Source organism: Fundulus heteroclitus, chromosome 22 (assembly GCF_011125445.2).
Source record: "Fundulus heteroclitus isolate FHET01 chromosome 22, MU-UCD_Fhet_4.1, whole genome shotgun sequence".
In the NCBI taxonomy this organism is placed as follows: Eukaryota; Metazoa; Chordata; class Actinopteri; order Cyprinodontiformes; family Fundulidae; genus Fundulus; species Fundulus heteroclitus.
Window position 1 is genome coordinate 36,070,372 of NC_046382.1, and position 50,948 is coordinate 36,121,319.

A 50,948-nucleotide genomic window follows, 5' to 3' on the forward strand; every position below is an offset into this window, starting at 1 on the left:
AAGGTTGTGTGGGAGCCAGGCGACTCGCATACCTGACTCCATTTCATGACTTCTCTCAGGGTGAAGTGGCCAAAATTACAGGAAGCTATCGTGAGAAGTTTGAGGAAGGAAACCCAAACCTTTGACCCAAGTCCTAAGCTTAAATGACATAAAACAGGAAACATTTGGTATGATTTAATGTCAGCGAGAAACTCTTTCTACAAGCTTTATGTAAATCTCTGCAGCTTTAGCTGTGGAGTCATTGCACACAGATTTATACGCATTGGGTAAGATAAGCTTTGATCAAGTCAACATTTGTCTTAGCTAGAATATTTCTAATATTGACTACATGTACCCAAGATGTTGGCAACATCCTCAGTAATCCACACATTACAAAGAAGTAAGAGCAAACTAGTTCACAAATGAGGTAATGGATAAAAAACTGGAAGGACACTAGGAATAAAGCTCTATACATACTATGTAAGAAAAGAAAATTTGCTCTCCCATGGCTGCAAGAACAACGTCTGGGCAGAATCTCATTTTTTCTTGCATGGTACCTGAAAACTACTACATACAAAAGGTGCTGTCGGAGGGACCTTTAAGAATTCCTCCCCCTGATTTCTTGTGAAGTATGAAACGTTCTGGCAAGAAAATAAAAACTTTGCGTTTTTGCCACCTATAAAGAACAAATATCTATGTTCTTATGGAGTATGTAGAGGTCTTAAGATTTAAGCTGAAACCTTTAGAATGTAGAAATATTTCATGTTGCTAGTTGGAAATCAATATCTGGTTTAATATTAACTGAAGCGCAGCAAAAACTATTCTCATTACTAGTATATTCCTCAGAGTGCTAACACTAATAAAAGCAATAAAGTCACAATAAAGTCTTCCTGTTACAAAACGTACTGATGGAAATGGTTACAGCTGCATCTCTAACTTTTACTCAGCACCATTGGAGCCTTAATTCAACAGCAGAAATAACTTAAACTGGCCAAGATCCATAAGATTTCTGACTGACGAGTCAAAAGATGAATTTAAAGAGTTTTCCACGAGCCAAAGAGCCCCAGAGCTACAGAAATACCTGAAAATAGCAAGTATAGTTTTTAACCCATGAAAACTATAAGCAATGTAGTCTATGCGTAAGACTCCACTGCTGAAGAAAGAGCATGAAGCTCGCTTAAAGTTTGCTGCAGAAGACTTTCACAAGCCAGGGAGATGCTGGGAGATTATAGTTTGCTTCAGATGAGGCTGAAGGTGAACTCTTTGGATGTCACTGCACATCATGTTTGGAGCAAGACACCATCCCCAAAACACCAGGCCAAATGTGACGTCTGCAGGTGGGGGCGTCACGTATTAGCATATAGCGCAGGCAAACTCTAGATATCTGAAGGGCGAAAGAACAGAGAAATGCACCAGGACATTTTTGATTAGAACCTTAAAATGAAACCCATGTAGATTTTCAAGCAAGACAATAGTCCACAACGCACAGTCAAGGAAACTCTTGATTGCTTTCAGAGAAAGAAAGTAAAATAACCAGAATGGCCCAGTCAGTCACATGACATGTACACAACTGAAAAATCTTCAAAAAGATTAGAATGGATAAAAAAAGAGCCCAAATCAAAGCAGCAATTGCTCATAATCTGATATATAATATAATAATCAATTATAGATAGATAGATCGATCATAAGCTATTTCAAAGCGGTGCTATGTTAATAACTTTAATTGTGACCTGCCTGAGGTTTTCTTTCTTCAAATGGGCTTTTATTAGTTTTCTTATCCATACAACCTCTGTAGGATGGTGGAGTGCTGTGAAGACATCATTCTGAATAAGATTCGAAAAAAAAAAAAAAAAAAGGAGTAAAAGTTTGGTCTGAATTAAAAAAAAAAACTTAGGCACAGCAAATAAAAACTTGGTACAAACGTTCTTCTCAAGATGCCTTTCTCCCCAGCTGCCTCCCTCCTCAGCAGGAACATGTGATAGCCATCGAAGCCATTGAACTGTTTCACTCAGGATGTCTCTGGAAAAGCATGTGGGCGATAATGATGGAGCGAGAGAGAGAAAGCAAGGAGAAGAGAAAGAGAGGGTCCCTCAGGGCTTTTGGGGGCCTGCTAAGCAGCTCAACGGCTGCAAACAGCATCACAGTCCACATGTGCAAACATTTAAGATATCTGCCTGTGTAATGGGGTCAACATGGCCCCTCTCCGGGTGCACCGAGCACCGGCGTTCACTTCCCACCGCAGTTTACAGAAATGAGGCGACTGTGGACTTGACTCCGAAGATAGGGAAGGATTTAGATTTTTACCTCTGGAATTTGGTTCAGTATGGCTCCAAGAAAGCTGAACATTTGCAACATTCTGGCCTTTTGTTGCTCTATCAGGTTTAGTCAAAATCTCTGAAAGCAAATGCAACTCTGCAACTAAAGAGCAAATGTACTTGGCTGCAAGTTGTCCTTGAAAGCATGAAAAAAAAAACACGGCAACAACACAAACGCGGATGTTTGGCGGGTGAAGACATACTTTGGCATCAATGGTTTTTACAAGTCTAAAGTTACTGAAACATTCTTTTCAGCGATGCCAGTGTATAACACGAGTCAAAGCCGGATTTACAGACATGCAATGAAATACATGTACATAAGAAAGATCCTTTATTGTCCCACAGTGGGGAAATTCAGGATGTACCAACAGCAAAGAGCTAATTTACATTAGAATAAAAAAAATACTAGTCTTAAATAGATTAAAGAGATGCACAACTGAGGAGGGTGATTTCAAGAAATGTTCAAAACATTTCTGTATTTATGCATGTGAAACAGACCATACGAATGAAGAAAACTGTGCAGGCATAGCAGGGATGTGAAGAATGTTTTGAGTTTGTTGGGAGCAGTGGTGGTTCTAAAGTCTAAAAGCTGCATGGAGGAAAGATCAGTGATCCCGCTCCTTTCTGCACAGAGGATGCAGCAGTCTGTCACTGAAGCAGCTCTGCAGCAGCTCCATGCACGGGTCTTAGACATTCTCCAACAGTGATGTGATGGATGCCAGAGTCCTTCTGTCTCCCACCACCTGCACTGGGTGGAGGAGGCATCCCAGGACAGAGCTGGCCCTCCTGATGATCACATCTAACCGCTTCCTCTCAGCTGCAGATGAGCTGCTGCTCCGACAACCTCCACCAAGATGATTGATGCCGCCACAGAGTCACAGAACGTCTTCAGAAATCCCCCCTGAGCTCCAGAGGACCTCTGCCTCCTCATTGGGTAGAGTCTGCTCTGACCCTTCCTGTAAAGAGCACCGTGTTGTGACTCCAGTCCAGCTTAGTGTTCAGGTGAACACCCAGGTACTTAGAGTCCACTATCTCAATGTCAGTGCCCCAGGAGTGGATGTGCACCGGTGGAAAGCCACTAACCAGCCCCCAACACTTCCCCGTGTTGACCAGGTGGTTCTGCCTGCACCTGTCCACAAAGTCCTGCGTCCACTGTCTGCGCTCAGCTGTCCTCACCTGTGAGGAGACAGACTATGGCAGCGTTTTCTGAGACTATCTGAAGATGGCAGCTTGGGTAATTGATGGAGAGGTCTACAGGGTGGAGGAACAGGAAAGGGTCCGGCACAGTTCTCTGTGGGGTCCCCCGTACAGCTGACTGGCCTATCAGAGACACAGCCCTGAGTCCTCACATACCGTCGGTCAGTGAGGTAGTCCGGTATCCACCATCCTGACCGCTCCAGCTTGAAATGACAAATATTAAGTTTTTTGTCATGGAGGTGTTTGAGTTTGTGGAAAGAAAAAAGGTGTGTTTTTTTCCTCCCTCTCTCACTTTTTGGGGAACCTCTATATTGACATGCAGTCCTTTTATGATATTAGTACAAACTAAGAATGGGTTGGTTACCAGTACCAAGGTAAAACAAGGTTTTACAAGGCTTGGTTTCAAGACCACTAAAACGTCACGTTGTTGCGTTCCTACAGGTTTAAATTCCTTTTGATGAGATGCCAGAGGACCTGCTGGAGTGATCCCAGTTCTTCCCTGGCAGTATGGTGCGATGGGTAACCCACAGCCCTTATTGGCATGCACTGCAGGTCAGCTGGCATAAAGGAGGACACATTACAGACATGTTTATTTTGACTAGAAGCAACGTTAACGTTTAAGAGCAGCCCAGCCAGAGACCAGACTGATTCTCTAATTAGGGTGATGGCAAAGAGGACTTTTCACACCCCAAAGACTCAGGACTCATCACCAAACATAAATGACTAAATACCAATGGAAACATGTGCTTTATATTTCGGTCTGTGTGTTTAAAGTGCTTTATAAACAAAGTTGGATTGGATAGGATTGTTTGGTTGCTGTAATACCACTAAACATTTGCCACTGATCTTTAAAAAGGGTATAAATCAGTTGACATTTTCTGATATCTGAAATGTCATTATCTTTTTGGACATGTCTGCCTCATCCATCAAAACACACTTGGCAGTTGAATTAAAATGATTGTAAACCTAAATCCACCTGCTGTATAAATAACTTTGGGCTTAACTGTACAAGTCAGTACAGCTTATTACTGGCTGCATTGAATGCAGTGACGCTACTTCCGCTTTAAGAAGAGCCACTAGCAGTACTTCCAGTCCCCGTCTCCCTGCTAGAGAAACAATGGCTCGCTGCCTCCAAGACTTGCTTAAAGTCACCATCAGCGACATACACCAATTTTCCAATATGAAATAAAACAAAGACTAGTAAGCACCCTGAAAGTAAAGCTAATGTAACCATTGGACGGTTTGCCCTACTTCTGTCCCAGAGACAGCTGATGCTAATAACATGCTAGGTTAGCTATTACTAGGAAGTGTGTCGCAAATCTTGCAAAATTAAACTTTTAATAATCACAATAATAACTACTTATAAAAATTGTACAAACGTACCTGGTGTCAAAGCGGATGTCATCATCTGACCCTGCAATGCGCTGCAAACCAAAGCGGCTCCGTAGCTGTAGCTCCTCAACCTGGACTCAAAGCTGCTCAATGGTTCTGTTCAGCCCCTCGGTTTCATTTAGCAACTCGTTGGCAATTTATCCCGTCGTCACAGACACAATCGTCATGATGTGGAGCCACGGTCACATCCATCTCAGAGTCTGGGTTCTCTCCTGGGTCTGCGGGAGGGCCATCCACAGGAGGGCGGCCTTGCCACACACTGAGCCTCCGAGGGGGCAATAAGTAGTTGTCCCACTCAAAAAGAACTGGTATAGCCCCTTTCATCAGGCTCCTTGATCCACCAGGAGTCTCCATTACATCTACCGGTAAGAAATGCCGGCTACATACTCAAGTACCTTTTGTGGGAGTGAAGCTGTCGCGTCGTAGTTTAGTTAGCCACAGCAGACGCACAGCATTAGCAACCGGGAACAAATGGAAACTTTATATTCCGGTTGTAGAGCAACGAATTGGTAGTGTAGCCCTGAAACTCCTAACTTTTGATAAGTTAAATGCCTTCACGGAACCTTAAACACAAATTTTTCTTCACCAACAACGCCAATGCTCACCTGCTAAAAGTTCGCTGTAGGATAACATCAGAAGTGCTCAACATAACACGTATCAACCGGAAGTTGACACAAACCATATTGTGCACAGAGCCTATTTACAGCAAATAATTCAAGGTATTTAAAAAAAAAAAAAAATACTCTTAAATCTAAAACTGTATTTTGCATCATAGTTGCCATACTATCTAGTCTCATATTAAGGAAGTCACCAACACTTACCTAAAAGGATGAAGTATGACTGCAAAACCCAGAAATGTTCCAGTTATAGGATGTTCACACAAACGGCCAAAGTGAACAGTAAGGTTTGAAACAGCAATAAGGTCCACTGTCCACCTGTTGCTGAGCACAGCCAGTCAGCTGGCTGAAATAAAGCCACTGCGTTTCCCTTGCAAGACAGATGGACCGAATGGAAAATATTTGAAGTCCCAAAAAAACTACAACGGAGCAGATAGTCTGACTAATAAAGCTCATTCCCCTGGTCATGTTTTCTTTAAAAGAAGTGATTATGTCAGTAGTTTTATTTTAATCAACCATATTTACTAGCCTCTGCCTACTGCAAGGTTTGGTCAAGATCCTTAGGCCACGCCTGTGTTTGGGCCCCAGACGTGTAGGTACCAGTTCAAGGTTACGAGGGAAGCAGGGCGCAACAAGGGGATAAAACGGAACAAGGCCGGAAGAGTCTGGGGTGAGATCTTTATTTCAGGCACGGAAAGAGTCTCTTCCTCTGATGGCGCCACTGTCTCCGTGCCATTTCCTCTTCCTCCTTCTGGCCGCTGCATACAGACGCAGGCCCCACCCCGTCTGTCTGCGTGTTATCATCAATACCTCCAAAAACTCACGAGGCGTCCCATAATTTAAGAACCTTCACATGAAACTGTATAATGACCCACACAGCCTTCATTATAAATCACTTTTCTTTATTTAAATCAGCGTTAGGCAGTTATGCTATGAACGACACAGGAAAAACAAAAACTGTGACAAAAAGAAAAGACATTAAAACATGAGATCCAGTTAACATTAACTGCACTTGGCACTGGATAGACGATCATGAAAAGAGGGGAAGGAAAAAAAAAAAAATTGTACATTTTTCATACCCGAAATAGAAGTGCCTCCAGTTAACGCGTCAAAGCGCCGGGAGTCGGAGCCTGGAGGACTTAAATATGGTCCCAGCAACACCTCTACTTTTATCAGGATGTTTTTGATACTTTCCAGGCTGCGTAGGTGCTTAACCTGCAACTGCCTCCCAACTTTTAGATCTGAGAGCAAAGCGACAAACGGAGCAAGGGACTGCTCACGTCCGTTCATTCAACTTCAGATGTACATTTACGGAGGCGACAGAGGCGAGGCGGTGTAATGAAGAGTATAAACTCCCTCCCACTTATTAACCGTGTAACACCCTCCCCCCCCACTAGCCCCAAACGTACCGTCACACACTCGCCGTCAAGCTCAGGGGCTTTTACTTTGTTCTTCTGTCCCTTTATGAATTAAACAAATTATATATATATATATATATATATATATATATATATATATATATATATATATATATATATATATATATATATATATGATCAAAAAAGAAAAGCACAAGAATTTGCGTCACCCTGTGCATTCCATTTACAATGGTAGCAATGCACAACACCAGGAGGATAAAATTAATGGAAAAAAAAGCCACAGAAAAGAGCAGAACCTTAAATCCTCACCCAAAAAAAAAAAAAAAAAGTCATTTATATATATAAAAAAAAGAAAGAAAACAAACCAAAAAAAGTGATCAGTTCGCGCTCGCCTATATCAGATGCTGAAAGCGGCCGTGGCTGTTTGTGATGGGCTGTGAATGCGACAGTATGAGTTTGAAAGTTTGCATCGTTTTAACCCTCCTAAAAGGCCTGAAGCTGGTGGGCCGACAGATCTACCTGCAGGGGGACGTCTCCGCCAGCGAAAAACAAAAAAAAAAAACCCGCCTCCGATTCAATTGTGTCGGCCAAGCAGGAAATGACTCTTCCCGGACACGTTTTAGCCAATCCTCAAACAGGAGAGAAGAAAAGAAAAGAGGTAGAAGGAGAGGAGAAGAGCAGGAAGAGGTAAACTCTTGATTCTTTTGGATGTTTGAGGAAAATCAAGAGCAGCTGATAGGTAAAAAAAAAAAAGAGGGATAAATAAGATAAACTCTGCGAGATGGGCGAATGGAAGAAATGTGTGTTTGTGAATCTGTGTTTTCAGGTGTGTGGCTGTTCTGTCCGTCCTGGGGCTTTATCTGACGGTGACTCCGAGTTTTTCCAGCACGCGGACTCCTTTCTCCTGGTACTCCTCTCGGGTCAACCAGAAGTTGTCCTTGTCCTTCATGATGTCGGCCAGCACCGCTCCACCCAGGAACACCATGTGCTTTCGCCTGGGAGGATCCTCAATCCGGATCTTAAATTTCTGCAAGACAGAGGAGCACGGAGGGGTTAGGATAAGCTTCCAGCACGTTCCCCCATGAAGGCCTCCACGGCCCTCTGATCAGTGGGAGGGAGATCTGCATCAGAACGCAACTGGACCGCCCAACGTTTTCTCTGCTGAGCGCTAGCATCCATCTCTGCTCCCGGGATCTGTGCCACGAAATGCACAGTTACCAATATTTAGATCAAGTTAAACAGCTCCTACACGTTTCTGCCATTCCCAGACTCAAATTTCCGGTTCATTTTGGCTCGTTTTTAAAAATGCTAATCTAAAAGTTCCCTGGGAACTTCTACAGTGGATGGAAGATAATTGTACAAAAGCAAACTGTGAGGAAAAATAGATGCGTTGATGAATCGACGGACAGAAGACTGGATGGATGGACAGACGGACGAAGAGACAAGACCCTGACAGACGATGTCGTTCAAATGAAAGGTGAACGGCTTCCACTTGTAAGGGACCACAAAGTGCTTAAAAAAAAAAAAAAAAAAAAAAAAAAAGTTATGGTTGGAGAAACTTCTTTTTCAAATCTTAAAATATGTCTAATCCAGATAACAGAACAGCAGAAATCATGTTTTCCTTTTCCCATGTTGACCCTGAAGCTGGACAACACTTTTCCAGAGCACATAGTGGGGCTTTAATGAGCTGCAATGAGTTCATTTATTTTTTTTTTTAGATCTCTACATTCGAAACATTTCTTTATTTGCACATTTAACTCAAAATTTGTAAACTATCCTGACCCAACCATCTTAAAAAAAAAAAAAAAAGAACAAACAATGCACCAACATATGAGATAAAAACTAGCTCGTGTCAAAATAAAGAAAATCGTCCTGATCATCGAAGCGTCGGCTTCATAAAAGTAGAGTTGTGACGTTAAATGTAAAACAAAGTTTAAGCAGTGAACTCAAAATTTGGATTTTTTTTTTTTTTTTGGCAAGAGGGAAACATAAACTCTGTGTAATATTTATACAAGCTATAACCTTGTAAATTTTATTTGCTGCATGGCACGTCAGTTTCAATATTAAACCCTGCAGCCTTCAGTGCTGAAGACATTTTATTGGAACCGGTTTTTATACAATAAAAATGTGTTGTTAATGTTTTTCTTCCTGCTGGTTGGTTCCGTTCACTTCCACTGAAATATCTGGGAGCCTACCGCTGCATCTGCGACGCCAACAGGAGCCGTCAGCGTGAACTAAAACGGCGTTCCAGCTGAAAGACACCGAGAGGCTTCGTAGAGGCAGGAGATGTTCATTACACGTCCAATCTAAGGCTGACAACCTTTAAGCAGCTTCATGTTGGAGCTTAGAGGTAGGAAATAAGCACTTCTGTGCCGTCCAAATGTTCCCCCTAGATAAAGGTGAAAAATAAAGCGGCAGTTTGTTGATCTGAACAAATGTTTAAGGGGCATATTTACCCTTTTTTGACACAAACAGATCTTTAACCGCATTTGATCTTCAGTTACAACTCAAAGCACCACCTAAAGATGGTTTCAGCCTTTTCCAGACAAACTCACTCTTTTTTCTGCATTCCTTATAATATAGTCAATATTTCAGTCCAATTAACATTACGATCTTTGTTCTCCATAAATCGTTAAATACAAATCTGAGGTTGGCTTCTCTTTGGGCAGTGTGGAAAAGTGCTTTTTCACCCCTTTTTTATAAATAACCCGGACCTATTTAGATCAGCTGTATTTCAAACTTACATTTCAATTAGTCAAATCTGGATTGTGTTCTACTACCCTAAGCACAGCCTTATTTAAAGTGTGTGATCTGGGGGGAAAAAAACAAAACAAAAACAGAAGTGTTGACGCAGACCCGGTTTAAGAAGCCCTGATTTAAGAAGGTCTATTATCGGATTAGTACGTCTTTCTCTTGCATCACTAGTTGCTAGGTTCTGTTCAAATTTACTGTTGCATTTATGAGAGACTAGCATTTTAATATTTTAACGGTATATAGCCACTTTATATTCCTATACCAAAATGGCCAAAATCCAGTTGATGTATATAAAATAAGGCTATGTGCGCCAAGTGTCCTAATTGGGCGCAATGAGCAGACAAACAGATGTGGCGCCATCTACTGGTAGCACGGCTGAAATATCAGAAAGCCATACGGCGGTTAATAAATCAAACTTAAATAATGCCGGATCGAGCCTGACCGCCTCGTGGAAAAGCAGCATGTCGGCGTGATCGACCAGTCGTTATTAATTAAATAAACCCATCTACAGCAACTTTAAGAGCTTTATTTCAGAACATGGCGGAGAAATGAATTTCCCGTTCATAGGCGGAAACAGGGACACATCATCAAGATAAGAACCAACCAATCAATCCATTTGTAATGTTTGAGGTCAAGAAGAGCATTGCTATTACTATTATCACATTATAAATCAGAACGTCAATAAACTCTGTGGTCACATCTGAGCCTGGGCAGATTAAGCGTCTGCTTCAGTGAACACCAACGTTCAACACTACTCCCAGCGCTATTCCAGGCTTTTCCTTCTTGGAATCCTATTTTTTGGGCTTTTTTCTCCACTGGATCTTGGACCTTTCTTCATTGTTTCCACAGTTCACTGGGAGATGCTAATAGCCGTTAGCTGCTTCCTGGTTTATCTCCTGCTTCACATGCAGTGTCGTACTGCAGTTGTCATTATAAATAAACCAAAAGGCTTTATTTGCTGACAAACTGAGCAAAAACAAAGCATAAAATGCCAAAATAACAACCAATACACCAGCAGGACGTGATAATCTTTTTATAAAAACCAGCGAGTTACTGACGTATAAATTTAAAAAATGTCAAATAACATGGCTATGCACCTTTAATGCATTGTTTTGTAATGCAATTTTGTTTTCCTTTTTTCCTTATGTACCTGAGAGACCTTTTTCATTCCTGAGAGGCGCAGCATTAAGATGTGAATTTCTAGCTCAAAATGTTGGACAAGGATGTTACTTTCTGAAAGATAAAAGTGGCTATTTATTTGAATTTCAAAAACATTATTAAAATTGTTATGGTAGTTAAACAATGAATAAACATGTTGCTCACTTTCACCAGGAAACTACAAGGATACATTTTAACACTGGGTAGTATCCAAGTGGTTATTGTTTAATATCTCTATGAGTACAAATAAATAAAAAAAATCTCTAAAAAATGTCTAGGTACCAAACACGTGTTTGTTATGGAAGGTTACTTTTTACCTCATTTCAAGACTAAGGATCAGATTAAACTTCCTGAAATCTGTTTCTCTTTTTTTTTGACAAGGGCTTTTCAAAACTAATTTTATTTCTTGGAAACGTGAATGCTAGATTTCAAATTCAGGACTGTGAAGTGAAACTCCCGAATGAATCACAAAGAGTCTTTTACACTGTGACACCACCTGGTGGTGGTTTACGTTCACAGCATGCTTTAATTCACAGACTGACAAAAGTTTATGAGTTATATATTTATATATATATATATATATATATATATATATATATATATATATATATATATATATATATATATATATATATATATATATATATATATATATATATATATATATATATATATATATATTAATAATATATATATTAATAATTGCAACAATTTTTATTATATTTGCAGATCCAAGGTGTCCTCATATACGAGCGTTTTTTTATTTATTAAGTAGTTTGCGGCTCAGCTTATTCATGCCATTATTTTATGTGCATGATATCAAATCATCGTCATGGTTTCTCAGACTCACTCGTGTTGTGAGCCACATCCAGCCAGTTTTCGATCACACAGCCGGTAATAGGAGGGGTGTGAAGTTAGTTTCTCACCGAAAGTTTGTCCACGTCTCCCTTGAGCACGCGCTCCAGGTACAGCTGTTTCAGTTCCCTCTCCAGTCGGGATGGCAGGCCTGGGTACATGGTGGATCCTCCTGACAACACGATGTGTTTGTAGAACTCGGCCCTGATCAGAGAAACATGGACGACAGAGACTGAGGAGGAGGAAAACGACCCAACATCCACATCTTCACCACCTTTCTCAGCTGTGCATTACTTCAAAGCCCACAAAGGTTCAGGATTCCTCTCACAGACAGAGGAGATCCTAAATTAAACTGGGCAGATGCTGACTAATCACACCGTCTAGCCTCAGGTTTATTTCTCTGTTCCTCCAACTCAAAAGATGAAGAAATGAACGTGACTGTAAATACGGCCATGCTTGTCTTTAAAGCTGTGGTTTACTGGGCCGGTGGCTCTCACCTGGTGTCTATGTCAGCGGCCTGGATGGTGTTGAAGAGGAGCTCGGCCACGCCGACGCCCTCCACGTTGATGAGGTGGGGCTGGAACAGAGCCTCGGGGGCCTCGAAGCGCTCTCCTCCCACCTTGATCACACGGCCATCTGGCAGCTGCAAACGTGTGGGAGGGAGATGAAAAGAGAAGGGATGAGGAGGGGGGGGAGTGGTTGGACACCGGCGAGGCGGCAGAGCGCCTCAGGGTGTGACTCCAGGTGGGGAAAAAAAATTAAATACAACACAAAAAAGGCTTCTGAACGAGCTGATAACTTCTCATAGTCCCTCAGAAATAACGTTTGCCCTGCTACGGGAAATAAAACCCTCCCCGGGACGATGAAGAGCAGCCAGAGCCGCTGCGGGCTGTGAGCCACGCTGAGTGAACACGTTGGAGTGTCAAAAGGCTTCATTGAGCGGCGGGAGGAAGCGGGAGCCCAGCCGCTGCCGCAGAGTGGCTGCACAGGAAATGATGTCACGCGCAGTTCAGCGGCCCTTCGGCCACGCTCACATTGCCCTCCTTGTCTGGGGCGCGCCGTGCACGCCGACCCGCCTACACCAACCATAACACACACACACACACACACACACACACACGGTCACAGTGAGCGCCGAGACACAACACGGGCTCGGAAAGGCGTGCAGGAACACAGACGTTTGGATTCTGCGGTTCCCTTCCGAAGGGGAAAAAAGAACCTCGGAAAGAAAAGCAAGTCTGATGGCGGAGAGAGCCGCCCGCCCAGATGTTCTGGACCCAGAGAAAACAGCTGTACCCCGTCATTAGGCGGCCATCTGGTGGACCCTCCAGCTCGGTGCCGATATTTAATAAGCTACCTACTGCTTTTCAGAACTTCATAATGGATCCTTTGAGAGGGCTGATTATTATACGCCGTGCGGTAACATGAAACCCAGGCTCGGATGCGGGGGGGAGCAGATTTTAGATTAAAAAAAGGGAAAGCCGATGTTGGCGCTGGCAGGAATACCTCAGGCGCCGAGTACGTCCTGGACGATGCAGACGGTCCAGTTTGTCATTTTTCTTTTTAAAGTAACTGCATATCCGTATCCTGGAAGTGAAATTCTCTTCATCCTCTTACTTCTTGTCCACTCAGGTCAAGTTCGATCAGAGATAGCTGGAATATAACCACGGGCTCTGTGGGCAGGTGGACGGCGGCCGTTTGTTATAAAAATCCTTTCCACACATGGAGGGACATTTGTTGTCTTTGGTACAATTTACTGTTTAAGAGCAAGAAAATGTAGATTCTTTTGGTCATTTTATTTGATATCAGATAATTTGATATACGACACGTCCAGCTGAAGGCAGCAGGGAGCCTGTTTTACAAAGCAGGCCTCAGGATTTGAAGCGATATTAAGCAGCTAGAGACTGATGATGGTGGGACCACACGGCCATCAATAGGCTAGAAACTAATGGTTCATCTGGTGACTTCTCAGCGCAGTATGAAAATAAAGTCAGGGGTAGGTGGGCTTTAGGCTTGGGTACCAAGGTTAGGGCTAAATTTAGGCATTAGCACATTAAAGTAAAAATGGACTAACTGGAAAATGCCTGAAAAAGGCGCCGCCGTCTCAATGCTTGTTTTATTAAGGCAACTTCCGTTCAGGTCAAGGTGTTGAGTTTCTTAAAGCTGGCTCACTTCTCCTCTGGGTCTAACTACGGTAACTTCAGGTGTTTAGAGATCAATGCCATGAGAGCACTCTCTCTCTCTCATAACCAATCATAAATAGAAAACAGCTCAACATAAACTACCGTTATTAACACATTTCTAATGTCCAGAGGACTGGACGTAACACCTGGTAGGTTGTTTATCCCACATGGCAAAGGCCACACGCTTTCCCCCAGAATATGGGGGAATCCTGGCGGTAGTAGTGGTGATGGGTTGTGGGAGGTGTGCGTGGAGCTGTGGGGTGGGTGAGCGTTGTGTGATGCAGCTCAAAAGAGAGGGAAAGCCCATTAACCGGGTACCGTAGTGTGCGCCAGGCTAATAACAGCTAGCGCATTAGCTTATTTAGACCGGGAACTTTACTGACTGCTTTATGACGCTCTCAAACATTTAAGATAAACAATGTGTAGCCTGACGTTCACACTGCAGGCCTTGATGCTCAATTCTGACTTTTTGCTTAAATCTGATTTTTTTTCAAGGTGGCCGTTCATATTATTATTAAATGCAACCATCTTACTTCTGTCTGAACGGTAAAAGACCACAAAGTGAGCTGCATGCACAGATAAGAGGGAGACGTCACAGAGCAGCGCAATGTTTACACAAGTTATGGTGACTAATTGTTTCTAGAAGTCTTCAAGAAAGTTTTATTTAAACAAAAAAAACTCAAAAAAACAAACAAAAAAAAATGCAGAAACTGGCCAGCGTCTGTGATTATTATTAGAAAGCTGTTGAGCAATGGGAGCCGACAATATTAAGACCACATCATTGTGAGAAGAAGTGAGGTAAGAGGAAAGCAGCACAGCAGCTAACAGCGTTTTCTGCTGCTGCTGCTGCTGTGAGGACGTGTAGTGAGAGACAGGAGAGGGACGTCAAAGACCGAGAAAATGGGACCTTTCACTCTGTGGGCACCTGGAAAAATATCCCAGACGTATCTGAATTAGTACCGCATATGGAAGTGGCACAGATCGGATTGCTTTGTTGTTGAAAAGATCGGGCCGTTCACACTGCCGTGAAAAAGACGGATATGGGTCGCATTTCCCTGCAGCGTGAATGTAGCCGTAGATCCAAGCTCCATCTTTAATGCACACAGCTGATCCAGATCTTGGTCATTCTGATCAGAACGCTCAGGGAGAGCAGCGGGGACATTGTGCTTAATCCCATAATACCGCACAACCACGAGTTTCTAAGATTGTGCATTTTAGCTGCCTCTAATTGAATATATTTGAAAACATTTAAATTGGAATTGTGGGAAGACTGTGTATCCAGCGGGACTTGAAAGCTATTTACTAAAGGGAGTTTGCAGCTGCTAGAACACGAGGAAGGTAACCCTTACAGGTTCATTAAAAGCAAAGAAATGACTTTCAGCTTTAAAGTCCGTTTCTGAGAAGCGTTTCTCACCACAGCACTTCCCTTTCTCCTTTTAAAGTAGTGAACCACCTCTATGATACCAAAAAAAAAAAACCCTCTGCTGAAGCTGAGGTTAGCGCTTTACAGCCGGTTCTGACTCCCATTACAAGCCACTGGTTCATCAGCGAGGTCCGTGAACACACCTTCAACTCCTTTTCAGGGATTTATCAGGTGACTGCACCCACAAAAAACACACAGCTCCTTTATTTCTGATCTGATTAACAGGAAGTTCCACAGCAGGCATAAAGAAGTGCAGCGGTACCGTGTACGACTCCACCAACACGGTGGTCTCCAGCGCCAGCTTCTGCTCCTGCTCGATGTTGTAGCCCACGTAGCACAGCTTCTCCTTCATCATGCGAACCGTCTCAAAGTCTGCAGAGTGGTTGAAGGCGTAGCCCCTCAACAGCAGCAGCTGGAGCCACAATCAGCAAAGTCTGGTTAGTTGAACAAATCGGCTCGCTTTTCAATTCTCCAGAACTTCTGTCCGTCCTTCCTCTCACCTTAATGAGGTAGCGGGTGATGTCCCTGCCTGCGATGTCCAGACGTCGGGTCAGGTGGGGCAGGCTGAAGCCCTCGTACACCGGACAGATGTGCGTCACGCCATCGCCCGAATCCACCACCACACCGGTCAGGAGGCCTGAAACGTACCAACAGGGCAGTTTGCTGTGGAGTCCGTCAGGCTGGGGGGGGGGGGGGCTTAACCAACAGGTTCAGTGAGGTGAGTGCATACTGATGAAGGGCAGGGAGAGACCAAGACAACCTAACAGATCGATGCCAGACAGCAACATTTTTATTACTGAGATAGTCACATGGTCGGTGTTCTGATGAATGGGTGAAAGTCTCACACGTGGATTGTGCAGAAGTATGAGGCACTGCTTGCTAAAAGCTAGCAGTGCCTCATACTTACTTATTTTTTAATGCAGTTCCCACTAATTTCCCTCTGTAAACATCAATCAGCAATATGTACTTTGATAAAGTGTTGAGTTTGGTCAAATTCAGATAAATGTTAGAGTCATACATTTGATTAATAAACTAGCATTATCTTAAAACTCGCCCACTTTCTGTTGGACAACATGTCTTTTAAACTTTGTTCGTTTTTGAAAGTAAAAAAAAAAAAAAAAAAAAATCAGAATTTGTTGAAATCTGAAAAGGCAAAGTACAGAAAATCTCTATAAACCAAAGAGAAAAGGTGCAACTTCACGTCTGATGGTGCTGCTATTTCTTCACGGTAAAACAGGCGGGTGAAATAAGTTCCTGCTCCTGCCTACACAGCTCAGTCTATAATTTGTGTTCTTGCGGCTGAGCTCCACTTCTGCTTGTTCACATTAGTGCTACGAATGTGAACACAAGCCCAAATAACCCCCATAGTGTGACTCTTCTCTCAACTACAGCTTGGCCAGTCAAGGAACGAGTGTGGGAAAATACGTCATCCCCTCCTGGGTGAAACTCCGCCCATCAGGGCGTGGGAGGCGTCATCAAACCCTAAAAACCATTTATGACGGCTGTTACCGGGACGATGAGAGGTGATGCTTTTACTACGACCGGCCACGTCGCTTCAGCCTGATTTAAGAGAAGTCTAAAACGGGTATAAAGGCAGATCAGTAACAGGCTTTTCTTATTTATTACCGTTAAATGACCCTTATTGTGTAAAATTAGAACTTCATCCATCAGAATACTGAGATACGAGAGGAACATAAAGATTTATTTTCCTTATATTTGTGCCCTGAGAGATTATTTATATAAAGAGCGGCAGCAAGATTTTTTTTAAAGAGACAAATCAATTAAATAGGTGACATTTCAAACGGTCATCTTTTAACACCAATAAGCACAGCTAGCATTACTAAAACAAAAGCCTCCTTGGATATTCCCGATAAAATGTAAATTCTTATGTGAACTAAGCTTTCCTAAAGACTGGCTTTTAGAAATACAGCATGGTCCACAACAGGCCGGCTTGTTCAGCCTTCCTGTTCTGTGCGGAAAGCGCTGTTCTCTCTCCAGCGGTTTCCCCTTTAAAAGAAAAGCCTCTTACATCTCTTCTCCTGACCCCAACCTGATTAAAGCATTTCTTTTAATTCAGTAGAGATTATTAGAGAGAGGAATAAGGAGGGATAATAATTCATGTTATGTATGGGATCTCTTACCCTGGGCGTACAGCGTCAGGACAGCCTGAATGGCGATATAGACTCCTGCAAACTGGTAGGTCTCAAACATCACCTGTGAAAGGCATGAGAAATGGACCTGGGTTAGATAGGCAAAGAAAGCCAGCAACGCATCCAAACGTTATCGTTTAAACATGATCTATGAGTATTTACGTTAGTCTCACTTCTGCATATCCATTAATACGTACTTCCTCCGTGAAAAGCTGCTATTAGATAAGCTAAGAAAACAAACCGCGTGCCACAGACACAGCGGCTCAAACCAGCTCCCCATCTGCCTGGCAAACGTGAGCTAATGGAAAACAAAGAGGCGCGTCGTTGTGACGAGTAGGGCTGAACAATTAATCGCATTTTCAATATAATCGCGATTTAAAAAAAACGCAATTTCCAAATCGCAGAGTGTGCAATTTTTGGCTATGTAACAATTAGTGAATTAGACACGTCCATTAGGTGTTGGTAAAATGTTTAAAGTGGGTTTGCCTCCACATGGAAGGGAGACAGTTGCAGCAGTGATATAATCTTATTGTATTACTTGTTTTAGAGTTTATATAATCATACATAGCATTAAGTACAGGTCAATCAGTTTAATACATAGACTTGCTTGTTGGTTGCACTTTATGTTCAACAAGGATTGTCCAAATCAATTAAAAGCTGTTCTCTTGAATAATATTCTGATTAATAGAAACATTAAAAGTTCTTGTTTTAAATAGTCCTTGTTTACAAACATTTTTATTTAAAGGCCATTTTTGTTGCTTGTGGTTAACGTAGAGAAAAGTCAAAATTGCAATTTTGGTTGAAATATATTGTAGGCAGAACGCAATGATTTCTGCTCTGAGTTTAGATGCTGTGGGTCTTTTAGCACCTAATCTGCACAGCGAGGAAGCAAATTGATTTGTTGTTTGTGTATGTTTAAAAAGACACGATAAACTGAAAAAAAAAAAAAAAAAAAAAAAAAAAAAAAAAAAAAAAAAAAAAAAAAAAAAAAAAAAAAAAAAAAAAAAATCATCGCATTAAATCACAATATTAAGAAAAAAAAATCGTAATTAGATTATTTTCCAAAATCGTTCAGCCCTAGTGAAGAGCGTACCTCGATGATCTTCTCCCGGTTCTTGGTGGGGTTCATGGGGGGCTCGGTCAGCAGGATCTTGCAGTTGCGGGAGTCGATGTTGAGCTTCTCCGGGCCGAAGGTGTAGTCCCACAGGTGCTTCATGTCGTCCCAGTTCCTGACGATGCCGTTCTCCATGGGGTAGTTGACCTCCAGCATGGAGCGCAGCTCGCTGGCCTCGTCGCCTACCATCAGGTCCTGGGGGGCGGGGTCAACACGGACAAACGCTGTCAAACCAGGCCAAAGTCTCACCGGGCTCCTTCTGGGACCCTCTGCTGTCGCTCGCACACGGTGGAAACCAATACACTAACTTATTCTCGCCTTCCGGTCTTCCTTGTTGGCTAAATCTTGAGCCATCTGCCTAGTGCCCACAGATGCATTCCTGTAGCCTTTCAGCGCAGGACTCTGTTACCCAGCATGCACTACAAAGCATTGTTTTCCATGCATTTACACCTGGAACCACTTCCCCTCAATAACAGCACCCCCCCTCCCTCCTCAATCCCCCATCCAACCATCCACATGCAAGGCCCTGTAGCAGTGTAAACAGCTGCTGGGTTAGAACTCGCTGTTAGCCACACAGTCAAGCATCTCACGTTGCGCTCGCAGACATCAAAAGCCGGCTGAAAGCAGCCATTTTATGGGTTCATCCTGTGTGCTTTGGCATTAACAAAGTACCAGGCACAGGCATCGCCTCAATGTGGTCTTAAAAGAAAAACAGATGTCCTCCCGGCGGTCTGCCGCGCATCCTCCAGCGCGGACGCCTCCTCTGCTCCTAAGCGGGCGTCCATTTAAAGCGCCGCGACGCCTGCAGTTCCTGCACGTTTGGGAGCGGGGAACAAAGAGCTCCGGCGGAGCTGACGTTTTGGATCGCTCTCCCGCTTGAAGCTGTGGTAGGACGGCGGTGGGCGTTTGGCTGTCAGGGGCCACGAGGAGATCAGAGAGTCTGAGAATGGAAGCGGTCCAAAATCTCTTTTAGCACTCCATCGATAACAGCTGGCCTATGATTCATCGCAGGCATCGCTGCCAACGCTCTCAGCCGGCGGGGGGGGGGGGGGGGGGGGGAGTACGTTAACAAAGTGATGGATGTCTTCCTTATTCCCTGCCACTCACTGGGCCAGCCACACACACTCACACACACAAAGACAAAAAAAAATAAAAAATAAAATAAAATAAAAAAAAAATCAGCCAGCAAATTAGGTCAGTAAGTTAAAAAGACAGAACCAAAAAAAAAAAAAAACAAAAAAAAAGATTGAAGTTCCTCATTTTCAGCATAACATTTCCAAACTCTCCATACCAGGCAAGAGCAGGAGGCCCACACCAACCTGAACTTACCATCTTCTGGGAATTCTACTTCACCGAAACATGGAGAAAAGGCAAGGCAGGTAGAAAAAAAAAACAAAACAAAAGATGAATAAAAGGAAAGCAAACAGCAGTAAAAGTAGAGGCAGCTGCCAAAAAAGCCACCCTCTGCAGTCTCTAAACTGATGAGACCTGCAATACAGAACCTGTAAAACCTGATAACCAGATCAGGTTCAGATGTCAACCACGTGGGCTTTAGACACAAACTTTGCTCTTTTACCAAGAAGCTTAAGGGAGATTTATTAAATGATAATAAAAACAAAAAGATTTGGGTCAGATGGACATTTTCAGGAGCCGCTGGGCTGACCTTGATCTCGATGTTTCCCACTTTGGCTGTGGAGCGGATGATGGGCCTCCCAACAAGCGCAGGGAAGATGTGCTCTGGGAAGTTGGAGCCTGCATAGCCGCACTTGACAAACTGCGAGAACCATGAAGAGAGCAGAGGAAAGAGGAAGTGATTAGCAAACGCATGAAAGCACTTAAAAAAGGTAAACAACCCACAGCTTAACTTTGACAAAAAAAAGAAAAAAAAAAAGAAAAAAGGTTTGGTTTCATGCTCGGCTCGCACGCTGAAAGTTAACTGGCTGATAGCCGGCTCCTACGACTCTCACCAGAAAGATGAAAATTTGGCGGTTTGGACATTTTCTTCGTTGTAAAAACCACGAACACCTGAGGAAACGGCAGGAGCTGCTAAACCAGGGGCAGCGCAGCCGATCGCAGCTAGCCTGACTTTATCACCTAGCTAATATTAGCCCGTTATACTCGTGTTGCTCGAGCGCAATGAGCACTTAAAACAACTCTATTTAGCGGGTATTTATCCCATTTTGCATATACGAGTCAAACCATCAGTTTAACATCAATAGCTTTACGACTCGTGTCAATGTTAGAATAATTCAACAGCATTAAAGGGGGGGAAAAGGGCAATTTCATCACGTTATACATTTTTTCCTTTAAATCTTTACGGATATACAAGAACTGCATTATGTGTATATAAATAAAATCTGAACCCTCATCGCCGTGTAAATCATCACACTGGCAAAGATCTGCTTGGACACAATATTTTCAGTTCCGTGCAATCACAACCTCTAAGCTAAAACTGTATAAAAGATGGACTTTCACTATTTTTTTATATGACTTTGCCTGATTTGGATCGTAGTGACCAAAGATGCTAAATATCAGGGAGCTCAGTGGGTCATTGCTGTTACCCATCATCGCAGCGCCTAACATTTTTCACATTTACTCGCTACGGTGCAATAGGGTATTTCTATTTAAGCTCGTCATATTGTGCCGTGGGATTCAGAAACGCGTCTAGTGACCACGTATCCATGTATGCACAGCCAACGATTCAAAAGATCCACTTGACTTTTGAACTAAATGCACCTTTGCTGCATCAGTAGTACAAATAATTATAACAACCTCTTAATGAAGAAATGTTTAAACTAAGGTCTAAGGACAAAGAAAAAAAAAAAAAAGAACCATTCAGACTTTTATTGTTGATCTTTTAGAACCAGAGCCCAACATTTGAGTATTCGACACCAGAGGACAGAAATTAGTTCAGCCCTCCCCTCACCGACCCACCGACCGATCGCAGGGAAAAACCAGCTTTTTAAAAATAAGGCCGTCCCTCACACTGATTTCCAGCCCGTTGCCCAGAACTTAAAAATAATGTCACATCGCGCACCGAGCAGTGATCTGAAACAGAGTGTGTCAGACCTCTGAATACGTGCCTGTGACATAAGCTGCTGTGGTTTTGTCTCTTCTCACTTCCTCTTGACTTCTCTATTCAACTCTGACACATACATGGCCGTTTCTTTTCTTTCTTTTTTTGTCTTCCCCCCCTCTTTTCACTGGCTTCACACAGCGCTACAGAAAAGTTCACATCCGAGAAAGAAAGAAAGAAAGAAAAAAAAAAAAGCCTGGTTAGTCAGTACCGCGCTGAGCCAACATCCTCCCCGGCTGCTGACGGTGTTTAGATAAGGAAGTCCCTGCGCTCCAGATGAGGCAGCGGCACCTGTGTGTGTGCAGCGCGCAGATTCCTGAGACTAAACCGATGCTCAGCAAAGCGCCGCACTTAAAACGTCAAGAGGTCAGAGAGGCACAGGAATCGTCTCCTGCGTCGGCCTGGTTGCTGTGACACAATTAAATACGCTTTTTATTCAACCGTCTTGTGTCGTTGTCCTTGATTATTTATTTTCTCTTTTAATAATACAAGAAAATCAGTTTTGTTGGTTAGTGTGTTTAAAACAAAAGCAGCAATGGGTCTTAATTTTGATGCGTTTGATTAAGAAAAGAAAAAAAACCCTGATTATTTTAAATGAAAAATTGGCCATTCTTATCTCTGGCCTTTTGATCGGTAGACGTTTATAACTGCATGGTTGTAGCGCTTTACATCCTCTTTTTGAGCAACTAAAGATAGCAGCTAGGGTGCAACTAAAACATGTGTTTATTGATTATTTAGGATTGACTATCTTCTTTTTTCTTTTTTAAAAAGAAAAACAGCCAAAAGGTGAGCGTGCTTTGTTGATGCTACTGTGATTGTGTTTAAGATGGGTTCTGTGTGGACGTGAATAAGACAAATGCTGCAGGAACAAAATTGAACTGATCGAGGTTTCAGCGCCCTACTTCCATTTAAAACCACCATGGTAGATTTTATTTTTATAAATATGAAAAAAATAGCTAACTATTTTTGCTTTATAAACCTGCCTTATCTAAAAAAATAATCTGCATCTTTACTGGCTAATAAAAAGCCGACATTGCTGTCAGACTTATTTTTTGGTATTTTTCCACTGTAGTGAAGGCTTTGACGGCAGCATTTCCTCCATCCTCCTGCGCCCTGATGAAACGCTTGTCAACAGCTGTGGATGTGATCGTAGAAAAAAATAAATAAATAAAACACGCGTTTTTTCTTCACCCTTGCTAGCCGCCGCCAGGTAACATTTTTTTAAGGGCGAAGTCGCTGCAAAAGACCAAAGAGGAGGTTCCTCTATTCACCTGCCACGGCCTAGATAGCCTTCCTCCCTACGAGCTGCAGAAAGCAACACGGACATTAAAACACGAAGCCTTCGCCTTTTAGGAGCAACATGAGTGGGTAGCACAGACGCAACCCCGCCATTACCGAGCGTTTATCGAGCAAACCTTCTTTAAAAGCCCTGCCGCTGCCAACAGGGAACCAGCTGTTCTGCCCTGACAGGCTACCTAGCTAGCAGCTTTAGCTCGGTTACCGCTGGCTGCGGAGACCAGCCCTCGGTGGTGGCGACTTTAAAACACGCCAGAGCTCCAGCCGCGCCGATGAATCCGGCTCCGGGCTCGCCCACTGCAAACACCCGGCGAGGTGTTTTCGAGGGGAGCTCGGATGAATGAAAAATGAGCCGCAAACGGAGCTACACGCCCAGTTCGGGCTAGCTAGCTGCAGACGCTGACAGCCCCACTTCCTGTTTCAGCCAAAACTGCCCGACATTTCGGCTCCGTTCAAAGCGACGCGCGGCTCGGCGGCACGGAGAGCCCGAGACGCGAACCTACCCCGGTTCCATTGTCACAGACCACCACTTTCCTTCCCTGGCTGTCCATTGTGTAAAAGCCCAGATGCCGCTGAACCCTCCGCAACTTTCTTCGGCAAGCCGGAAGGAAGACACAGCAGCCCGGCCAAGAAGAGGAAGGGAAGGGTGCTCATCCGGTGTGTGACGGAGCCGCTGAAATCACTAGTCACTCCCTCCGAGGTGGTTCACTCTACCGCTGTAAACGCTACTTTATTTATTTATTCATTTACACAAGGGTAGTTTTCATAATCGTATTAAATTACCGCGCAAAGGCCTTTAGTTTAGGCTTCGCAGTTTTAGTTTAATATCTCACCGAATAATCTGTATCGTTTGAGCCCAAGAAAAAAAAGACTTGTCGTTGCCACAACCTTTATGCTTGAAGTTTGTGTTCACAAACAAGGAATTTTGTCTTTTGTTGAGACGTTTTGAATTTTAAATATATAAAAATGAAAAATAATAGCTACGAAATTGTTCCCCCTTTTTTAATAAACACGTATGCATCGGCCTACATTGTTTTAAACTAAAGAGGAAGACGAGGTCAGGCTGTGTTACCGTACCTGGCCCAGCACGTGACAGGAAATAAAAGCAAAATGGTTTATTGAAACTGAGCAAAGTCCTCTAAAAATAAATACATAAATAAAATAAGATGGATGCTGATTGGATTATTTTCCGCAGCAAATGTACCTCCTTAATAAATCTGAATTTTATTCATCTGAAAGCACTGAAGATCTATGTGATCCAGAGAAATATCAAAACACCGCAAGATCCGCTTCAGTTGCTTCCCTCTGTCATTTTTAAACCTGCATGTGTTTGTTTCCGAGGTCTGTCATGCACTAAAAAGTTGGATTTCAAAAAATAAAAATGTATTTAAAAAAAATACTTATTTTTTTTATCTAAGTATTTGAAAAGTTGGTGTTTGAACAACCGAAGGGATTTTTTAAAATCAAACATCCTAAAACCTCTTCAGTCCCAATGCAGCACAGCACTGCTACTGTTGTCCTAAAAGTTGTAAACGTGTTTGAGGCACCGAAGAACTTTTGTGTTGCTCTGTTTATTGATGTAACGGCATTTCACACTGTACATCTGTATCTTTTTAGACATGTTTATCAAAAATGGCCTCTCCAAACAAGCTGTCACTTGGCAGACAGGACACAATGTCTTCACATTTCTTACGGTGTACCTCAAGGCTCAGTCTTAGGTCCAATCCAGTTCTCAATCTACATTATTGATCTTTGTACAAACTTATCAAATGTCTCCTACCCAGGGGCGGTTCTAGACAGGGGCCAACAGGTGCCCATGCCCCTGTAGAAATGATCCTGGCCCCTGTTATGGCCCCTGTACTGAAGACATGATAATAAATACACTTCTCATAATTATTTCCAATAGTAAAGAAACCATAACTGACTGGTCCCTTTGACCAATATTATTTTTTACCTTTGCAGTTTTACACTAAAAAGAATTTAAAACTTAAGATGTTCCATGTTTAGCTTTAGCCGTATTGAGCTGGGGGCAAAGTTTTCAACTGCTAGATCAGGGGTCCGAAACCTGCAGTTCCAGAGCCACAAGTGGTTTACTTAATATTATTACACATTTAAATATTGCCATTTTATTTTTTTTTTTTTTTTTTTTTGTTCTGTGCCCCTTTGAAAAAACACTGGCCCCACCTTGGCCTCCCTGGTAAATTTGGTCTAGAACCGCCACTGTCTCCTACTATCTTTGTACGGGTGATTCTGCAATATACGTACTGATGTTCAAACTCACTCGCACAGGCGTTTGAATTTCTGCAGTCTGCCTTTGAAGCAGTGAAGATCTATCTATAGCAATATAAACTGGCTTTATATGCTGAAAAATACAAAATAATGTTTTTTTTTTTATTTATTACTCTGTTTCCTTGGAGAATATAAATAATTAATAAAAAAAACTGCCCAAGGTAAAACTCACAAGATAGTCACCAGTTACAAGTACCTGGGATTAAGTATTGATGGAGAGCTTTCTTTCAAAGTCAATTTTAAACATTTCATCTTCAAATTAAAGGTGAAACAAATCATTGCCCCAACTTGTTTCATCCATCCATCCATTTTCTGACTCGCTTATCCCTCATGGGGTCGCGAGGGCCACAACTTGTTTTTTTTACAGAAACAAGTCGCGGCAATGTTGTGCATAATCTTGAATCTGAATTATGGCGATATTGAAGTTCTTCACTCCAGTGTAGCACTGTGCTCTGAGATTTTATTTTATTTAAATTAGGACAATGCACATGAATTAACAGGTCAACTTTAAGCACCAAATATGCCAGAGTTAGCACAACAGTTAGTTTGTATCCGCCTCCCAAGACAGGTAAGGACAATAAACATAAATCAAGACAATGTACAGAGGAGAACACATACAGGAAAAACTCCCAATAACATGAATTTACGATAAACTCAGATTAACAGGCCCAGGGAAACAGACAGTCTACCTGTGGACGCATCCCTGGTTAGTTTTCGACCAATGTTTCAGAGTGTTTTTAAAGTTAGAATAAGTGCTACAGTTCCAGATTTGAGCTGACGGTGTGTTCCACAGCTGCAGACCTCTGATGGACGCCACCATCTGGCCAAATTTAGTGGCTGAAGCAGCCACAACCAGTGAGATTTATCACTGGTTGTGGCTGCTTCAGCCACTATTGAATGTAAGGCAGAAAACACACTGGATGACTGTGGTTTGCAAGGCGCTTATTGGCTTGGTTCCCAATTATCCAGGCACTTTTGTATGGACAACTTCAAGCCGTTATGCCTTACAATGAAATTACATTTTGTATTTCTCTGCACCTCGTGTTCAACCTGAAAAGCAAAGGAAAGCTTTCAGTTTCTCAGGCCCCTCTGCTTTGAACGCTCTCCAACCTGAACTGAAACTGTCAGAACTGGTTTGGCTGACAGCCCTCCGCTCTATCTTCACACACCGACAACGGAAATCCTTCGAACAGTGCCGGAGTTTTAAACCTTAATTTCTCACTGTGGTAAAATTTAACTTCTGCATTTCATTCATCAAATTGCTTGCACTTTACATATTTTGGTGGTTCTTTTGTTATCAATACTAATGTATTTTATTTATTAAGCACTTTTACTCCTCTTTCTAGGCCAAGTGAAAAAGGCTTTGATGTCAATGGGTCTTTTATCTAGTTAAATAAAGATTTAGTAAAAAAAAAAAAATCAATAAAATTGGACTGTTTCCGTTAATTTGCCACCCATTATAACCATATTTAAGGAAACATTCAGTGCTGTGTAATTACTTTGCATTCTTTGCCGTGCCTGTTACCGTCTATAGCCGTAAACACAACAGATTGCTTTCTTGAAGAGAAATCCCTCTTTTAAAGGATCGTGTTGATTGGGTGTGATGCTGCTTGTTGGCATCACAGAGGACATACTGAGGGGTTGAGCTACAAAGTTCCTCTTTGCAGAAAGCATTGGTAAGCACCGTGGAGCTAAGCAGGTGAAGCGCGAGGTTTGCTTCCTCACCCACTAAAAAAACAGTCTTTAGGTTGGATACACATTTTGTCCGCGGATTATGAAACAATTAGTGTTGAACTTGAAGGGAGGGACAACCGACGAGGAGGACTCAACGCAGCTCATGCACTGGCCTCTACAGGTAGCTCAAGCAGGGAGTCAACAGCCACACCGCTGAGAAAGCCAAGGTGTGTAGTTTGGTAGCATAAAGTTTCTCTGATGAGAAAAGGCCTTCCTTTGCCACGGTTTTCACTTTTGTGCCCCCCGTCAGCACAAAGATCTGTTGATATCTGCAGCTCGCGCCAATCAATAACTGCTCTCCCCCAAATGTGAGAATTAGCCAAACACTGCACATAGTCGTCTGGGGTCACTACTTGTTTTTTTTACCCTAGGATCAGACTTTTTCTTTGAGCATAAAACGTCTTGTAGGCGTGACCTACTCCTTCAGCCAGGTAGAAGTGACCTAGCTGAAGGAGTATCTTCTTTCTCTAGAGATCTGGTGATGGAGATTGTTCTAGTGCCTCCCATGGCGTTGTGTCTAATGACCAGCTTCACTCTGCACGCGTTAGCCCGTTCAGATTATGCTCAGAGCTGGGAGAGGGCTGTGAAACCACCAGCATGGTAATCCAAGGCTAAAAACGCTCCCAAATCATTCATGTTTATAATGTAATAACTAACAAGTACTTTCTTTATTTCACACCTACAGTTTTGTGAAAAAGGTATTTGGCGCCTTTACGTTTCTTCTTCTTCTGGTCACATTTAAATGTTTTAGATCATAAATACCAAAAGCAGTTCTCATGCGATCATTTAATTTCCAAAGGAAAAATGGTATCCAAACCAACCAGGCACTATGTGAAAAGTAACTATCCCCTAAACCTAATAGGTTATCCTGCCTTTGGTAGCAGCTACTGCCAGCACATGCTACTAATGAATTAGTGTTTTACATTGAAGAGTTTTTGTCTAATCGTCTTTGTAAAATAGTTTTAATTTACTCTTGCTACAATGGAAGGTTACCAAACCTAAACAGCCCGTTTAAGGTAACGTCCCACTGCGTCTCAAATTCAAAACTCAAAGTTCAGAGATTGACTCGGCCACTTAAAAAAAACATCCATGTTTTTAGGCCATTCAGAGGGGGACTTGCTGAAGTGTTTTGAACATAGCCATGTTCTATAACCCAAGTGCACTCTGGTAGAGAGCAGAAATCATGCTTTCCTTGTTCATTCAGGTCCTGAAGCAGCCCCCTAAACCAACACCATGTTTGTAAGTATTTTTGTCAATGCTCTCTTGGAATAATCTTAATAGGCTGTCCACGTTTGGTAAGGTAATCTATGTCCCATATTTGCTCTATTTGTGGAAAATGCCTCTAACTGTGGTTCACTGGAGTCCAACAGCCATGGTGACTTTTATTTTCACCTTCTTGAATTTCTTTAGGTTGTGACCTGCTGTGTTGATTTTTGGGATCTTTCAGGCCATTTTATGTTAAAACTTGTTCTACTTAAGTGATTTGAGGTTTGTCACTACCTAGGTCTGGATGTGGGTTGAGAAATTAAAGTACTTCATGTTTAGGCAAATTTACCTTCATATAAAAGTAAGCTGTGAAACCTTTTTTCTGTTGATGGTGAAATCATTCGCTAACTTCTTTAGGTATTTATTCATGTTGCTTTGTCAGATATTGAAATCTGGTTGAAAATCTAGATTATTTGAGCATGATAAAAAAAAAACATGAATTGTTATTTTGTAACCAAGCAAAATAAATAAATAAATAAATAAATTCAATTAAAAAACGGTTCGGGTCCCACATCTCTTTATATGCGCAACTTCCCAAGTTCAGGACTTCTCAGATGATCCATCAAGTACATTCTCTCTGCTACGCGAGCAAAAGGTCTGATAATTTGTCACGCATAATCTTGCATTTGCTTAATCCGACACAATTTCCATTGAGAAGTAACACGCACGCCCCAAATATTTAAATAATACAACTTAATATACATCTCTAAAGTAAACACAGGTTGGTTAAAACCAAAATAAAAAGAGAAGACTGCACTTCAGGCGAATAATACTGCAGCTGTAGATTCCATGAAGCCTACTCAACACTGAAAAACATGTATTAAGCAGCCAGCAGGTGGCGTAGTTTTGCGAAAACACGAAGATCCCTGCCCGCACAGATCAGACGGGCCAGTAGGGGGCGTCTCAGGCTCTGCTTTTTAACAGATCCATTACCCATACAACACACAGTTTGTGCTTCCCTTGTGGCTGGGCTGCCAGAGCTGCGGGTCAGAGGGGGGGTGTCGGGGCAGGGTGGGCTTTGGGTGCCAGGAGGCTTGGGAACATCAGCACCCTGGCCTGCATGAAGGACAGATCAGGGAGCTCAGAGATCATCCTGCCAGCCTCAGCGCTCGGCTCTTCTTGCGCCGGACGCTTCCTGGTCGAGAAGAGAAACACACATCGACACATTTAACGATCGCTGGCTAATCTGTGATGTGCAGCTTACGCAGCGTTTTTGCCAGCAGACCTGGTGGAGGTGCTCGTCCTCTCTGCCGCGCACATCAGGCGGTTCAGGGCGTCTCCCGTCTGGCTGCGGGGATCACTGCCAGCTTCCAGCTTGCAGGTGATTAATTCATACAGCTCACGGTCAACACCTTCAAACGCAGACGGGCATTACAAACACATGAATAAAAAGGGAGAAAAAGGGAGCAGAGCACCAAGTCCTGCGGTTTCACAGGCTGACCTGGAGGAGGACTGCTGGCACGGCTGCTGGGTCTGCTTTCATCTTCACAACCAAAATAATCAAGGTTGAATGAGGAGCAGACTGTTAGCAACAGGAGAAATTGAAGGGGAATGAGAACTGATGCTGGATTTCATTTTCTTATTAATGAAAAACTAGACACAACAATCGTAGTTACTTTATTATCATCATTATTATTTCACCGATTGGCTGGTTTAAGCTCCCTTCAAAAGCGCTTTATTGTCTATAAAGTTTCATATTATCACCACAAAACAACCATAAACAGAAATTTGAATTCAACAAAAACATATTTCAACTTTGCGCCCAACCCGGGAAGCAAAGTTGTTTGTTTTACACAAGAGTGAAGGAAGGAGAAGACAGGCCCGAAGCAAACAGGGAGGATCAACTGATTTATTTCAGTATTTACAAGGACAGTCTTTAATGCAAGGCATAGTAATGTCCTCATTTGAGCAATAAAACCGATTAAGTAAAAAAAAAAAAAAAAAAAAAAAAAAAAAAAAAAAAAAAAAAAAGTTCTGCACATTAACAGTTCAAGAAGAAATTAAATAAAATGAAATAAAAGAAGCTGGCACAAGGTACAACTCAATGAAAATTTCTGCTGTCTTTTTAAAGCAGAAACAATTTTTATTGGTGATGGAAAAACCAAATAAAAATTAGGATTAGAATGACTGTATTACATATTGATAACATGTCGTCTCCAAATGAGGAGTTCAGCTCGTAAGACAAGTTAAAGTGCACAAATGATTTAAAAAAATAAATAAAAAAAAGTTTGATAGAAAGTTGCAGCTGCATTGAAACTGCAGCTTTTCAAAGCTCGAACTTGTTATAATGTGGTTTGCCTTGTTTAAAGGTTTTAAAATTAAAACGGTCAATGAGGCTCATTTGAGGAGGAAACCCATCATCCAGGGGACGGCTAGAGTTTCAGGAACATGCTGATCAGGTCAGGTCGTAAACTGGATAAAGGCGTATTTACATTAGTTAGAGGGATCCACTGTGCGTGTTATAGGACAGGTTTTTATCTTTTAAATTCAACTTTCTTATGCTGGTAGTTAATAAGTACTTCAGCTCAAGCACGTTTCATGAACAGTGCTCTGATTCCCTTTAAACTTTAACCACAAACATTTATATGTATTTAAGCAGGATTTGATTTGATATGACATGGCCTTTCGTTTTTTTAAACAAATAAAAGCTGAAAATGGTAATGAGCCTCTGTATTCTGTGCTCCCTGACAAGCCATTTCTCTCAGGTTGTTGTTGCTGTTGTTGCAAATGAATTAAACAATTTAAGAAATATAACTGATTTTTTTCTGAATAACTTGTGTTACCTGCAGCATCCAAATATACCTGAGCTAACACCAACTATGGCAGCTTACAAAACAGCCTTTTTACCTAAAACTACACAAACATAAAGGAAATACGTCATATGACTGTATAAGTTTGATTTAAAGTAAAATGAAGTGACTCAAACATTCCTGCGTTAAGATGAGCTGGTGACCAGAGCCGAGTGTTTAGTGTGTTGTTTACGTCTGATATGTAAAGTCTTCCCAGAGCTCAGGGAACCAGCAAGGCCTTGTTAGGTGAAAAAAAACAAAAACAGAATAGACTAAGAAAAAGTAAAAAAAAAAAAAAAGTGGAAACCCTTTTTTACGTCGAATAAAGGTGGAGAAATCTTACAGAAAAAACCCAACTGGACCCATGCAGCAGGTGGAAGTGAGTTAGTTTTACTACAGGACCGTGAAGCTGCATTCATCTGGACCACATCTGGGGTCGCCACTCGAGATTAATGAATAAATCTTTTTCTCATCACCAACGGGGCTGATAAATACTGAGATAAATGCTCCAAATAGTGGCAGGAGATAAAGGAAATAACTGATCTCCTTTTCCTACTTGCTCCCACATCGGTCGCGCTTCCACTATCAGACATGGAGCTGTTGAGAGCGACAATATGTAGCCCACGGCAGCCGAGCGAAGGAAGGAAGGAGAAACAGCGGGAAACACGGCAGGAGCCCAGCATGCTCTGGAGCGAGAGGAGAGGCTTTTTTTGGCTTTCTAGCAGCAGCCATTGGGAGCGGCTGGTAAACTACTAGGGGTGAGGGGCTCGGCAAGGGGACGTACCCTCCTGGGAGCCGCTAAGGCGTCTGCAGCTCCAGTCCGCCTTGTTCGGTGGAAGCTCCTGATCAGACACAAGATTTCCATCAGTGTTTCAGCTTCAATGCAATAAGCTTTGCAGTTGACCGGGCAAACGCTACCTGTTCTGAACGGGTCGGGGGTTCCTGCGTTTCCCGGGGCCCGGAGGGTCCCGTGACCGCCGGCGAGGGGTCTTTGGTGGCATCCAGCGTCCCCTGATGAAATATTTATGGAGGAAATGGAGGATAAATCGCCGGTTTAGCAACATGACCGTAATTAGAGGCCGAGTCAAGATCCTGGAACATAAAAAAACGTCGACAGCTCACCAGGGAAGAGGCATAAGCTGGCACGGTCACCGCCTGCTTCTTTGTGCCCATGAAAACCTTTCGGGGGGGGGGGGGGGGGGGGGGGCAAAAACACGTCATATTCACTGAGGCATTGTTAGGACACACTTGAATAAAAATCTGACAACAAACTTACAATGTTCCTAGGGTCCACACCAAGGCACCTGAGCAGAGTTGTGTTACTGTGAGAACCCCCCCACCTAAACTGGAGACCAAGCGAGCAGCGCAGGTCCTCGTGTGGGCTTAACACCGACTGCTGGATCCTAGGAGGAGTCGAGACACAACACGCTTCCTTTTTAGAGCGTACACCATGTGATTTATTAAATCTTCCCTCCGTGCACTGCTGGCTAGTCCAGTGTTAAATCGCAGAGACTGCAAAGATAAATACTAAAGGTCTAATGAGGCTGCGTAGCGCATCAAGTTGTGAGAATTGGATTTATTTAGAGATCTTTGTAAGTAAAACATTTAGGGTCAGAGCGGCAATCCTTGCAAACCAAAACAGAAAAAAAACAGCGCCTTGCAAATAACATGCAGATGTCTATTCTGAAGACCACATTTGAGAAACAAATGGGACTCAATGACAGACGGGAAACAACGAAGGAAAACAAACAACGTTGGGCATTTCCCTATTGCTATACCTATGTGTAATTCATCAAATTTGTATTTACATTCCAACTTTTGCTAGAATCCTCTACAGGGCTTGTGGAAAGCTTTGCGTAGGTTTTGAGGCCAAGAAAGAACAGCTGGATTTATATGGGAATAAAAAGACACACAGACGGTCTATCAATTAGTTGTCATGCTAAGGCAATTATGTGCCCCAGATTTTATTTATCTGGGTAAAGGTAGCAGAATACAAATTCACACCAGATTTTCCTTTGTAAAAAAAAAAACGGAAAAAAAAAACATATGTAACAGGTTTCCAAGTTTTCCTTTTTTCACCTCCGGAATATCGCCAAATTAGAAACATTCTGTCCAGGAGTGATGCTGAAAAACTGTTCCACGCATTTGTTACTTCAAGGCTGGACTATTGTAATTCTTTACTATCAGGAAGTCCACAAAATGCAGTTCAAAGCCTTCAGCTGATCCAAAATGCTGCAGAAGGAGTTCTGATGAAAATCAACAAGAGGGATCATATTTCTCCTATTTTAGCTTCCCTTCATTGGCTTCCTGTTAAATCAAGAATAAGATTTAAAATTCTCCTTCTAATGTATAAAGCCCTTAAAAATCAAGCTCCATCATATATCAGAGCTCTGATTACCCCGTATGTTCCTAACAGAGCACTTCGCTCTCAGACTGCAGGTCTGCTGGTGGTTCCTAGAGTCTCTAAAAGTAGAATGGGAGGCAGATCCTTTAGCTATCAGGCTCCCCTCCTGTGGAACCAACTCCCAGTTTTGGTCTGTGAGGCAGACACCCTGTCTACTTTTAAGACTAGGCTTAAAACTTTCCTTTTTAACAAAGCTTATAGTTAGAGTGGCTCATGTTACCCTGAGCTATCTCTATAGTTATGCTGCTATAGGCTTAGGCTGCTGGAGGACATCAGGGCCTATTTATCTCACTCTGCTGAGTTCTCCGGTGTTTGCATTGTTGTTATTTCAACTTTTAACCTCTTGTTCGCTGTCTTTTTTTGTGTCTTTTTCACTTGGCCTGGCGTTCTTTTAGCTGTGACATCATCCAGGGGGCAGATCATCTGCTACCATATAGGACAGAAAGTATTCCTGGATCAATGTGTACTTCTGTGCTTTCTGTGTTTCAGCTCTGTCTTCCCTAACCCCTAGCTGGTCATAGCAGATGACCGTTCACACTAAGTCTGGTTCTGGTTCTGCTGGAGGTTTTCCTCCCTGTTAAAGGGGAGTTTTCCTCTCTACTGTCGCTTCATGCTTGCTCAGTATGAGGGATTGCTGCAAAGCCATCAACAATGCAGACGACTGTCCACTGTGGCTCTACGCTCTTTCATGAGGAGTGAAAGACTTGATGCAATCTGCTTGGTTTCCTTAGATAGGAAACTTATTGACCAATCTGGATGATATGATTGAATTTGACTTTGTAAAGTGCCTTGAGATGACATGTTTTATGAATTGGTGCTATGTAAATAACATTATATAAATAACACAAAGTTCCGTGTGATTTTTTGTGTCACTCATAAAAATAAATCCAGCCATGATCAGCATCTTTTCTGAATCTCCAGTCTAGACGCATTAGCTGAGACGCTTGTGGTCACCTCAGAGCGTGGCTGACTTCTGGGATGTCCTCCTCGGTCTCTGGAGAGGGCTGGCTGTGAAGTAAAGCACCAAGGTTGGGCAGGTCCTCCTCCCCTTCCACTGCTGGGAGCCGTACCTCCGGGAAACTGGACCGGAGGAGCTGCTGGACATGGCAGAACAGGGAAGCCTGACCCTAAAGAGAAAAAAAAGGAGTGCTGATGAACCGTAAGCAAGGCGGGACAAAGTTTAAAAGAACCTCTTCCTACCTGACACCTGTTCATTCTCGTTACTCCATCTTGGTCAGGCTCCTCCTCCTCGTCGCCAGGCTCTCTGCGCTCTGTCCATACGCTTCCCTCCACCGGTGCGCTTTGGCCCGTGAAGTCCGCCCACGTCGGCCCCTCTTCGTCGTCCTGCGCGGGGGCCGAGCAGAAATCTGCGAAGCTGTCGCTGGGCGCGAGGGTTCCCAGGCTCTGCACTCCTGGATCAGCCGTCCCGACAGGTTCCCTGTGTGGCTCGGTGTTAATGTCGCTAAGGTGCGTACGCTTCTCTTGAGTGTGTGTACCAGAGTGTGGCTGGCAGGAGGTAGCAGAGGTTCCCTGAGGCGCATTGCAGTGAGGGCCATCCATCTCAGACTCAGACAGGCCGAGGTTGGCCCTACAGCTGCTGACGAGGGAGTCCGGTGTCCCACAGTTTTGCGTTACTTCCCCCTCGTCATCAGTCTGGTCCCAAGCAGCCTGGCCACCGGGGGACGTAAGGGATGAAGTGTTTGGTTCTAGCTCTGCAGAGGCAGCCTTCAGTGACAAATCATCAACACAGAAAGCCCCGTCACCTGAGGCAGGCTCCTCGGGTCCAGAATTCCCACCTGCTTCATCTTCCTGAGACCGACGGTGGTCCTGAGGTGGTTGCACGGGTGCCGCGTCTCTTTTCTCACAGTGCTCGCTCTCAACGCAGACCCCTCCGTTTGCCTCATATGCCAGCTGGGATCTAGGCTCCGACTCCGTGACAAACTCCCGCCCTGAGTCACAAACCTGTTCGTCCACGCTGAGGCGTCCCCCTCCCGCCCTGTCGTCCCACTGCTCCGTGAAGCCACAGCACCACGGGTGTCCCGCCTGCTCTGTGAACACGGCGAAATCGGCAAACCCCGTTGCCTCCCCAGAGCAGCTCGCTATAGAGCCGCTAAAGGCCTCAGGGCGCAGGTCTTCCTCGGCATGGCCGTTCGAGCAGTGCGAAGATTCAGGAGGACACCTCCCAGACTCCTCAGACGTTGGTTCAGCCAGGTGGTTAGAGCCGGGGTCCGGCAGGCGGGTCGCCGGCTTCTCTGTGGGATAGGTCCGTCTGAAGGAGGACGGCGGTTCTGAGACGTCGGCATGACCTGGTGGGGTGCAGCCCCCCCCTTTAGAGAAATCCCCAAACCCTTCCTCCTCTGACGCCACCTCATCGTCAGTGTCCAGTGGAGGGGGGGAGTGAGAGGGCGTCACGTCACGATCCATGGGTGTGTCCGGCGGGACCCAAAGGCCTCATGCGTCTGGCAGAAAGGGGGAAGAAAACAGAAAGATCTGAATCACAAACCTTTAGGCACCGTGGATTTCAGAAAGACGCCCAAAAAAACCTTTTGGATTGGGTTTTGATCACTTTTAATTCATCAGAACTAAAAAAAATAAAACTATGAAACCTGCGTTCAGAAGCTTCAATACTAGGGTTTTCATAAGAAGAAGGATTTATAACCGGTAAAGATGTTCTCAAACATAAAAATAATGCAGAATGTTGCTTCAAATATGACGGGGGGCATTTTGAGCATGTGGGGCTCACAGGTTTCCCAGTGGGCAGATCCTGGAACCGATGGGTGGAAGACATCACCCTCATACGCCGTAAAGGTTACCGTTGTCCAAAACAGGCCACATCACGCCAGAAGTCTAACTCTGCACCCAAAATACTACACAACCCCATCCAAACAAAGGTACTGGACCCTTCACATGACCGTATGCCTAAAGACGGCGATATTTTGGGAGGTTTCGCCAAGTCTTACCTTGCTCTTCCGCTCTTCAGGGGGATTGCGTGAAAAAATCTCACTCTGGTATTATTTCTTTCTACTGAGGCCTTTCTCTTCTTCTCATAAACATGAGCAGTGTGCTTCTTCTGTCTCTCAGCCATGTTCAAAGTCTACGGTGAGAGCACCGGAGCTACAATGAACAGCTAACTGCTAAGCTAACCTAGCCGCTAAGCTAACTGTATGCATGCGCAGCCAGCAAGCAGGGACTAGGAAGGAACGAGCACGGACACTGGCGACATGTGAATGCGTTAGCATGATGGTATGGGGGACAACCAATAGATAAGGCGATACTCTCAGAACTTGAGGGACAGAGGAGGAGAGTATATAATGTCTATGGGTGAGAGCAGCAATAAAACTCTGACCAATCCCTGCCCTTGGGACTGAATGGCAGAGATTGGTTATAGTTTTTACACTGCAGCCTGCAGCTCCCACAGAGAATGATTTTTTAACCTCCTTTTTCTGAATACATAATGTATTTACTACTTTCAGGATGGAAGGACCATTTTACCCAGTATAATAAAGAGTGTTTCTGAACAGGATTACCAACTATAGCTTTAACAAGCAGTGTTGTCAGACAGTACCGTGAGTCTGGCATGCTGCACTGGTAGGGAAGTGGGTTTTAAAAGGCCTTGTCAGCATATTCAAATGCTCCCACAAGTCAACTAGGGCTGAGGATCATTTCAAGATGAGGCAGAGAACGTCTTCAAGCGGGTCTTTGGGAGTGTTTACGCCAAACACGACAGTAACCTCCGGGCGGCAACAGGAGGGACCAGTTGCAGGACATAAACCGGTCCTCCTGCTTATCAGTGAAATGTGCCCTTTGGGGCAGGGTGTCCCCAAAGGTAGCCTCAGTGATGGATTTCATCCGTGGAATGCAAAGAGCCATGCCCAGAAGCACAAGAAACATTGTACGGGAAAAAAGTGTAGCGTGTCCTTTGTTTTCAGACCCGCTGAGTCAAATAGTTTGTAGAACTCCCGTTCTGATACCAGTTAGAGCGCCGAGTCTTTTGGGATACGTCTTTACTAGCTTTGCATGTCTGAGGAGAGTGACTTTTTTTTAATTTGCTTATTTGTCAAAAATAAGCTCAAGTTCAGTCAGATTGGGTGGAGCGCCTCTGTAAACAGCAATTGTCAAGTCTTGCCATGGATTTTCTAAACCCTATTTAAGGTCTGGCCAGATGAGAATCATATGTTTTAAGCTCAGCCATCCCATTATATTTCTGGCTCTATGTTCATGGGTCCCTCGCTGGATTTTACTCAGTGGCATCAGTGTAAACGGGGCTGAACACGGATGCATGTTTCAAATTTAGTGTGGGGCTAAAACCTTTCAAAACCAATACTACTTTTTACCCACATCACAGTAAAATACCTTGAAATTTGATGTGATATTGGGACAAACTGATGCTTTTTAAATGCTTTACAGCAGGGGTGTCCCAAAGTGTGGACCGGGGTCCATTTACAGCCTCTGGACTAACACCCCCCCTGTAGTCAATTAAATTCAATAATAAAGATTTTACTACCCACAGGGGGCTGATGCAGTTAGAGACCTTTTATTACTAATAAGGGCAAAATTATCTGTGATAAGTGAAACTATTCATACAACAAAAAAGGTTAGGAATCACACAAAGTACTTGTCTTTTAATAGCCTCACTGTTTGCTTAAATCATAAGTAAATACCCACATTTAGGAGGTCCCTGTTACTCAGAAGCAGACTTTTGGGCACCTAACGCTGCTTTCAATTAATGAATTAATTAATTGATAAAGAAAGTTTTGACACAAATTCTGCTCCTATTGCTCAGGATACTTTTTTTTTAATATTGAGCCCAGAATAATTTTGCAAACTGGAGGAATTTCTATTAATAAGCAAAAGTCTTCTGAAGTTTTGGATCTACGATGATGCACATGCCCTCCTTTGAACACAATAATTTTGAACAGTTTTAGTTAAAACGTTGCAATCTTATTTTTTTGCTGAGCAAAAAAAATAATATTTTTCTTTAATTATTTTACATTTTAAAATCACATTTATTTTTTTCCCCACTTTACTTTTTTTGTAATGCACTTTCTTGACGGCTACTTTAAATATTTGGATTTCAAATATGATTCCAGTAGTTGTAAAGATTCGGGTTTTTTATCATTAATATTTCGTTTTTTATCCAACTCTGCTGACTGTTAATATTTTTGCGGATGTTGCCTTCCTGTCATATGCCTTTTGTTCGCGTCTTCAGTTCAGTCAGTGAGGTGTTGGTGGAAAAAACAAGGGACCAGTCAGTAAACCGATACAGGAAAGATAATCCGCCCCGCAGCAGCAGCAGCAGCTCCGCGGTAATGGATTAACAGCTTTAATACACCGTCCTTTCATTTAAATACGCCATACACTGCCCGTTTCGCCACTTTGATAGCATTTTATGCCCTTTGTTCTTGTGTTAATAACCTGGGTGTGCGCAGATCGTTGGGTTTGTTGTCGGTAAAGCGAAAACAACCACTGTGGTCCTACCTTGTCCTTGCCCCGCAGTCTTCATGCTGAATAGAGCAGACAGGTGACAAAAAAAACAAAACAGAACAAACGTGAAGCCACAGAAACGTCATGTCAAAACTAACACCACAAAGTTTAAAAAAAAAAAAGAAGAAGAAACGATCAAAGCAATATGCCACTGACAGTAAAATGTGTTTTAGACAGAAAGCTGATCCCATTAGCTCATTATTTTGTTACCATCGCAGCAGATTAGCTAGCTTTACCACCAGTAGCCCGTTTATCCCGTCCGTAATTTATCAGTCACACGCTGCCATTTTATGAGATCTCATTTATCTGCGGCCGAATAAAAGTTAGTAATTAAGAGTTTTTAGGTCACCGGCAACAATTAATTCTGCTTGCCTGTCAGGATCGTAGGTCTCCATCATCTCCTTTTAGCTGTATGGGAATGAGGTGGAATGAGGTGTGTGCGGGGGAAACAAGAAGAGGTCTCACTCTGCGCCAGATTTCAGGCTGATCCTTGCTGACAGAGAAAAGCAGCAACGGAAACAGCTAGGTTTGGTTCTTTAGTGTTTAGGGCCGTAATGAAAATGAGCACGCAATAAATGGGACCAGGGGTATTTGAAAAAATCGTAGACAATCTTGTAACGTGCAACAATTCTACCATCCTAGTTTAGTGTTACCATGTTACGATAGACAATCTATGGGGATGTCCTTGTTGCCTGGTCGCAATAACAGCACCTCCTCCTGGCGTAAATTGGTATTACACTTCATTTTTAGTGACCCTTGGCCTGCTAATTCTGCTGGTTTGGGTGATTCAAGGAAAGGTCTCAGTTTTAGGGTGACAGAACGCAATAATTTAAAGTGAAACATTGAGGATAAACTAGTTTTACAATTATTTTACAATTTTCAACTATGCTATATGTAGAAAAGTATAAAGACACTGCATCATTGTTAACTGTGACATCATCCAGAGAAGACGGCTCACCCGCTACTACCATCTAATGTAGAACAGATTACTGGATCAATGTGTGCTTCTGTGCTTTTTTTGTCTCTCTTGTTGTGTCTCTGCTCTGTCTTCTATAACCCCCAGTCGGTCGAGGCAGATGACCGTTCATACTGAGCCCGGTTCTGCCGGAGGTTTTCCTTCCCGTTAATGGGGAGTTTTTCTTCCCACTGTCGCTTCATGCTTGCTCAGTATGAGGGATTGCAGCAAAGCCATGTACAATGCAGACGACTCTCCCTGTGGCTCTACGGTTCCCCAGGAGTGAATGCTGCTTGTCGGGACTTTGATGCAATCAACTGGTTTCCATATATAGGAACATTTTTTGACCAATCTGTATAATATGATTGAACTTGACTTTGTAAAGTGGCTTGAGATGACATGTTTCATGATTTGGCGCTATATAAATAAAATTGAATTGAATTGAATCATCTATGCAAGGCATTTTGTACATATAATTCCTAAAATAATCCCCCCCCTTTTTTTTTACTTAACATTTTTGTTTATATATATCTCAACTCAAGTCTTAAAGTGCAACTGAAACATTTGTAATTATAGTGAACAGCATCGCAGACGTTTTTTGGTTCTTTATTCTCAGTTTAATCAGAGAGATATAACAACAGGGAGTGAAAGGACCTGAAACACACCAGGCTTCTATATGTAAACCTGTACAGCGGGTTTTGTGATGGGTGAAAAATTATTTGCATTCACAATACTATATGACTTCTAGGTTCTATACGGGGTAAAATACCAACCAAGTAACGATGGACATCTGATCAAGAAAACACCTGCACCAGAGCATGTGATTTCCTCGCCTCGTGGATCTTCATGTGCACACTGAGGTCTGAAATGGTGTGAAATTTCTTGCCACACCGGAAGCAGCGAAACGCCCTCTCGCCGGTGATGTCTGCCGTATATGAGCTTTGCCTGGAGCATATCTTCAGGTGATACGAGTGCGCCACCATTTTGCCACACGTGTCGCAGAAGTAGGGCTTCTCGCCCGTGTGTTTCCTCATGTGAACCCTGAGGTTGGAAGTCTGGGTGAAGGTTTTGTCGCAGAAGGGGCACCTGTGCGGCTTCTCGCCCGTGTGGACCCTCATATGCAAAGCCAGGCTGTCCCTGCGGGCGAACTCCTTGTGGCACTCGAAGCATTTGAAGGCCTTGTGCCCGGCGTGGGCCTCCTCCATGTGCCGGATCAGATCACAGTCCCTGATGAAGGACACGCCGCAGATACGACAGGACTTCGTATCCAGGGTGAGTTCCTGCTGCAAAAAGGAAGCATCGCCGTGACTTTGACCAAAATAAGACAAATCGGAGCCAGCATTCTTGTTCCACTCGTTGTGCACGGCTTCATTGTTCAGAGTCACGGTTATGGAGCTGGCACTTGGTAACAGCTCGGGCTCAGTGTGAGGGGCTGCCTCGGATTCGTAGGGGAAAACTTTCACATCATCTGAGGAATCGGTATCCAGGTCAGGGATGATGCAGACATCCAGCTGCTCCTCTTTGACCTTCTGATGCTCCTGGCTTTCCTTTCGGTCCTCGGCTGGAGGCGGCCTCTCGCTCTCGGGCACCGACCGAACACCTGGGAGACAGAATGTACCCGAGAAAGAGTCATCTTTTAGACACAACAACGTTTCAGAAATGCAGCGCATGCAGCTTTTAGTCGCAGGTCAAGTTTGCAAAGTTGGCTTCCTCCCCGAAGCCACCAAAACATCGATGGAGAGACTGACAGATGTGGCACGTATGGCTGCGTCCCGTACGCCACTGTTACTTAGCAACAGCTGCTCCGGCAGCATCGTCACCGACCTTCTTTGAACAAAGCCACCCGCGGCTGTAAGACGGTGAGCTGCTCGATCTGCTGCCTCAGCTGGATGATCTCCCTCTTGGAGCGGACCACCTCCTCCTGGTAGTCCGTTATTGTCCTCTCGACGAGCCCGAAGATCTCCTCGGCAGCCGCCGCCAGCCGCTCGCTGACCAGCAGCCTGAGCTGCTGCATTCCCGACATGATGGCGGACCCAGCCGGAGGAGCCGCCGGACGAAAAGCGGGGAACGCCGCACGACCTGTCAAACAAAGAAACAATCACTGCAGCGCAACAAGCCTGACCATAATCGAATTAAATGACAGCAGCGTGACTTGTTTTCTTTTCCCCCCTGCTTTACTGTAAAAGTAAAATATTTCTACACCGCCCCCTGGTGTTGAGGAGGGTTTTACCTTTCTAAAAAAAAAAAAAGCCTCAAGTTCAATTTCTTTTAGCGATTCAATTCAAAAAGTTATTAATTTCCTCTGAAAGAATATTATAGGACTAATAAAAAAGAATTACACTTTCAAAAATATCTGTCTAATGAAAGCATGTTTATGTACTTTAGAGTACATAAACATGCAGTCACTGTTGTGGGTCTGGACTCATGAATTAGCGCGTGGATGCGGCGCGGCGTGAAGAGGACCAGCCTGTGGCTCGGCTGGGATCTTCAATAGCAGCTTTCAGCTTTATCTGCATTCTGGGTTCTGGTGTCTCTCAGCTTCCTCTTGGCAACAGCCCATAGGTTCTCTTAAGCTTTAGGTCAGGCCAGTTTGCTGGCCAACCAAGCACACTGATACAATTGTATTGTAAAGCAGGTTTTGGTACTTTTGGCTGTGTGAGCATACGGCAAGTCCTGATGGAAAATAACATCAAAGCTACCATAAAGTTTGTCAGCAGAAGGAAGCACAAAGTGCTCTAAAAATGTTCTGGTAGCTGGCTGCACTGACTATGGACACGCCACATAACCGCTGGCTGTGGACACTTCTCACTGGGTCTCCAGCAACTTTGACTCTGTACCGCTCCACTCTTCCTCCAGACTGTGAATGCTTGATTTCAAAATTAAATGCAAACTTTACTGTCATCTGAAAACTTTGGACCAGTGAGTAACAGTCCGGTCCTTTTTCCTCCTTACCCTAGATGAGACTCTTCAGTTTCTACTAGCGGTAATGTGTTTTACATGTTGTGGATTAAGTCATAATTATTCATATAATAATTTTTACATACGTTGTTACATCAAACCTAAGATGTAAATGTTAACTGGTCTAAGTCGGTGAAGTGAAAGGAAAAAAGCAAAGATAAGGAAGATGTAATATTATAATGTGCATATGTATCTACTCCCTTTTGGTATGAGGCCGCTAAAAAGTTCTCTTGAAACCATTTACCTTCAAAGATCCGGTAATATGTTAGGTGGAGTCCACTTGTGCACAATCTATGTGCCACACGATCTGTTAGTCTAAGCAGACCTTTTCTGAAAGGCCCCAGAGGCTGCAGCACCACAAAGCAAGAGGCATCACACAAACAGAGGACCAAGGAGCTCTCCAAACAAGTCAAGGGCAAAGTTGCTGGGAAGTACAAGTCAGGGTGGGGTTATACATAAAGCATATGGTACCACAAGAAACCTGCCAAGAGAAGGGGCCCCTTTCCTAAAACTCACAGACCGGGCCAGGAGGGCATTAGTCAGAGGCCGCATGGAGACCAGAGCTAACCCTGAAGGAGCTGCAGAGCTCCACAGCAGAGACTGGAGGATCTGTCCATAGGACCACAAGCTGCACGCTCCATAGAGCTGGGCTTCATGGAAGAGTGGCCAGCAAAAAAATGTGTCAGAAATAAGAAGCCCTGTTTGGAGTCTCCCAAAGGGCAGACTGGTGACTCCCTAAATGTATGGAGGAAGGTGCTCCGGTCAAATGAGACTCAAAGTTAATGTCTTGGCCACCAAGGAAAACACTGTCTGGTGCCACCCCAACACATCCCACCACCACAAAAAAAAACCAAAAAAAAAAACATCTCCACAGTGGAACATGGTGGTGGCAGCATCATGCTGTGGGGATGTTTTCCATCAGCAGTGATGGGCAAACTGGTGAGAGTCGAAGGAAAGATGGCTGGTGCTAAATACGGGATTATTCTTGAGCAAAACCTTTGGTGCACTGTACAAACAGACCTAAAAATAAGTAAAATGTTCTTGAAATGTGGGTTTTTGTCCTTGATCTGAGCAGGTAAATAAGATTATCTGCCAGTATTGGACCCCTAAAATAAGATAATTAGATAAACTGCACCTGAAATAAGACAATGAAGATGAGTTGTTCCTATTTTAAGTGCAAAAATCTTATTCCATTGGCAGATTATCTTATTTAGCTGCTCAAATCAAGGACAGATACACTCATTTTAAGAAAATATTACTTATTTTTAGTTCCGTTTTTGCAGTGTGGACGGTGGCTCGCCTTCCTGCAGGACAATGACCCCGAAGCATCCTACTAAAGCAACACTCGAGTGGTTTAAGGGGAAACATTTAAATGTGTTGGGATGGCCTAGTTAAAGTTCAGACCTCACTCCAATTGAGAATCTGGGATTACCCTTGAAGACTGCTGTTCACAAGTGAATGTCATCCAACATACAGGGGCTGGAGCTGTTTAGCCTTGAAGAATAGGCAAAAATGCCAGTGGCCAGATGTGGGGGGCTCAGAGAGACTGATCCAAGCTAGCTGCAGCAAAAATGGCCCCACAAAGTGCTGACTATGGGGGTTAGGGTTCTGTAATGTTGACCTATGTGTTGTTTGCTTCACAGAAAAACGATCAACGTTATAGGCAAGTTCTGTAAATCAAATACCTTTGCAACACCTAAAGAGGATATACCAGACATTTTGGTTCATAGTTTCACACTTTCTATCAGCTAAGGGGGGCTATTGTTAACTATTAGTAGGGATTCTGAATATACATACTGTTCCAAAACGCCAAATGTAACTAGAATTTAAAGCAAAGGACCAAAGACCGCATTTAAGAGTGAATTCCCAGCTGACACCTGAAAAGAAACAGAATCCAGACATTTATTGAGAGGTACATCACAATAAGTAGGGGAAGAAAAAAAAACAACACATAAAACTTGAATTTGTAAACATAGAACACTTAAACACTGATATATTATGAATACAATTATTTTTATGATTCCAAAAAGCCTTTTATGATAATAATAATTTATAAAAAATAATAATAAATAGTAATCATGATCAGTTAGTATATATGCCACCCGTGTCTGATCAGTGATTGCGTGGCTCTTCAGTCAGCTTCACACCCTGCGTTCAGTTTGAAAACCTCTCCCCGCTGATGTCCATCGCAACCGAGGACCGCCTGGAGCATGTTTTTAGGTGGTACGAGTGCGCCACCATTTTCCCACACGAGCTACAGAAGTAGGGCTTCTCGCCCGTGTGTTTCCTCATGTGAACCCTGAGGTTGGACGTCTGGGTGAAGAACTTCCCGCAGAAGGGGCACCTGTGCGGCTTCTCGCCCGTGTGGACCCTCAGATGCAAGGTCAGGCTGTCTTTCCGGGCGAACTCCTTGTGACACGCGAAGCATTTGAAAGCCTTTTGCCCTGCGTGCGACTCGTCCACATGCCTGATCAGGTCACAGTCCCTGATGAAGGACACGCCGCACAGACGGCAGGACTTGCTGTCCAGGACGCGCTCCTGCTGCACAAGAGAAGCCCGGACGCGGCTCGGCCCGCAATGTAAGGCGCTCGTGCTAAAGTTCCCGATCCAGTCCCCCTCATCGGCGTTGTTCAGAGTCACGGTTATGGAGCTGACGCTTGGTATCAGCTGGGGGTCATGCTGAGGGGTTGCCTCCGATTCATAGGGAGAAACCTTTGCGTCCTCAGAGGAATCGGTGTCCAGGTCTGGGATGATGCAGACATCCAGCTGCTCCTCTTTAACCTGCTGACGGTCCCCAGTTTCCTTCTGCTCCTCAACTGGAGGCTGACTGTGGTTCTCAGACACTGACTCCACATCTAAGAGACAGAAAACACGCAAAAGTGGGAATATATATATATATATATATATATATATATATATATATATATATATTAGGGCTGGGCAACGATTAAAATATTTAATCGCGATTAATCGCCCTGATTAATCGCGATTAATCGCGATTAATCGCATTGTATTTACAAACTCCAAGAATGAAGTAGTGTAAAGAGCACTTTTATTTTAATGTTGTGCTGCCATATGAACAAAAGTGTTGTAACATTTGTAGCACTTATTTTATACTGGATATTTTCAACCCATCTATTGAATTTAGTGCACTAGTTGATCTTTTCTTCATAAGAGAACAGCAAGCACTGCAGCCAAAATATGGCCTTTTTTGACCTGCTGTATATTAGCCAGTCCCTAAGCTTGATGTATCATGAAACTGCTGACCTTTTGGGTTTTGTGGTTTTTATTTTATTATTACAATTAAATAATAATAATAATAATAATAATGTTATGTTCAGTGTTTTTTCGCTAATCCACCTCTTATATATTTCAATCCTTATGTAATTTTGTCTGTGTTGTGTGCACCTGCCTGTTGCTTTAATCCTATAAATTTCCCCGTCGTGGGATAAAAAAAGGATTAGCTAATGTTATCTTATCTTAAATAACACTTTTTAATATATGTACTGGGTTCTTTCAAGGTCTTAATTACATGTTATGTGTGGGCTCCAGTAACATCCATCCATCCATCCATCCATCCACTGATCTACCTGGATGTTCCCTGGAGGACTGAAACGCCTCAGTCAGAGACGTCTGTGGGTCTGTCGGGGCAATGACAGAAGTTTCGTCTCCTCTCTCCGTTTCTGGGGCTCGACGTTTTCATGTTTTTTCACGTGCTTAGATAAATTTGTTGTGTTTCCACTGAGATGAACCGGCTTTTTACAAAACATACAGCTTGATTTCATTTACGGTATTAAAATAAAGCCAAACGGTGCTACTTCCCCTGTTCATGTTTTTTTGCTGCTGCGGTCTCTCTCAGCTGTTTGTTTGTTAAGTTTGTGTGAGAGCTGAGTGGGCGGGCCAGGCTGAGCCTGCGTGCTGATTGGCTGGCGCCGCTGAGCCATGTACGAGAGGGGAGGGGGAGCATCAGAGTGCTGCTGTGACAACGCGCTGCAGTCACTGAGCTATATAAAACACTGGAGTGCTGATTTTGCCGAAAAACTGAAGTCACTGGCCGCCATCTTGCTCCTCCCTACTCTCACAGAATCCCACAGGATTTGGTTGCAACAACAAACAGTTTTCTGGCTGTGTGAAAACGTTTCACAGGTAATTCTACAGTCAGTGGATGTACTAACACTATCAACTACTAGGAAATTAGGTGCCGAAATATTTTACATGTTATTCATATTAAATGTATATATATGTATATATAAGTATGTGTATATGTATATATGTATATATATGTATACACATATGTAAATATATGTTTTTGTATATTGTTATTTATATATTTATAAATGTTAAACATATATATTTAAATGAATAAAATGCTAAATATTTCAGCACATGACTTTCTCAGTACTTGATATTTTTTAGAACATAACATAAAAGTATATGGTATTTGACATTTTAAAAGTCTTAAGCCCCCCCTGAACATGAGAAAATCCTCGTTATTCGATGCTGTAGCGCACATATTCCCTAGTTACTGGGGGGAAATAGGGAGTACCAATATGGCGGCTGGTGGCTTCAAAGCGACTCGTTCAAACAGACGGTGATTAGCACTCCAGTGTATTATATAGCTCAGTGGCTGCAGTCAGCGCGCCTGCTGACTGACACTGACTGAAAGCATGTGAGCAACATGCGTTAATGCGCGATAAAATAAATATCGCCGTTAATAGTCTAATGAATTAACGCAAAATTAACGCGTTAACTTGCCCAGCCCAAATATATATATATATATATATATATATATATATATATATATATATATATATATATATATATATACACATATACATATATATATATATACATATACATATATATATATATATATAAAACACGTAAAACATTTAGATTAATTATGTGCAGACTTTCTTTCTTGTTATCACAATGATTTTCCACTTACATTCAATGAAAACATAATTTAGATTTGAATATTACATCAGACCAATAAAAAAAAAACTATTTTAATACAGAAATGTTGCCATAGTAAAAAGTATGTCTAATACCGGCTTAAATGTATTTAAAAAAACAACAACTCTTAATCAGACATATGAGGCTCAGTGGAACACATTCTAATTTATTGAATACTATATATACGCATGCATAGATGCATACAGACAACTAGTGTACATATATATGCTGTATATACGTATGAGGGACAAATTATTTGAGAATTTGTTTTGGATTCATTTCTTTGATTTAGAAGATTATTATATGTTTAACCAGTTTGGCACCTGCCCGGCCACATGATGGTGGCTTTTTAATCCTCTAAGGTTGATTGGGAACAGAGAACATCATATGTTGTGCAAATAGGAATGCAGCATCTGAGTATATGAGCCGGGGAGGCTTTGCTTTGCTGCTGGTCTCAGTCTTAGAGGAAAATCTGTGTGCAGAGCTGAGAAGGTGTGAGAGCAGCTGGCCTACACAAGTTACACAGTTCTGTCTGGAGGAATGAGCCACACATCCATGAACTCCACTAAGTAGACCTGCTAAGGCGATAAATGGAAGTCTCATCTTCTTCTGCGCACTTAGCAAAAAGAAACAGCATTGTAATGTAAAACTGGGAAAGTTTGGTCTGGTTTAAAGGGAGGAAAAAGGGGTTATATGAGAAGTTTTATTTTATTTTTACCCAATAAGTGCAGTTAATGCATCTTTTACACCAACTTGCTACTGTTTCATTTAGCTGAATTGGGTGTGAGTGTGACTGCGGATTTAGCGCAAATGGCCGCAAAGCCAGCGGCTTTTTTTTTTTTTTTCCTGTTTTTGTTTTTTTTCCCCTTTATTCTGGGTTACTTAGCAACAGCTGCTCCGGCAGCATCGTCACCGACCTTCTTTGAACAAAGCCACCCGAGGCTGTAAGACGGTGAGCTGCTCGATCTGCTGCCTCAGCTGGATGATCTCCCTCTTGGAGCGGACCACCTCCTCCTGGTAGTCCGTTATTGTCCTCTCGACGAGCCCGAAGATCTCCTCGGCAGCCGCCGCCAGCCGCTCGCTGACCAGCAGCCTGAGCTGCTGCATTCCCGACATGATGGCGGAGCCAGCCGGAGGAGCCGCCGGACGAAAAGGGGGACGCCGCCGAAAATAAAAAATAAAGTCCCTTAGAGCAGGGAAGCTGTTCTCTGTCGAACTGAACCAAACTAATTTAATTAATCTTTTGTCTTTTGTTACAGGCCGACAAGAATCATAGAAATTGGAAATTCTGCAGCGCCCCTTGTTGCCCAGGAGGACCACTGGGGGCTTTGTGTAATGCTGCTTGGGTTTCTCTGAACCTGCTCTAAATAAATTAGGGGGATAGGACAGGTTTTCCAGCTTTCTCTCTTTTTTCTCCTACCTTTTTATTCTCTCTTCTTGTGAGAATTTCATTTGCCTCCTTTTGTGGTTTGAAGACATTTCTCTTTGCATAGAGGTGAAACGTTCCTTGTTCAAGATGCCTGCCTGGTGTGACTGTGGATGCAAATCAGCAGAGCCTGGTGCAGGCCGCTCAGCAGCAGGGAGGCCTCAAAGAGCTTTCAGGGGTTGCTGTTTGATGGTGCCTCTTCGTTGTTCAGACAAAATGAACAAAATTGGCTTCCGGGGGTTAAGCAACTTTGTTAAATGTGAGGCACAGACACAGTTGGCACTGGATATTTTCTCTATTTATCACCCACACGGCAATAGCTGAACCGTAGCCACCAACCTCCCTTATGTCTAACAATGAAATCGTATAATAAATGAATGATGAAGAACTGTTGAGCTGCAAAAATATACACTGGCCCCTTTTAATATTTTTGGCAAAACGATTATTTGGGTTCACCTAAACAAACAAAACCAGAAATTGGTTTAGTTAGGGGGGGAAAAAGCACTTTTACATTCACGTCCGTTTCCTTAACAATTACAGCCGTTTGTATTTTAGAGGTACAGTAGCAGTAGGTAGGTCGTTCTCAAAAGTACACATACAGCAGGTATGCCATGTTTATCTATATTAAAAAAGATCACGAGCAATTATTTCCAAATTGTTTCCACATGAAAGGAAACAACTAAAAATAGTCCAATAACACAACTGCATACGTGCACACACCTTCAAAGTGATACTTAGTTGAAACATAATTTTTTTTTTTTTTTTAAATTGGGCATCCCCATTCTGTCTTGTTTGGGATGAGCTCTAAAAACCCGTTAGATTGTGTGGACATCTATAGTCCACAGTGAGCATGATGTTCTTGTGGTCATGTTCAGTGTTGTATTTGTGATAAACACACCTTCTGGAAGTGTGGCCCAAATTTTAAATTTGTTTTCATCAGACCATACACAACACGTGTTCACCAGGCTTTTGAAGATTCAGAAAAGGTTTCTGATCTGCAGCCCGACCCCTTAGACCAGGTACATGGGGGGAAAAAAAGGAGATTTGACATATCCAGCGCATGGCAAAAATGAATACAGCTCCTTTATCATTATTACAGTCACTGAGCTGCTGTGTCTGTAATAATGATAATGCATTTTATTCATTATGTACTTCACATTTACAGAAAATCTCAAAGTACAATACTGTTATAAAAGTAATAATTTACAATGATAAAAGGAACATTAAAACACAGATAAAAGTATGGATACAAAGAAAAAGAAAAATGGAACAAGGTAATTAGAGGTCATTAAATAAATTGGGTAAGAATGAAGGTTTTCGAAATTAAAGGCACTCACAGTCAGTGGAGACGGCGTTTCAGGGCGTGCACACTTATGCAGCCAGTCTATTGGTCCTTTGTTTTTGTTTTTCAGATTAATTGTAGAAGATGCGACACACGTTATGTACACTTCAGAGCCGCTGAAAGACTAGTTTGTGTCCCTGCAGAATAAAGGTGCATTCACACCAAGCGCGAACAAGGCAACTATCGCGTTGACCACCTGCCCCTGGTCGCTTGACATTTTGCCTCTCTCTCTCTCTCGCAAACAGTCCGCACTAATTATACGCTGACGATGCAGCCGATTTCCCCCACTGCTTCCTTCACAAATAAGAGTATCTACTTGCCACCGGTTCCTCTCGTCCGTTTAACTCACCAGGAGGGAGATGGATTTTAAAGTGGAAAGCCGAACAAGGGTGTCTGTGTCTCCGGTGAGTTTGGCGAGTACCTCCATCTGTCCAGGACCCAGTATGGGGAGCTGCTG

At 43.1% G+C, this 50,948-nt stretch overlaps 4 protein-coding genes across 14 annotated transcripts; all 4 read right to left on the reverse strand.

Annotated features, from left to right (window-relative positions):
- Nucleotides 1-7,211: 7,211 nt before the first annotated feature.
- On the reverse strand, nt 7,212-23,536 carry LOC105933336 (actin related protein 2). 2 transcript variants are annotated; one of them, XM_021321623.2, is made up of 10 exons: nt 23,392-23,536; nt 20,180-20,290; nt 19,846-19,860; nt 18,496-18,711; nt 17,394-17,466; nt 15,753-15,889; nt 15,515-15,664; nt 12,144-12,289; nt 11,718-11,850; nt 7,212-7,906 (listed from the first exon to the last, which is right to left on the reverse strand). In XM_021321623.2, the coding sequence occupies exons 1-10, from the start codon at nt 23,437-23,439 to the stop codon at nt 7,736-7,738; spliced, it is 1,200 nt and encodes a 399-aa protein (XP_021177298.1). In that variant the 5' UTR covers nt 23,440-23,536; the 3' UTR covers nt 7,212-7,735. The 2 variants fall into 2 exon arrangements, with proteins under 2 accessions (XP_021177298.1, XP_012728273.1); XM_012872819.3 differs by lacking the exon at nt 19,846-19,860 and having other exon boundaries at nt 7,736-7,906; nt 23,392-23,535.
- A 5,611-nt stretch (nt 23,537-29,147) lies between these two features.
- On the reverse strand, nt 29,148-39,510 carry aftphb (aftiphilin b). Of its 10 annotated transcripts, none has more exons than XM_036126278.1 (11): nt 39,227-39,510; nt 38,849-38,874; nt 34,571-35,829; nt 34,325-34,497; nt 32,243-32,369; nt 32,089-32,145; nt 31,885-31,977; nt 31,751-31,808; nt 29,619-29,699; nt 29,403-29,529; nt 29,148-29,312 (listed from the first exon to the last, which is right to left on the reverse strand). In XM_036126278.1, the coding sequence occupies exons 3-11, from the start codon at nt 35,792-35,794 to the stop codon at nt 29,165-29,167; spliced, it is 2,088 nt and encodes a 695-aa protein (XP_035982171.1). In that variant the 5' UTR covers nt 35,795-35,829; nt 38,849-38,874; nt 39,227-39,510; the 3' UTR covers nt 29,148-29,164. The 10 variants fall into 10 exon arrangements, with proteins under 10 accessions (XP_035982171.1, XP_035982174.1, XP_035982172.1 ...); XM_036126281.1 differs by having other exon boundaries at nt 39,204-39,510; XM_036126279.1 differs by lacking the exon at nt 39,227-39,510 and adding an exon at nt 39,204-39,222 and having other exon boundaries at nt 38,786-38,874.
- Nucleotides 39,511-40,399: 889 nt separating this feature from the next.
- Nucleotides 40,400-42,003, reverse strand: LOC105933349 (zinc finger protein 260). The gene is made up of 2 exons (XM_012872833.3): nt 41,634-42,003; nt 40,400-41,409 (listed from the first exon to the last, which is right to left on the reverse strand). Exons 1-2 carry the CDS (start codon nt 41,830-41,832, stop codon nt 40,604-40,606), a joined length of 1,005 nt encoding a protein of 334 aa, XP_012728287.2. The 5' UTR covers nt 41,833-42,003; the 3' UTR covers nt 40,400-40,603.
- A 2,652-nt stretch (nt 42,004-44,655) lies between these two features.
- LOC105933350 (zinc finger protein with KRAB and SCAN domains 1) lies at nt 44,656-49,114 on the reverse strand. The gene is made up of 2 exons (XM_012872834.3): nt 48,641-49,114; nt 44,656-45,622 (listed from the first exon to the last, which is right to left on the reverse strand). The coding sequence occupies exons 1-2, from the start codon at nt 48,837-48,839 to the stop codon at nt 44,922-44,924; spliced, it is 900 nt and encodes a 299-aa protein (XP_012728288.2). The 5' UTR covers nt 48,840-49,114; the 3' UTR covers nt 44,656-44,921.
- Nucleotides 49,115-50,948: the final 1,834 nt, after the last annotated feature.

Coding starts and splice junctions, on each gene's coding strand:
- LOC105933349 (XM_012872833.3), bottom strand. CDS start 41,832: ATGTCGGGAATGCAGCAGCTCAGGCTGCTGGTCAGCGAGCGGCTGGCG. Junction 41,410..41,633: donor GGTGGCTTTGTTCAAAGAAG/GTCGGTGACGAT, acceptor TCTGTCTCCCAG/GTGTTCGGTCGGTGCCCGAG.
- LOC105933350 (XM_012872834.3), bottom strand. CDS start 48,839: ATGTCGGGAATGCAGCAGCTCAGGCTGCTGGTCAGCGAGCGGCTGGCG. Junction 45,623..48,640: donor GGTGGCTTTGTTCAAAGAAG/GTCGGTGACGAT, acceptor TCTGTCTCTTAG/ATGTGGAGTCAGTGTCTGAG.
- LOC105933336 (XM_021321623.2), bottom strand. CDS start 23,439: ATGGACAGCCAGGGAAGGAAAGTGGTGGTCTGTGACAATGGAACCGGG. Junction 17,467..18,495: donor ACCGGGAGAAGATCATCGAG/GTACGCTCTTCA, acceptor TGCCTTTCACAG/GTGATGTTTGAGACCTACCA. Junction 7,907..11,717: donor GAGACGTGGACAAACTTTCG/GTGAGAAACTAA, acceptor TCTGTCTTGCAG/AAATTTAAGATCCGGATTGA.
- aftphb (XM_036126282.1), bottom strand. CDS start 35,794: ATGGATCGTGACGTGACGCCCTCTCACTCCCCCCCTCCACTGGACACT. Junction 34,498..34,570: donor CGAGAATGAACAGGTGTCAG/GTAGGAAGAGGT, acceptor TTTTCTCTTTAG/GGTCAGGCTTCCCTGTTCTG. Junction 32,370..34,324: donor GAAGTCAGCCACGCTCTGAG/GTGACCACAAGC, acceptor GACTCCTCCTAG/GATCCAGCAGTCGGTGTTAA.